Raw genomic sequence first — 57502 nt, 5'->3', positions numbered from 1 at the left:
AGAGAGAGAGACACACAGAGACGGAGACAGAGAGACAGAGAGAGACTTAGAAAGACAGAGAGAGAGACAGAGAGAGAAAGAGAGAGACAAAGATACAGAGAGAGAAAGACAGAGACAGAGAGAGAGATAGAGACAGAGACAAAGAAAGAGAGAGACAGACACAGACAGACAGACAGAGAGACATATACAGAGTCAGAAGTGAGATAAAAATTGGAATTCGTAGTTTAGGAAGAATGTGGAAAGTTGGCTTCCATAGAGAGAATTAAGTTTTGTTCTTTCAAGAGCCTATCCCAAATGTTTAATGATTACAAATAAATCCATGTGGAAGAATTCTGTTGAATCTCTAAAACAAACTAGCAGAAAACTCATATAGTTCTCTAAGTGCAATTATTAGACAATGCTCTATCTTACAATTCCAGTTTGTATGCTCCTACCTTCAAGATCCCTTATACCACCTCTCAACTACCTGATAATATTCATATGGAATAATAGCTTGAAAACTGTTTGATCAATTTCATTATCCTTTCCAAAATGTCATTCAAAACCAAACAATTCTTTCCTCATTCACACATGGGACTCCCTTAAAGCTAGAAGAGTCCTTCTTTGATTAGGCTTCCCCCCATGGAATTGGGTGATGATAACCATTATCAATATAATAATTCTAGCAAGGTAAAAAATTTTCTAATCCTTATGTTTTTGTCCTCTTGTTAGTTTGAGAAAAATCATGACTTTTAACATCCCCCTTCAAAAAAATCAATTCCTCTTGACTTCTTTGAAGGTATATGGAGTTGTGAGTAAATGTCCACATACATGTGAAAAAGTATTAAACTAGGTAGTTGGAAGGTCCATGAACAACAGGGCTAATGAACTTACAAGATATTTTATCACATTTATCTTTAATGTACAGTTCTTAAAGACACACAAGAATTTTGACATTGGTCTCCAGCTGAATGGTCAGGGAAAGATACTTTCTAATCTTCATAGAGTGTGGGTCATTTTACATGGAGCAGTTATCATCTCTAGAAGCATCATCAAAAATACCACAAAAAACATAAATGTTAATCCAGGGTTCTCCTTTCCTTAAGACAGTCAAGTCTTGAGGACAGACTTCATTCCATTCAAGAAAAAAAATAGCTTACCTTTGAATGGGAAAGGCAGTTAAGGACATTGCCCCCATCATATATGTTTATTTTCAACGATGGTATTTGAGAAATTATTTCATTTTTTCATGTATTACCAACAAGAACTCATTATCCCTTAAAAAAAAACTTTCCATATATCTGTATCTGAGATATATACCCTATTCATTTGGCAATTTCTATATATTTTTTATAATCAGGAATCTCATTTGAAGAAAAACAACTATACAGAATCAAAATTTGATACAAAACATAGAATAATTATTCTAATTATAAAATGATTAGTCATGGGTTGTTTATATAATGAGTTCCTAGTGATGTTCAAAATAGGATTCAGTTTACACACAATTGAACAAGCCTTTCTCCTAAAGTGAAGTCATGATATTATTTTAAAACTGCAATGAGTCTTAGAAGGTTTTTAGTACAAGTTCCTCATTCTACAGAGGAGGAAATTGAGGATCAAAGTGGTGAAGAGACTTATTTATGATCTCACAGTTACTAAAGTGGCAGAGACAAGGATTAAACTTAAGACCTCTGTTCAAACTCACTGTTCATCCCAGTAGAATTGTGATATTTGTACAGTAACATTTCTCCTTCTATGGGTTCTTTCCTTGATATGTTTATGCAAATATGCTAACCCCTAGAACCATTGTGCATATCATATTGCTACTTGTCTAGTCAATTCAGGAAAAGTTGAGCATTAGCCTGTGCCTTTCAGATTCTTAGTTTAACCTGACTTCAAGAATACACACACGCGCGCACACACACACACACATACACACATGACCATTCATTTGGAAATTCAGGGTTTAAAATAATCAGTATTTGACCTTCCCCTTATGTTTTTATTCTCTGTCTCTGTCTCTGTCTCTCTCTGTCTCTCTGTCTCTCTGTCTCTCTCTCTCTCTCTGTCTCTCTCTCTCTCTCTCTCTCTCTCTCTCTCTCTCTCTCTGTCTCTCTCTGTCTCTCTCTCTCTCTCTGTCTCTCTCTCTCTGTCTCTCTCTCTCTCTCTCTCTCTCTCTCTCTCTCTCTCCACACATACATGCATATTTAGTTAAAATATAAATCAGGGGCAATTTCAGTTGAGAGAAAAAAGTCACAAAAGGACAGCTGGAGGGGTGGATTCTTTTACATCTTATAGAATTTTAGCACATCAAGAATCCAAAGGGTCCTTAATATGAAAAATGCATTTTAAACTTCAGGTTTTTCTTTTCAGTGCCTTGTTTAAATATCTCATCTTTTCTTATGCCAGTCTTTCAAAGCCACTGCAAGATTGTCACTGCCCTAGATAACAGGACTTGAGAAATTTAATCTGATTGGCTTTACCTCAAGAACTGTATCAGAGGGGCAGCCAGGTGGCTCAGCAAGTAAGAGCACCGGCCCCAGTGTCGGGATGATCTGGGGATCCAATCCGGACTCAAATACTTAGCACCCACCCAGAAATAACTGGCCGTGTAACCTTGAGCAAGTTACTTAACCCCAATTGCTTAAAAAAAAACTGTGTAAGAAATGGGCCCCTGTCCTTGGACTCTTTATTCTTTTTTTTTTTTTTACTGTTCTGTTTCTGTTTATTCATTCTCTCTGTGTTTTTTTTTCTGTTTCTAGAAGTAGCTGGTTACATAATGGTTATAGGGTCTGGAGTCAGTAAGAGCTGAGGAACTTGCTAGCTTTCTGACCCTGCTTAGGTCATATAACCTCTGTTTGCCTCAGTTCCCTCAATTAGAAAATAAGGATGATAATACTATTTACTTCACAGTGTTATTGTGAGGATCAAATGAGATAATATTTGTAAAGCTCTTGATGCCTGGTGCATAAGTTATCAATAGCTGATCATCACATAACACTGCTGTAATTGTGATGTTCTCCTGGTTCTGCTCACTTCACTTTGCATCATTCACTTTGCATGTTTTTCCAGACTTTTTGGAAAGCATCCTGCTTGTCCTTTCTTATAGCATAATGATATTCCATCATAATCATATGCCACAACTTGTTCAAGCCATTCCCCATTGAAGGAGAATATCCTTAATTTCCAATTCTTTGCCACCATAATAAGAGCTGCTACAAATAGTTCTGTTTATATGCATCATTTTCCTTTTTTATGATCTTCTTCAGGCATAGACCTAGTAGTGGTATTGCTAGTTATAAGATATGCACAATTTTAGAGTCTTTTGGGCATTACTTAAAATTGTTCTCCAGAATAGTTGGACTATTTTGCATCTTCACCAAAAATGTATGACTGTTCCTGTTTTCTCACATCCTCATCAAGATTTGTCATTTTCCCTTTTTGTTATGTTTGTCAATTTGATAAGTGTTGACCTGGTACCTTAGAGTTGTTTTAACTTCCATTTTTCTTTTTCATAACATTATTGATGCAGATCTATCTTCTGAAAACTGCTTGTTCATATCCTTTGACCATTTACCAATTGGGAAATAATTCTTATTCTTATAAATTTGGCTTATATTGCTATGTATTTGAAAATTGATGCCTTTATCAGATAAATTTGTTTTAACTCCCTGCCCCCAATTTCCTGCTTTCTTCAAATTTTGGCTTCATTGGTTTTCTTTGTGCAAACCCTTTTCAATTTAACATAATAAAAATTAACATTACCTCATTTGATCCTCTCTATATCTTGGTTGTTCATGAATTCTTTCCCCACTTATACATCTGAGAAGCAATTTTTCCCCATACTCTCTTAATTTGCTTATGATTTGACTCTTGTATCTGAATCACATACCTGTTTTGAGCTTATCTTGGTATATGGTATGAGATGTTGGTGTATATCAAGTTTTCTGTCAGACTACTTTCCAGTTTTCCTAGTAGTTTTTGACAAATGATGAGTTCTTACCCTGACAGGTGGGATCTTGAGATCTATAAAATACTAGTTCATTATTTTTCAAGTATGGATTGGCCTACATGATCATTGAGTTAAATTACAACTCTGAAATTTGGTAATTTTATATTCATTTCCTAATTCCTAACTATATTAGGGATTATGGACAAGCTATATTTGCTACTTACAATGTTCCAGAAAATTCTTTTGAAATAACTAATTGATAATTAACAAAATCAGAATGAAATTCAGCTAAAGTTATTGAATTTCATGCATGTTAATTTAGGAATTAGGTGCTATGCATTTTATGCCCTGAAGTAGGGGGAGGGTTAAGTTTGTGGCACATTCATCAAGTAATACTTTGTTCAATTAGAGAGAAAAATGAAATAGAGAAAAAAATAGCCTCAGTTTACCTGAAAAGTTGATCACACACACATACATATACATATACGCATATGTATGTGTATATGTATATGTGATTGTGTGTATGTGTGTGTAATGATGAAATGCCCAAGAAAGAACATTTGGAAGATGTGCATTACTACTTTTAAATAATTTCTAAGGAATTTAATTGATTTTTTCTTTCTTTTTTTCACACCTTCAAATTTTAAGTAATCATGGACAAAAGTGTACACAAGTATGTCTCTATATCTTTCTATATATACATAACAATCAATCAGAATTTATTAAGTATCCACCATATAATAGGTACTGTACTAAGTACTGAGAATGCAAAAAGAAGAGAAAGACAAGCCACTACCCTCATAGAGCTTACAAGCTAATGGTGAAGACAATGAGTAAACAAATACAAACAAAGCAAGCCCTACAAAGATAAGTAGGAAGTAATAGAGGGAAGGCACTGGAATAAGGAATGTAGAATTTTAGTTGGGAGTTAGACAAAGCTAGATCAATATTTAGAGAGGAGGAAAGAGAGTGGTTGAGTCATGGGGGATAGCCGGAGAGACTACCCAGAGCTGAGAGATGGAGTGTCTTGTTGATGGAACAGCAAGAAAGTCAGTATCACTAGATCAAAGAGGACTCTAAAAGTAAATGTATAAAGATAAAATCTTACATATATTATATGCTTAATATCCTTGATGGAAAATATTAAATTGAACCCAAGTGAATCGGATGTAGTGGAGAGTAAAGGAGATGGTTGTTGGAATATATGGTTTGAGATTCATGTGACAGTACTGTATTCCATTGCATGACAAATTGCTTAGCACCTACATTTCTCCCAAAAGTCTCAATTAAATTTTAAGCTATTAAAGCTTAAAGTGATTTAAAATGCGTGGATTTTAGTACCTCTTTCATCATACAGGCATATACATATATGTGTATGTACACACACATATATACATACATACACATTCTAATTCCTATGAAAATAAATTTGCAAACACTATATTTTATTAGAGTAATTAAAAAGAAAGTTATAATATTATCATAACTATTGACTACATTCAATTAGAACTCCTTGCCTCCACTCTTAATTCTTCCAATAATTTGCTGGTCTTTGCATTATTTTCTACTAAGCATCATTATCTTTTTCCTCCCTTGCACTGGAAGGCACATTGTGACTCAGGTTTTGAGTCAGCTAGGTCAGAATAAATTGTCTTCTATTATATAACTATCCATCTGTTCCCAAATCTACCTTTCTGGTGATTCTTGCCCTTCTTTTTGATTTTAATTGCTGTGTCATGCTGTTCTCACACTTAGGGGGAGTTGAGTCCACAATTATTCCTTAGGCTAGTCCTCAAAGCCTTCTTCCAGTTCTGCTGAGTAACCTAACTTCTTCCTTAATTGCTCAGGCCAATGTAGGGCTTTATAGCTCTATTACTATTTCACCTTGCTACAGGGCACATTCAAATCCATCTGTGTTTCAATTGTTACTACCTCTGAGTTCTCTCCTTTACTACAATTTCATCTCATCAGTAATTCCATCTAGCTCACAGTTATTTCCCTTTGCCAGATCATTTATAGAGATTAAAATCAGCAGATGTCTAAGGATTAATTCTAGTAGGGTGTCAAATAAGCATGCATTGAACCGAACTGATTTGCCCATAAGTGTTTAGCCATCAGGAAGGGTGAGGTAGAGAGTAAAGGAATTAAATCTACTTGGGTAGCTGTGGGTGAGAAGGAAAAGAAAGGGTTCAAGAGACTGGCAAAAAGGTAAAGTCAGTAGCTATTGAGGGATCATGTGTGGAAAACATGGTCTGAAATGAGATCTAATTTAGAGAAGACAATTATCAGCATAGAATGTCCAGGGAGCAGCTAATAGCACAGGCGGTGTGATAACTCTGTGGGTGAGAACTTTATTAGCAGACAGTAAGGCAATCAGTCAGGGGGAGATGTTAATGGACCTTTTAAGTGATTTGGAAGAAATGATTAAGCATCTTGCAGAGACCCTACACATGGACAGCAGGGATTTTTCAAATCTGGGGTTGCTTCTTTTACAATTCAGGACTCAGTAACATTGACATCTTGAATACCTGGGAGAGGGAGCTAGGAAAATGAAAGACTGAATGTCCTCCAACTGGAGCAATTGTTCATGTAACTTTCTCAGTGCAATACTGGAGCAGTGGGAGAGTAACTTGCTTGTATTCTTATAGGTGAAATCTACAAGGGAGAGTACACCTTAAAGTCTGTGGGAAAACCGGGTCTTCTACTTTGCTTCAGTATCTGTTGTTCCAGAAACATTGCCTGCAATGTGGGGGATTGCTTGCAATATAGAAAAATATGGGGATATTCAAAGTAGGGCAAAAATTCTGACCTTTCCCAAGTTATTTCTTGAGCATCTACTCCTATGTCACATTTCTGGCACTTAAGTGATTGTTGAGGGCCTGTTTCACCAGCTATATCCAAAGTGTGGTATAGCAAACAACATTTGAGGAAGAAATAAAGTAACTTGGGCAGTTGGACATGGAGGGGAATTATTTTTTTTTTTGAAACATTTCTTCAAACAATAGCTGAAAAAGTCAAGCTGAGTTCTTTGAAGGAAAGATACCAAATGGAATAAAATATTTGAATGAGTATTAGAGGCATCTTGCAGTATGCTATAAAGCACTGGATTTGGAGGACTTGGCACTGAATCTTGGCTCTATCCTTCATTTACAACCCTTGCAATCTTGGGCAAGTCACTTGGCCCTACAAAATGTCATTTTCTTCATTTGTTAATGAAGGTATCTGACCAGATAGCTTCTAAATTCTCAACTTTGGCGATATATGATTCTATGATCTTAGAGATTAGATACATAAGGTGATTAATTTTTACATCTTTAATTGTTACAGGTATTGTATGAAAAAAATCAGAATATTGATTGTTGTTATTATTTGTCGATTATTAATTATTATAAGTTTAGCAAAGTAGAATGGGGTCAGATTGTAAAATCCTTTTTAAATTTTAAAAATATTTTACTTTTTTTCCCAGTGTGAAAATCTTAAAACACCCAAAACCAAAACTGATATTTATCCTAGAACCAAATATGACCAAGTAAAGCTTCTTTATCAAGGGGAAATTTCAGACAGGCTAGTGCTTCAGCAATATCATTTTGGAAGGTATGTGGAAGGTAGAATGTTAGGTCAAGAGACTGGAAAGAAGAAGGATCCTTAGGAAGATATTATGGTACTCCAGCTGGTTTGTGATCAAGACTAAACTAGTCTGGGGACTATGTGATTGGAGAGAAAGGAAACATGCTAACTTTGAATTTCACTTGTAAATCTTGAACTGAAAAATTAGTTTCTTTTCCTTAGGTTCTAGGAGATCATAGGCTTCTCAAAGATGGGGTTAAATTCTTTGAAAACCCTTCAAAGTTTTTGTTCATAAGATTATAGAATCTCAAAGTTGTGAGGTGCCTTAGAACTCATTGAATTCATCAATAGAGCTGTGCATAAATCCCTTCTACAATCTTTCTGACATTTTCAAAACTCTGAAGACCACCAGTGAAAGGTATTACACTACTTGTATAAAGGTCTAATCCTATTCTTGGCAGCTCTAATACTGGGTTCCTATGTTTTATTAAGATTAATACTGGGTAACATTTAAATTTTTAAAAATAATACACATACACATATATGTGTGCATATATGTAAATATATACTTTAATATTATACACGCATATAATTTCACAATCCTGCGAAATAAAAGCTATTATTATCCCTACATTATAGATGAGGAAAATGAGGTCATGAGAGATTAAGTGAATTCCTCATGGTCATACACAATTAATGTTTGAAATAGGATTTGATCTCTGGTTTTTCTGACTAAAGGTCCAACACTCTATCACTATACCAGTGGTGTCAAACTAAGTTACAACCAACCACACATTAACTTAAAAAAAACACATATTAACATTACTTATGTTATATTATATTTTATTTATTTTCTCAAACATTTTCCTATTACATTTTAATCTGATTTGGGATTCCCCAGGGAGTTTTGCAGATCCCCATATGTTTGATATGTTTCTCTACAAATTCTCCCCATTGCTGCTAGTTCTGCTTTCTGTGTTCAAATAAAACAAGACAAAGCCTTATTTCACTTTAGAGTCTTTTCAAATATTTGAAGACAGCTCTATTGTTCCCCTTAGGTATCCTTTTCTTCTGGCTAGGCAATCCCAGTTGCTCTAATTGCACCTCATGTAGCATGTCTACAAAAGCATTAGGAGTATGCAGGCAAGTATTTACCAACCAGCTCTCTGGATATAAAAAAAATATGTATGCATGACTTACTTTTTCTGAAATTTTTAGAAACATTTTTATTTAAAGTTTTCAATTCCATATCATATTACATTGTAAAGTTGAGTTTTCATCCCAGGAATGTAAACTTACTTTTATTCCCCTTAAATTTCACTATATTAGATTAAGCCAATCACTCTATGCCCTGAGATCTTTTTTTAAATACCAATTGTCATAACTATTCTTCTCAAGTATATATCATAAATAAATAAAAAAACATTCCATCAATGCCTCCATGCATATTATTGAAATGTTGACCTAAGTCTGCCAAGGACAAGTCTCTTAACTCTCAGCTATAGATTTCACTCCTTAATAATATCAATACCATTAATCTCTTCTCTTTATGGCTAAAGCCAGACTAATTTAAAATTTAGCTACAAACAACCCACCACTTTCTATAAAATGTCAGTGTTCAATATGTGTTTGCTGAGGCAACTTAAGTGAAAAAATGGAAGACTGATCAAGGAGACCTAATGAGTAAATGCTTTCCGATGATTAATAAGTAGTGGTATCTCTCTTTTGAATACTCACAAAGCCTGAAAGATTAGGAAATAGTTACTTTTTTGCATAAAAGATCCTGAGGCAGGACTTCAGAATGTTGGGTGGATTATTGCAGTATGGGCATTAATTGCACAAGATTATAAGACCTGAATGAACATAGATCTGAACTGGAGAGAAGATTCAGGTAAATTGGTTTTGCCCAGTTAAGTTCAGGTGTCATGGCATCTTTGATAAATTTAAGTATTATATCAACATTTTTGGTCCAAATCTATAAGGAACTCTTGGTGTAGAAACTGTTTTTAAAGATGCAGATCATAAATGTGTGGGCAATTAATAGTGTTATGGAGTTGCCTAATGACTGAGAGCCTTAGTGATTTGTCCTGTGTGATAGGATGTTTCTATAGCAGGACTAGAACACAGGACTTCTGACTCTAAGATTGGCCTTCTATCCATTGTACCACTGCGCCTCTTCTTGTATCAACAAATAATAGCTTTTGTAAATATATTTTTTAAATACAATTGACTGTCTTTTAAATCAATTATAATGCCTTCAAGATATAAGAAAACTTTCCATCTTTTTTCCTTTCAATGCCCTTGTTGCTTGCCTCTTCATCTTAAAGCATTTCTAAGTATTTATGCTTCTACAACAGGTTCATCTCCTTTCTCATTCTTTTTTTTTAAGCAATTGGGGTTAAGTAACTTGCTCAAGGTTACATGGCCAGTTATTTCTGGGTGTGGTGCTAAGTATCTGAGCCCGGATTTGATCCCCAGGTCACCCCGATACTGGGGCCAGTGCTCTTACTTGCTGTGCTACCTGGCTGCCCCTCTCATTATTTTATTAAAAGGGAAAATCATCAAGTAGAATCTCAGCTATGTGTGTTTCCCCCCATCTCCCCACTCCTTATCTTAAGACAGTCTGAAGTACTCTATTATTATCAGTTCTGTAACCTTTTCAAAAGAGCAAAGAACATAGAATTAAAGAATGTCTTCCTTTACATAAGCAATACTTATGATATTATGTGAGAAGACTATATAATTATCCCAATTGCTTCATGATTATATTTTGCATTAATCTGTACTTTGCTCACACCAACACATAGAGTAAACTCTTATTAGTTTGACCTACTTTATAATGTGTTTGGCATATTTATAACCAGGAAAAACAGTTTAAAGTTGAATTGAACAGATGTACTGGCAGGTAAGACTGCCTTCCTCTCTTGACTGTCTACTATCATTGTATAATGATGAGAGAGGAAGATTCAGGTCTCTATTAGGGCACCAGCCCTCAAAACCCATAAGAGAGCTACAATTAAGGGGGATGTTGTGAGAATTCATTCCACAGAGGGAGAATAGTAATTGTCATCATCAGGAGTTATTAGTCTTCCCTTTATCACCATGAGCTCTCCAAGTTTGAACTTACTTTTCCCAAGAATAGTTTATATGCAAGAAGAACACCTTTCCCTTTTTTTCAGGGGAGGTAGTGTTGGGGGGTTGAGGTGGCCATATTTCTATGACAACTATACTTATAATACCTGATCCATACATTTCTTTACCAGAAACTATTTAAATCTGGCTAATAATAAATGTGCAAGGACATTAGGTGCAGGCGGGTATGTGACAGTACCATAAGTAACAAATTTCTTTGGGCTACCTCTAGACCTTAGGGGAGAAGTAGCTTCCCTCTGAAGACCCAGATCACTAATGTGAAGTGAGTTGTGGAATTAGCCCAGGAGTGCTAAATTTATTAGTCTCTATCTTTGTAATGGGGCAGCTAGCAGGCCTGGAATCAGGAAGACCTGAGTTCAAATCCTGTTTGCCTCAGTTTCTTCATCTGTAAAATGGAGAAGGAAATGTCAAACTACTCTAGTATCTTTGCAAAAAAAAACCCCAAATGGGATTATGAAGAATCATATGTGACTGAAAAATGAGTTAACAAAACAACAAAAACTTTGTATATCCCTTATTCCTATTTTTTCCCATTTCTGTTAGTGAAGTATTGAATATTGCCTGAGAGATTCAGAAAGACTTCTGGGAGAGGAGGAGAGACTTTCCAAGGGATTTGTTGAACTTCTGTATGTGAGATAGAATATATATGTGGATTCCATAGACATGTGGACAAACTGGATCCCCAACATATCCTGCAATTTCCTCTGCAATTCAACTACTTGATTTCCACAGAATGTTTTTCTCAGTTTTCTTCTATTTTTTCACTGTACTCTTTTCTTTGGCAATCTCAACACTGCAGCTTTAGCTATCACCTTCATGTAGATATTTCTGAAACCTCCAACCCTGTTATCTCCTCCAAGTGTCCTCATTTTCTATCAACTGAACTTTCTCGGCAGAATTGCCCTATCTTACCTCAATAAACATGCTACAGATGAAAATCTTCTTCCCCTGACCAGCTCGAATCTGTCCCCCCCACTTTTAACCTCCCTATTTCTATTCAGGGTACCATATTCACCTACCGTGTTTCCCTGATAATAAGACACTGTCTTATTATTTTTTTTTTGGACAGAAAAACACCAGAGGGCTTATTTTCAGGGGAGGGCTTATTTTAATGAACATTGACAGCAATTTTAATAAACAGGTAAATGTGAACAAAAAAATGTACCTTTATTCAATAAGCAAATCACTGGGGAAGAACAGGATGATGCGGTCACTGCTGCAGCTCTGATTGGATGCAGCTCGGAGCGCGGCGTGCGTTTCACCCGGGGGAGGAGGGAGGGACGGTGCATACAGAGGGTACCGTAATGTAGCGTGTAGCGCAGGGGATCACCTTCACTACAGTAGCAATCTCAATAGGGCTTATTTTCGGGGGAAGGCTTATTTTAGAGGAATCTTACACAGTAAGGGGAGGGCTTATTTTTGGGATAGGTCTTATTATTGGGGAAACACGGTAGTTACTGAGACTCTAAACCTGTCATCTGACACCTCCCTGCATAGTATTCACAAAAGTCTATTAAATCTAAATCTACTTCAGTATTTTCAGTCTATTGAATAATCTCTTTAGATATTTCTTTGTATATTCCTCTATTTTGCAATTACAATAGATACTACACTATTCAAGGCTCTGATCACTTCCCACCTGGATGATTGTTATCATTTTCTAACCAGTTTCCTAGTTCCTTACCTTCTCTGTTTCCCCATTCCAAACTCCACTGTTGAATCTTTAAAAGTTGAGCTCTGATCGTATAACTCACTTTCTCAATAATTTTTCCTAGCTTATAGTCTAGTCTTTAGTCCAATATTTTTCTTTCAATCTTATGCTGCCAATGTAACTCTCCAATCTGATGTTGTCTTTTCTCTGAATATATTCTCTGAATAAATATTTAGAAGCCCTTACTTTACCTTTGCTCAAATCTTTCTTTATACTTAAAATACACTCATTACTCCCCTGCTACTCCAACTCTTTCTGGCAAAATTCTACTATTTTTTTTTTTGAAAGCTCAGGTGCAGTTTTACCTATCCATGATGATTTCTTTGTAATTCTTCCCTGCCTATCCCTTAGCCTGAATTGAGCTCTCCCTTGGCCAGACTACACTATTGAGCTTGTTAAAACTTTTGTTATTCATTTAATAGTATCAAAGATTTAGTACCTCAAGGGATCTTAGAGGCCATTCAATCCAACCACTTCATTTAAAAAATGAACAAATAGTACAGAGAGTAGGGAGATGACTTGGTCAAAGGCAATATGTAGCAAGTTACAGGATGAAGACAGGAACCAAGATCTTCAAAATTAAAATCCAGTGCTTATTTACAGGATCTTTCTTTGATCACAACTAGTGCTTCCATCTTTATACTTTCCTCTCTTGAACTTAAGGATATACCTCATTTTGCCTGCACTAATTATCTCAGGAAATTTATTTTTTAAAGAAGCACAATGCAGTAAGCTATAAAATATGGGGGAAAATGAGTTGATAGTCTTTCATCTTAAGTAAGTTGTAATAGTACAAGTGGAGAATAAGTTAGAATTCCTCTGACTTGTCTAAATACTTTGAGTATCAGGAAAAAAAAATGATAACATGATCTTATAACACCTCTCACTGCATGGACCCTGGGGAAAGTTAGTTTATCCTATCTGCCTCAGGATAACAAGGGTCATGCATTGTTGATGGAGGTGACCATTTAAAATTTGACAAGCTAAAAGCACCTACTTAAAAATACTCCAAACCTTTCTAGTACATTGTAATATCTGTCTTCATTTCTTTTATGTTTTTTTTTCTTTGACATTTAGAGTTAAGGCTTATGAATCACTTCAATAGCCAATGTTCACTGAAAAATACCACTTGCCAAGACCATGGAGAGGGATTAAAGATTTCTTTATGGAATATTTGACAAAGTACACTTGGCAAAATCACTGAAAATATATTTCAAAGCATATATGAAAACCTAGACTGAGAGAGTAGAGAATTCCTATTTAATGGATTACCTGAACAATTATGTAAGCATAAGACCATGGAATTAATTCATACTTTTACTATAACTTTTTTCAGTGCCCTCTGTTTCTTTTTATTCATATATTCTCCCACATCCAGTGCAAATTTCATCTCTAACTGTTGGAGGATTTCAGGGGAAGGGAAGGTAGAAATCATAAACAAATTCACACTAAACTTGAACTTCTCAGGTATAGAAAAAAAATGAGGTATAAGGCATCAGGAGACCTGGCTTTGAATTCTAGACCAGCTAGTAACTCTTGGCAGAATTTAATGTTTATTAAGTAACTACTTTGTACAAGACACTATAACAAGCTAGGGGCACAATGACAATAGTAGCTTTAAGGAAATTACATTCTACTGTGTGAATAAAATAAAAGATAAATCAAAAAGCTTTTTATTAAGTACTTATTATATGACAAACACTATACTAAGAACTGGGGAGACAAAGGAAGGAAAAAATGATTCTTGACATCAAAGAGTTTACAGTCTAATAGGGAAGATAGCATGTAAATAAAAAGATACATAGGAGATCAGCATAGTATAATACAAATTGAGGAGGCAGGGAATATCCCTATCAAGGTGATTAGGAAAGGCTTCATAAAATAGGAAGGGACTTGAGCTGAATCTCAAAGCACAGCAAAGATTCTGAGAAGTGGAGATAAAGAGGAAGTGAATTCCCACAATGAGGGCCAGCTCATGCAAAAGATGTGTCTATTCAGTGCACAGCTAGTAGTTTATTTTGGCTTCAAAGGCAACTAGGATATACAAAAGTAAATTATGTGAAATAAAGCTGGAAAGAATATTGGAAGTCAGATTTTTGTGAATCATTTAATGCCACAACAAGGAACTTATATCCTATGGGGTAGCTAGATGACTCAGAGAATAGAGCACTGGACCTAGAATTACTAAAGACCTGATTTCTAATCCAGTCTCAGACATTTACTAGTTGTGGGCAAATCACTTATTTTGGTTTGCCTTAATCTATTAGAAAAGGAAATGGAAAAGCACTCCAGCATATTTTTCTAGAAAGGGTTATAAAGAGTCATACATGATTGAACACCTGAACAGAAAAATCTTATCCTATAGGAACAGGGAGTCAATGGAAGTTTTTTAACTAGGGAAGTACAATAGATGTGGAATGGAAGAAGACTATTTTTGTTGGGATGTGGATAGCAGATTGGAGATAGGAGAGCCTGGCTACAGAGCAGGTCTGAAACACATATGGTCCGTGGGTCAATTGCGGCCTGCCAAATCATTTCACAGGTTGGTGTTAGAAGCAAAACACTATTGGGGAGGGACACAGTGAAAGGAGAGAGAATAGAATAAATGGACATGTGGAAATAAGATGGAAAGAAATAAATCTTGCAATAGTAACTGTGAAAAAATTTTGAAGCAAGTTTCTCTGATAAAGGCCTCATTTCTCAAACATATAGAGAACTAAGTCAAATTTGGAAAAAAAAAAAGTTAGTCATTCCCCAACTGATGAATGATCAAAAGATATGAAGAGTTTTCAGGTGAAGTAATCAAAGTTATCTATAATCATATGAAGAAATGCTCTAATTCACTATTGATTAGAGAAATTAAAATTAAAACTATTCTGAGGTACTGCCTCATAACTGTTAGATTGACTAATAGAACAGAAAAGGAAAATGACAAATGTTGGAGGGGTTGTGGGAAAAGTGGGACATTAATGCACTGTTGGTAGAATTGTGAATTGATTCAAACTTTCTATAGAATATCTTAGAACTAAACCCAAAGGAATATAAAACCATGCATACCCTTTGAACCAGTAATACTAGGTCTGTATCCTAAAAGAGATAAAAAAGGAAAATGACTTATATGTACAAAAATATTTATAGCAGTTCTTTTCTGGTGGAAAAATACTGAAAACTGCGGGATGGCCATTAATTGGTGAATGACTGAACACGTTGTATGTGATTATAATGGAATACTGTTTGTGCTGTAAGAAATGATGAGCAGGATGCTCTCAGGAAAACCTGGAAAGACTATTTTTGGTCTATGTTTTCTTTCCAGCATGACTACTATGGAAATATTTGCATGACTACACATGTGGAACCTGTATCGAATTGCTTGCCTTCTCAATGAGGGGGGGTCGGTAGGGAGGAATGGAGAGAATTTGGAACTCAAAATTTTAAAAATGAACATTAAAATAGTTTTTACATGTAACCAGGAAAAAATAAAATACTGAATAAAAATAGTCCGGCTGAGAGGCGATAAAGGTCTAAACTAGGCTGGTGACTCTGACTGGTTAGAAAAGAAGGGATGCAAAAGATGCTGTGCCTACAGAGCAAAGAAGACAGACTTTGACTGTATGAGGAGAGTAAGAAAGATACAAGACTCAAAGGTGACACAGAACTTTAATAATTTTGAGCACTGTTTTTCCTTCTACATAAGTAGGGAAGTTAGGATGATGGCAGAAAATGGAGGTGCCTTATGTTTACTAAAACCTGCCCATGTCAACAAGTCATCAAAAACATTTTATTTTAATTTTTAATTTTAATTTTTTTTTGTTTTTTAGAGGGGGGAAGGCAGGGCATTTGGGGTTAAGTGACTTGCCCAAGGTCATATGGCTAGTAAGTGTTGAGTGTTGGAGGTTGGATTTGAACTCAGGTCCTCCTGACTTCAGGGCCAATGCTTTATTCACTGTGCCACCTAGCTGCCCCGATCAAACACATTTGAAATACTTGTTATGGACCTTGTACTAATCTGTGCCAGGTTTCGGATCTGCTTCTTGAACTCAGATTTTATATTTCTACCCCTTTTCCATTCATCTCCATCTTTTCACATAATTGTCCTCACCATTTATTTTACTTTGAGAATTTCTTAACTTTAACTTAAGTGTCTTACTTTGCCTTTGGACTAAATTATTTTTTTCTTCATCTTGAATCTCCTTTCTCCATCATCTAATTCTTATCCCTTAGTGTCTAAAGAATAATTCCCAATTTCTCCTACCTGTATACAATATATACCATTCACAATTTTGAGCCCTTCCACAGTTCTTTTAGAAAAGTTCAATGACTTGCCCAGGGTCATAGCTAGGAAGTGTCAGGGGTAGTATGTGAATTCATCCTTTTGACTTTAAGTCTAGTTTCATATAAAATTTAGCACCTAACTCTCTATGAGGAAGGACACTCCTTTGAACTTCATTGTCTATTCTCATGGATACTTTTGCTATTGACCTGATTGCATCACTACAGACAGGAAAAAAGAGAGTTTCATCTATCAGTGTGTATCCTTAAAGAACAAATGAGTATTTGTGTCTATATATTTCCTGATTATTTGTATATATTAAGAACATCATGTAAAATTTTTTCATTTTGCTTTATTTGTTTTGGTTTGATTTTAATGCAACTGATAGATTGAATCTCTCCCAGTCCTGAACTTTCATTTGAGTCCAGCATGCATTCAGCCTCAGGCTGTGGTATAACCCTTCTCTATCTTTTTCAGCTTAAGTCTTCTGTCATGAACCCTGCTCCCATCTCCCTGGAGCCATGAGATTTCCTTGAAAGTTCTAGGAGAGCATTTGCTCTCCAAACAGCATCCATCCTCCTTTGATAAGGTTTGACATCAATATTTTTCCCAATGAAAGGGACCCTGGAGTAATAGTTTCACTTTGTAAGGATGCAATGTCTTTAGGTGAGAGTCTGTACTGAAAAATAGAGGAGAAACTCATAAGTTAAGATTGTCAACTGCAATGGGGATGGATATAGAGGAAAATGAATATGAGGAGTGTCATTTTTGGATGAAAGAGGAGAAATTTGAACTTGAGAAACTTCAAAACATATAAGAGCTTCATTTTATATGTCAGCAGTTTGTTAAAGTGAAAATCAACAAATGCAGCTAAAATTTCAATCTGAAGCCCATGGCCTGGGCCATGATCATTTCAACTGATAATGTGCAAACACGTTTCCATAAATACACTTTCTGTTGCATAAGCTATTATAAATAATCTAATAACATATCAACTTCTATGCTATTGTTATGTGTGATTCATTCAGGTCAACAAGCTGGGGAAATAAGGGATTGGCTAAATGTGATATAAATTCTGCTCTATCCAGATTCAAAAAACCTACAAAGGAATAACTAATCTTGAAAAATCTCAGGAATTAATCTTACTTAGTAAATTCAGATATACTGAAATATTTTGAAAACTTCTTCATAGCTCCAAAACAGCACCCAGGAATATGAGGAAGGGCATGAAAAAAGGCTTTCTTTTTTTTTTTTCTTTTTATGTGTTCAGTCTCATGTAACATATCCTTACCCTTAGTTTTCTCATTTGTAAAATGATGAAGGCAGATTTCTAAGGGAGATTCTTGCTCCAAAATTTAACAATTCAGGGGTGGCTAGGTGGTGCAGTGAATAAAGCACCAGCCCTGGAGTCAGGAGGACCTGAGTTCAAATCCGACCTCACACACTTAACACAAAACTAGCCATGTGACATTGGGCAAGTCACTTAACCCCAATTGCCCTACCTTAACTCCTCCAAATAAAAAGCAAAAAAAATTTAACAATTCATCAGTTTTCTGAATTATTAATTTCTTCATTCAGTATTGTTTATTGTCATGTAAGAAAAAGAGGTTGTGAATTTGGCCATATAGCAAAATCTCATCATGTCCAGGAAAGATAATATTCTGTGATCAACATATTATTACAACTTGAATTTTAAAAGAGGGAGTAAAGATCTTGGTTTACTAATGGCAGAATCTCAAAAGTTGGGAAGGGATATTTTGGTCAGCAATACCTTTTGTTTCTTTTAAAGTCCCACACTATTAAAATTCGTCACCTATGATACTGTCGCTAGGTAAAATACATGAATATTTTGATTCCATTTAAAAAATAATGATCCAGGGACAGTTAGGTAATGTAATGGAGAAAGCACTGACCCTAGAGTCAGGAGGATCTGAGTTCAAATTCAGTCTTAGACACTTTAATAGCTGTGAGACACTGGGCAAGTCACTTAACCCCAATTGCCTCAAAAAACGATCCTGTCTCTTTCCTTCCATTTTTTTTTTCTAGGAGAGGGTAATTAGTGGCAATAATAAGGAAAATATCTAAGAATACTTTGACTATGTCAGAACCCAAAGTTTGGTTTGAATGCATAGAAATATGGTAAAGGATGTTAAAATATTTGTTGGGGGTGGTAATGGGAAATGCCTTCCATGATAGAAAAGGCTTATGCTTTAAAATAGATTAGAAGCATTTCTAGGATATTGTCATAGCCTTCGAAACAAATACTGGAACCCTTAACTTCCAATCATCTCAAGAACTCATCCCAGTTATGGGCCTGAAAGAGCAACTATATTAATAGGTTTTCATGTAGTATCTTCTTAGTATAAAGGGAAAGTACTTATGTCACCAATGATAGCATTTTTTCCAGAAACTTCCAAAAGTCATCATATTAATACTTGGGTTGTTATTGTTGTTTCTTTGTAGGTGTATGTAAACACAGAGTCTGTAAGGTATAATAAAAATTGTTGCCCATGGAATTAGGGAAATCTGAGTCAAGTCCGGTTTCTGAGACATATTATTTGTGTGATCCCAGGCAAGTTCCTTAAATTCTGTTTCACAGGCAGCCCTTCAAGAAAATGTTTGAAGAATAGTTACTGATTTTCCCAGGTAGAAAGAATATTCCCAGTGGAAGGATCCTGAACCACTCAAATCATAGGTTAAGCAATAAAACAAACAAATGAAAAAAGATAAATGCTAAAAGGCTACTGTGTGAATTTTAATTGATATTTTTCAAGGAGATTTCAGAAGAGTCAGGACATACTGAGATTTAGGGGAAAGGATGTGAATGAAGCAGAAAAGATGCTGTTGCTGATACCAAGCTCTTGATAGGATTAAAACTACTCCCAGCTTTGAGTGATAACGGGAGGTAAATCAGAGGTAACTGGTTCTAATCAGAACTGTGACCTAGCAGAAAAAGGCTTCTGATTAAGTAAAAGGTCAGAAGCTTTTACACAGGCTTAAAGAGCTATTTGAGGGGGGAGCACATCAAGTAAGATAATAAGAAGTGGCTGGTTCAGGAGGGTACATCTAGCCAATGCCAATGGAGAACAAGGTGGGGGTATTTGAATTGGGGACAGGCCATAAATAGATTTCCATTTCTCTGAGGAAGGGTATTCCATTAGGGAGCTAATAATTTATTAGGAATGTAAAGTAAATGTAAAATAAATGTCATGAGGACTTTCCTGGCTTCACAATGAACACTTTCTTTCTAGAGCAAGTGTGTTTCTCACATTATGATGGAGAATTCATTCTAATTCCAAGTCTGTTAGGAATATTTTTAATGTCTCTACTCTTATTCATCTATCATATGCTTAGGAATGATCCTGGATTTTCTCGACAAGATTACTAAAGGCTTTATGAAAGGTAAATGAATCTCATTTCAACCTTAATGAGGTCATTTTTTTTATTTGTATTTTTTTTTTCAGTCTAAGGTCTATGTGCTCTGTATTTGAGAGTATTGTTGATGAGGGAATATACAACTTTCTTATCCACTTCCTGCAATGGTATAACGGTCATGTAATTTTGAATTTGAATATCCCTTTGTGTTGGCAAAAGTAGAAGGTACTTAGCACTTAGTAACTGATCAAGACTCCTTTCTCCTGTTACTGATGTAACAGGAAAGCCTCTGTTGGGGAAACAGAAGGTATGAACTCCTGTCTCCTGTTACTGACCTAATAGGAAGGGGTTGGCTGAAACCAGGTGTGCATATATAAGGAAAAACCCCAGAGAGGCACAGTCAGAATTTCCTTGAGACCGAGATCTGGAGGCAGAACAGATACTGAAGAATGGAGAACTGAGTGCTGAAAGCTTGTGGTGGTGGAGCTTCTTCTGAACAGGAGTCTGGAGCCTGGATCCAGGATCCTAGGAGCCTGGAATCTGGAGCCAGGAGCCTGGGAGCCCAGGAGCCAGAAGCCCAGGTGACTGAAGCATGACTGGGATGCTGAGACTTTGTTTGCACCTTAGTTGAGCCTTGAATTCCCTGGAGCAGAAATGGTGAAGGTGCTGACATGGACCAGACCCTGTGAATGCCAGTGTGCAACAGGAACTGCCCAGAGAGCTGGTCAGGGAACTGGGAGCTATCTGCCATTGAACCCAGGTGACAGTATGGCAAATCCAGGTAGAATCTGGGACCATGGAAAGGGATCTAGGAAATCTGAGAACAGGGCCCAAATCAAGATGAAAAGACCTCTCCTTGGGTACTGAGTAATTATGGAATTATAGTTTACTAGTGACCTAAGGGGTGGAGGGTTTTGTGTATGATACTTAGTAAGATTTTGCTGAGTAAGTGACTGATTGTATTTTGAGATATTGTTACTGATAAGTGACTGACTGAGTTAATCAAGACTTTGCCCCATGAGTAGAAGACTTTGAATATTGTACTTTGAGACTACTGATAAGTGACTAATTGAGTTAACTTAAGAGTGACTATTTTACTTTGAGACTATGTTGTGAATATTATACTGTGATTTTCTGTGGTAAGTTGTAATATTGTGAATGCTGTACCTTGATTTTCCATGGATGGTTTCCTTTTGCTATGGAATAGAGTGATCACTATACTGAGTAATCAGAGCCTTAAAAAAGCTGTTCACAGTAATAGTTCTTCTGGAAAGCTTCTGTGCCTGGCATTACATTATAATGTAATTTATATTATATATATATTACATTATAATATAATTATTAAATATAATAATTAAATATTACATTGTAATGTGATTTATATTATATATTTATATACATATTTTATTTCTATATAAATATATTTTATATAATTTATATATAATTATAATAATATATTGTAACTAAATAAAAATATAATTTATATTATATATTACATTATAATGTAATTATTAAATATGATAATCAAATGATTACATTATAGTATAATTTATATTATATATATATTTATATAAATATTTCATTTATATATAAATATACTTTATATAATTTATATATAATTATAATATAATTACATTATAATGTAACGCCATGCACAGAAGCTTTCCAGAAGAACTGCTACTGTGAACAGCTTTTTTAAGGTTCTGATTAATCAGTATAGTGATCACTCTATTCCATAGCAAAAGCAAAACATCCATGGAAAATCAAGGTACAGCATTCACAATATTACAACTTATCACAGAAAATCACAGTATAATATTCACAACATAGTCTCAAAGTAAAATAGTCACTCTTATGTTAACTCAATTAGTCACTTATCAGTAGTCTCAAAGTACAATAGTCAGTCTTCCACTCATGGGGCAAAGTCTTGATTAACTCAGTCAGTCACTAATCAGTAAAAATAGTCAAAGTACTCAAAGTACAATCAGTCATTATTCAGCAAAGTCTTACTAAGTATCATACACAAAACCCTCCACCTCTTAGGTCACTAGTAAACTATAATTCCATAATTACTCAGTACACAAGAAGAGGTCTTTTCATCTTGACTTGGGCCCTGTTCTCAGATTCCCTGGATCCCCTTCCATGGTCCCAGATTCTACCTGGATTCACCAGACTGTCACGTGGGTTTAATGGCAGACAGCTCCCAGTTCCTTCACCAGCTCTCTGGGTAGGTCCTGCTTTACACTGGCATTCACAGGGTCTGGTCCATATCAGCTCCTTCACCATTTCTGCTCCAGGGAATTCATGGCTCAACCAAGCCACAAACAAACAAAGTCTAAGCATCCCAGTTATGCTTCAGTCACCTGGGCTCCTGGGTCCTGGGCTTTGGGGCTCTGGGGCTCCTGGCTCTGGGCTCTGGCCTCCTGGGATACTGTTCAGAAGAAGCTCCACCACCACCACAAGTTCTTAGGACTCAGTTCTCCATTTTTCTGTAGCTGTTCTGTCACCAGATCTCAGTCTCAAGGAAACTCTGACTGTGCCTCTCGGGGGCTTTTCTTATATACACAGTATTATCTACTTCCTTCAGGGAGCCCCTTCCTATTATGTCAGTAACAGGAGACAGGAGTTCATACCTTTGGTTCCCCCAATCAGAGGCTTGATCAGTTATTAAGTGTTAAGTACCTACTACTTTTGCCAACACAAAGGGATCTTCAAATTCAAAATTACATTACCTTACAAATGGACTCAACGAAAGACAAAAAGATAAAACTTCAGACCAAAATACATATGATCTTTAGGTAAGAACTGGAAGGAGTACACAATGTTGTTGTTTAGTAGTTTCAGTTGTGTGACCCCATTTGAGATTTTCTGGGTAAAGATCCTGGAGGGGTTTGCCATATTCTTCTCCTGCTCATTTTATATATAAGGAAACTGAACCAAATAGGGTTAAGTAACTTGCCCTGAGTCACACAGTACAGTGAACAAAGAATCAATATCATTACTCTAATATGTATGTAAGTATAAGCATATATATACATGTATACACACACTAAATGACATATATAATTATTTAAAGAAAAGCTAACAAGACTACATCAAAGAAGGTTAAAAATAATTGTAGGAGAGCTTATAATCTTCCTTCTAATATGGAAAAAGCTTACAGAAAGATAAATGTGAAGAAAAAACATAGAACTGAAAATATTATTGGAAACAATTAGATTTGAAAGGCATGTTGATATTTGAAAGGAAACTTTAAATAATTTATTGTTCACTTGATGGTGTTTATAAAAATAATTATTGCTAATGCCTAAAGAAGTTTACACAATACATATATGTATATATACAAACATATGTATATGTGTATAAATATATGTATACATTTATACACATAAAAGACTTCCTTACAGATTATTAAATAACTTTTTAAAAGAAGGACAAAGTAATCCTTAGAAGAAAATATGTCATTTCATACACATATATTAACAAATTATAAAAAGAAAGAATGATTGGAGACTATGATTTTTTTAAAAAAACCTAGAGATTCAACAAATGAACCTCAAAATGAATAATTCACTTAAATTATATATCTGTGTGTGTGATTTAAAATTATAATTAATGTTATAGTCCTATATCATATAAGTATAAATTACATTCAGGTATAATTTATATTACAAGTAATAATTTATATATGTAGAGATTTTGAAAATTAGAAATGAAATTGAAAATAGAAATTATAAAACTGATAAACTAAACAGATTTTTTAAAAAGCTAACAAATTTTTAGCTAACCCAATCAATGAAAGGGACAAGAGAATTACATTTTCAAAAATGAAATGTGAAAAGATGAGTTCAAAATGAAGGGAGGAAATGAGAATTGTCAGAAGCTACTCTATATAATTATGTGCCAGCAATATTAATAAGCAGCCAAGTTTTTCAGACAAGAAATAAAGAAAGCTCAAGTACCCCAATATCACAAAGATAATTGCAGCAAGTCAGAGACAAACTACTAAAGGAGAGAGCACACCAATTTAAAGGTGAATCCAATTAAACACTTAATTAAAAAGAAATTAATAGGTATACTACAATAATTTTTTTCAGTAATGGAGGAAGATGTATTATACCAAATGTTGTTCAATTCATAATAGAAATATGAACTAAATAATTAAGCCAGGCAGTGACAAAGAGAAAAATGATCAATATCTCTGATACATATTTATATGTCAACATATAGAAAATTTATCATGAATTTTATATCATAAATATAAATTATGTTAGAAAAACAACAAACCTCACTATGATCATGTTCTATTTATACCAAGTACAAAATATCAACATTAGGGGAAAATAAGAATATTTAATCATATATATAATCAAAACCACATGATTTTATCACTCCTTTGATGAAATAAAATACTCATTCATTCACTAAACTCAAATTTATTTTCCTCCCATCCCCAAGGAGAAAGAGTTTACTCTCATTGCGTAGTCATAAAAATATAACTCCATAGCATATTCCATAGTTAGGAGCCAAGGTGGCATTACATAGATACTTTTGGTCCTTGGATTGTCAATTAGAGCTTGTCTTTTATCTCTTGTCAGGAGGTATAATTCTTCTTCGATATTGTCTTTTTCCTCCTCTCTTCTCAACTTTAAAGCATTTTGCAAAAAGGGAGTCATCATTCCTTAGAAGGTAAGTAAGCCTCCTACCAAAGAATGGTTTAAGAATTAAGATAATAGGAAGGAAACAAGCATTTATTTGGCATTTGTTATTTGCCAGGCACTATACATAAGTTGTTGCATGATAATTGCAATCTTGCCTACCCATTGTACCATCCAGCTGTCTTTAGACAGTCATAGCTTCCTTTGCATATTAGGTGTCTTAATAGTCTTTGCATCATGAATTATTTCTTGCTCAGTCCTGGTCATTTCTACCCTTAGTATGTTTAACTATTTAATCAACATAATATCCTATGAAAACAGTTTGATACTTTTACATGTAGGAGATAGATGGACTGATTTCAGGTCATTAAGATCTGTGTTCAAATTTTGCTCGCAAATCTTGCCTCTCATGTATTCAATTTTTTCAGCTACAAAGAAGTCTGTATTACTTATTTCACAGAACTATTTTGATGATCAGATCACATACACACATATACAGTGCTTTTCAAACCTTAAAGCACTATGTTGTCAGTAGTATTATTATGATAGAATCATGAGTTTACAGAGCTGTAATAGTGGTACTCTAACAACATGTACAAATCAGATGCTTTACTCAAGAAGCCGACATTAATAGGTATTCAGTCTTCTGCTATGACACACATACAGGGAACATTGTCAAAATAATTTACCTTTTTAACCAAAATATGGATCACATTTCTATATATGAATAAAAAACCTGTTCAAGTTTTCCTAGTAAAACAAATTTGTCATTGGAAATAGTGGAAAGGAATGAAACATCAATAAACTTTAATTGATAAATCTGACATTTGTTACACAGAATGTAAATTGAGTCCATCTAACTCAGATGGAAAGCCAAAGCAGTCTATCTGCAAGTTTTCTTTTCTTCAGTTCTTTCTAATGTTGTTAATAATATTACATGGATTGCTTTAAAAATGAAATTCTCTACTATTAAAAAATAAGATGAACCAGACATTTACAGTAGGATACTAATTTACTGCATGACCAACCATAACCTTTAAAACTTAGTGAGTGGGGGGGGGGGGGCGGCCAGGTAGCGCAGCGAGTAAGAGCACCGGCTCCAGTGTTGGGATGACCTGGATCAAATCTGGGCTCAGATACTCAGCACCACACCCAGAAATAACTGGCCATGTAACCTTGAACAAGTTACTTAACCCCAATTGCTTAAAAAAAAAAAAGCTTAGTGAGTGAGAAGACCAACTCTCAGAGTCAAATTGTTGGTTTCTCTTTTGAAAAAGTAAATGTAGTGTACTATAAAGAGTGCTAGGTTTGGAAGACCTATCTTAGATTCACAAACTTATAGAATCTCAGAGTTGGGAAGAACATTAGAAGTAGAGGAAGAAGTCTCTTCAGAATGTGCCCCCAAATTAGTTCTGTACCAGGGAATTGCCAATGGTGAGACTCTTCCTTGCTCCCAATGCAATTGATGGATCTTTTTTTTTTAAGCAATTGGGGTTAAGTAACTTGCTCAAGGTTACATGGCCATTTATTTTGTGTGGGTGCCAAGTAACTGAGGTCAGAACCAATCCCGGGTCTCCTGACGCCAGGGCCAGTGCTCTTACTCACTGCACCACCATCTTTTTATAATGATTTCTATATCTCTATCTGCATTTCACAACTTTACCTTTCACATGTTGGTTTGAATGCTTCCATACAGGTGTTCCTACAATAGTGCCATCTGTTATTTAATAGCCTTTTGGCCATCAGTACCTAGCCTCTCAAAGATTCTATAAGCCATAAAGTAGCTTATCTCCCACCACCATTAGATAGTGAATCCCTTGAGGGCAGGGACTACATTGTTTTTCATTTTTATATTTCTATTGTTCAGCAGCGTGCTCTGCTCATGACAGAACTTAATAATTTTGTATTATGATTGTAAACAAAATATAAATGATCTATTGTTATTACACTAATGATCTTTCCATGACACTTGAGCAAATAGGACACTTGCACCTGAACCAAGATCAAGAGATGCTCATACACACATACATCAGAAAAGTCATTCAAGAATATCTAAGAGTATCTAAGGTGGACCTTCAGAAGAGACCTAAACAAGAAAGTCAACATAGTCATCACCTTTTAAACTATACCCTACCTAACTCAGTCTGTCAGTTTTTTCCTAAAACCTGATAATAGCCTTCATTTCTCCCTCCCATTTATCCTCTAAGGAAAAGTTGGCAATATTAGGAGTAAATCAAGTAAGAAATTGAATCATGTTATAATCCAGCAAACATAAAGCTGTGAGTCTTTTCTCCCTGTGGCATTATGAGTTCTTTCAAAGCAAAGAGTGAGTAATCCCCATTTTTACAGATAGATACCTTTGATCACAAAGTAGTGTTCATCGTATCAGAAATTATGACATTTTTCTTTTTCTTTTGAAGCTCCTAACATATACAAAATCTGACATTGATTGAAAGAAAAAAACACATTTTTGACAATTTCTTTCAGATAATGCAATGAGCTTCTGCACCATAAATGGAGATTATAAAAATAAAAATATGGGATAGGGAGGAAAATAACTAAAGTGTATCTATGAAATATAAAGAATATGAGAGCAATGATTTTAATAATCTCCTGTCAATTGACTTCATTATGAAATGGTTAAGGGAATTCTTTATATGATAACAGGATTTTCAGAGAAACAAAGTTCATATTTTCAGTATTATTCTGATGTCTTTGTGTAGCTGTTAGTCATGGAAAACTTGGGTTTCTAAAAATGAAGAGTAGGCAGAAGACAAGGGAGAGGTATATGGTAGTAATGGGTAGGCAGCAGTATCTTGTAATCAATTAATCTCTAAGTATTTATTAAATGACTGCTTTGTGGCAAGCCCTGTAGTGGTAGCTGGGGATAGTCAATCAGACAACAACAACAAAAATGAAAACTATAACTACAATATTCATAGCTAAATATTTATATAGTACTTATTATGTGCCAGATGTTATGTAAGTGCTTCTTTTTTTTAAAGCAATTGGGGTTAAGTAACTTGCTCAAGGTTACATGGCCAGTTATTTCTGGGTGTGGTGCTAAGTATCTAAGCCCAGATTTGATCCCAGGTCATCCCAACTCTGGGGCCAGTGCTTTTACTCACTGTGCTACCTGGCCACCCCTATGTAAATGCTTTTTAACAATATACTCCTATCTGATCATCAAAGAAATCCTGGAAGTTATCTAGTATTATTATTCCCATTCTATAGCAGGGGAAATTGAAGCTGAAGTTATGTGCCTTGCTCAGGACCACAGAGCAAGTAAATGTCTGAGATGGAATTTCGTCAGGTCTTTTTAAAAATACAATTTATTTTTACTTTATGTAATAAACAGGTATTTTCATACATAGTATAATAAAAATGATTAAACATGAAACTGCAAATCTATTAAATGCAGCATGCTATTTCTTTTAAATATATAATACAATTATCAGGTAAATTTCTTTTTTAACCTTTTTTTTTATTCTGCTATCCACATTCCAGAGATGGCTATCGTTAGAAACAATACATATATGTGTGTGTAATCATTCAATGCATACTTCTATTTTTCAGTTCTTTCTATGGATGAAGATAGCATCTTCATATGTCCTTTGTAGTTAATTTGGATATTTATAAAAGTCAAAATACTTTATTCACTAGAAATTATACTTAAAGCAATATTGTTATTTCATACAACATTATCTTGGTTCTAATCATTTCACTCTTCACTATTTCATGCAAGTCAGTCCACCTTTTCTAGCTCATTATTTCTTATTGCTCAATATTCCATCATGATCATATACTACAGACATTCCCCAATTAATGGGCATCACCACTATTTCCAAATTCTTTGCCTCCCCAAAGAGAGATGCTGTAAATATTTTAGAACATATAGGTTCTTTTCCTTTTTTCCTAGTGATCTTTGGAAATAGACTTAATGTATTTATCCCAAAGGTCATAAAAAAGGGAAAAGGACCCACATGTACAAAAATATTTATAGCAGTTCTTTTTGTGTTAACAAAGAATTGGAAATTGAGGGAATGCTCATCAATTGGATAATGGTTAAACAAGTGGTATATGAATGTAATGGTATACTATTATATATATGAATATATATGAATTAAATATATATATGATTATATATATAATCATATATATTTATATATATATAAATGATATATCTAAGGAATGATGAGCTGGGTGATTTCAGAAAAAAATTTGGAGATACTTACACGAACTAATGCTGAGTAAAGTGAGCAGAACCAGGAGAATATTGTACACAGGAAGAGCAGCATTGTTCAATGATCAACCATGATAGACTTAGCACTTAGCAATACAAGGATCTAAGACAATTCCAAAAGACTCATGATGGAAAATGCTATCCTCATCCAGAGAAAGAACTAAGGAGTCTGAATGCAGATTGAAACATTATTTTCTCTATTTTTTCTTTCTTGTGATTTTTTCCTTTTCTTCTGATTCTCCTTTCAAAACATGAATAATATAGAAATATTTTTAATATGATTGTACATATATAGCCTATATCAGATTTCTTGCCATCTTGTAGAAGATGGAAAGTACAGAGGGAGAAAAAAATTGGAACTCAAATCTTATAAAATGAATGTTGAAAACTATCTTTACATGTAATTGGAAAAAATAAAATACTATTAAGTGGGAAAAGGAGGAAATAGACCTAGTAGTGGTATTTCTGGATCAAAGGGCATAAGGTAGTTTAATAACTCTTTGGGCATAATTCCAGATTGTTCTCCAAAGTGTTGGATCAGTTGACAGTTCCAGCAGCAATGAATTAATGTCCCAATTTTTCCATATCCTATCCAACATTTGTTGCTTTCTCCTTCAATAATATGCCCATATGATAGGCATAAAATGATATCTCAAAGTTGTTTTAATTTGCATTTCTCTAATCAATAATGATTTAAATCAGTTTTTCATCTGACTATAAATCCCTTGGATTTCTGTATCTAAAAACTGCCTCTTCACATCCTTTGACTAAACTCAGCTCTTCTTGGCTCTAGGTTTGTTACTCTATATACTGTATCATATAGCTGCTTCAAGCATTTATTAAATACACACTATGTGCAAGACATTGAGTTAAGAACTGAGTATATAAAGAAAGGAAAGATCAACAACAATAAAGCATAATTTCTGCCCTCAAGAAGTTCTTATATTAATGGGACAACATGTAAATAACTATGTATGTATAAGACATAAACAGAGTAAATAGAAGATACTTTCAGAGTGAAGTAATTGCTAATATAGGGCAAAGAATGAAATAATACCTACTCACTGAGAGTTTACCATGGGAGATGATTGTGTGTATGTGTGTGTGTGTGTGTGTGTGTGTGTGTGTGGGAGGGAGAGAGAAAGACAGAGAGAGAGAGAATCCTGAATTCTGACTGTCACTTCCATTTTCAGTAAAATCCATTAGCTTGAAATTCCCTTTAGAATAAAATATAAACTATTTTGTTTAGCTCTTAAACTCCTCACTGCTTGACCTCAGCCTCTCTCTCTAACTTTTTCATTTTTCTTACCATGCTCTGCAATCCAGTCAAACTGATCTATCTGTTCTTGGCTTGGGACATTCCAATCTCCATAATGCATTTCCTCCTCCTCTTTGCCTAATAGAATCTATGTAGTCCTTCAAGATGCAATTCAAGCATTATCTTATACCAAAAAAAAATATATTTTTATATTTTATAATATAAATTTATAATATAAATATAATACCAATTCCTCTTCTCCCCTTCCCTCCCCTCCCCTTTCCTCCACTCTTCCTCCATTCCCCTCCACTCCTCTCCCCTCCACTCCTTCTCTCCTCCCCTGCTCTCCCTTTCTACTCCACTCCCCTCCCCTCCATCTTCTCTCTCTCTCTCTCTCTCTCTCTCTCTCTCTCTCTCTCTCTTTCACACGCACACACAGAAAATTTGGAGTACAATGAGAAGAATGTCTCCAAAACACAGTGAAGAAAGAATTTGCATGATAAAAGGGCAGATTATCTGAGAGTTCTTTGAGTCAGATTAAATTGTTCATCTCTTCTCAGAGCAGCTGGAAAGTGAGGTCAGATAAGTATGGGGAAAAGGAATATTGTGCAAAATAATTTTAATCATTCAGATTGGTTCCACTTTGAAATCCATAAACAAATAGTAACTTTAGCCACTTTGAAATTTTAATGGTGACATATTCATGAAAACTGGCATAAGTAGTTTATTTCAGTAGAAATATATGTGTGTGAACATTTCATTTCATCTTTTTTTCTTTTGAAAATTTTATTGTTTTCCAATTATATTTATACATTTTAAGACATTAAAAAAAAACAACTTGGGTTCCAAATTCTCTCCTCCCCTAATTACCCCTGGCTCCTTCTTGAGAAGGCAAGCAATTTTATATAGGTTATACATGTAGTATTGTCATGCAAAACATATTTTCATATCATTCATGTTTTTAAAGAAAACAAAGACAAAAATGTGAGAAAAATAAAGTAATAAAATAGTACACTTCCATCTGCCTACTACTTGGAGCCCTGGATGGACAATGCAACAGAGTCCTGCTCCCAGTACCAGTAAAGTATCCCTGGTAATCTCCTTCTGACCAGTTTGACTCCCTGATTATCTGTGGGCTGAGAGCTCAGAAGGCTGATGATGCATGCACCACCATGGCCTGCTGCTTACTTGCATGGCTTGGCATCAGAATGTGTTCTAACCTGACTCCGGTAACATGGACTTTTTCTGCTATTCTTCTAAGTTGCCTTATGCTGGAAAATTGTTTTACCCTGTCTTTTTATTGGTTCTGTTGCTCCATAATTCATTTTGAGGTGTTATTTTAAAATTGTTTGGAGAAAAATTGGGTAGAGCTCAGGTGAGTTTCTGCCTTTCCTCTGCCATCTTGGCTCTAACACTTTTTTCTTCATTTAATCTCACTTAGGTTTGCCCAATTATCCAATTAAATTATGTCAAGTTATAGATTTTTATGTTCATATGGAAAGCTTGGAACTGAGTCACAGACCTTGACACATTTAATCATCATCCCTCTGAATCCTATTGACTTTTAAATGTGTCAAGGATATTGACCACCTTTCATCTGCTCTCAAAGTAGAGAAAAATAGGGTGTCATCTAAAGCGCACCAAGGGAGCTCAACATTAAATGTGGGAACAAAATTCAAATCGAAATACCAAGTTTTATGAGAAACTGAGACACCTAAATCTCTAGTTTTTCTTTAAAGCAAAAGACTTAGGAGCATGACAAAGTCACTATTCACTATCTGGTGTCTTTGTGTGTGTGTTTGTGTGTGTGTGTGTGTGTGCATAAATATATCTGCCTATATGTTGTTAGCAAAAGGGTTTTCATATTATAGAAAGATATTACTATCCTCTGAGTTATTTTTTGTTTTCATAATTAATACTACAGTGATTTTTGATTTAATATCTAAAATGGTAAAATTCAAACATATTGAAAATTTTTATTCTTTGTGTCATATAATATACAGAATAAAAAATCAGTCTTTGTCAGCCTGTTATGTTAATCAATTAGCAAAATATTTCTTTCAGTATAAGAGCAGAATGATGATACTACCTAAAACAGAGATTCTCAAACTCAGTTGCTTGCACTTAAAAACAATGGCAACAACTATATTTTGCACAATCTTATTTGAAATCCTGTATACTTTATACATTTAAAAATCTTATTCTAAGCAGCCAATAAGATTCACCAGATTACCAAAGAGGTTGATTACATGAAAAATATTAAGACTTCCTGACATAGAATTTTCCAGCAATAATAATCTTTGGGTTTTACCTTCTGTGAACTCCCCAAAACCGTAGAGAAATTATTCTCCCCCAACCATGATCATTCCAGAAATGGAGTCATCTAGGATTTTTGTACCCACTAGAAAAATACTGAGACAGTCTTGAAAATGACTTTTTCTTTACTATTCTGAAAATTAAGAGTGCAATGTTATGTATGCTAGGAGGTTATGTGTCAAAACATATTGATCATATTCCCTGTGAAATTCAGAGCTTCCTGTTATTATGTCTTTTTCAGTTCTACAGATCTGCAGAGATTTTTAGAGTGTGTTCTGTAGTAATAACGATCAGATACACAGAAAGTTTGTCTGTACCAAGACAGCACCTTTTGACGAATAAGACCTTTTCTGAGACAAAAGTATAGAGTTTGTAATAGTTTGAATTTTCCAAACTTTCTTGCAGGTCACATTTCCTCTGAGGTCAACTAAGAAATAGCAGCCACTTCAACAGTACCATTAAAGTTCTCTTCCAGAGAACATCAAGGGAAAAGCAACAGAGGGAAAATTGACAGCTTGAAAGTATTAGAAGTTTTCAAATTTTCCCAGTTAAAATGAAAAATATTAAATGTCATTGTTTGCATTAAATATATAATTAATAAATTAACTATTACATTTTGATATTCAATTTAATAAAGTATTGGCATATTTAAAAATTAATAAGATTGTGAAAGATCCTAAAATACATGATTATGATCTTACATCTATGGAATTACAAATTTCATATATTTCATTGTTGAGATGTTTATATCATAATCTATGTGACTTTTCTCTAGATTAATTTACCTGAAGGATAATTCATAAATGATACCACCTGTTATAATGGGCTCTTTTGCTTGTTTGTTTTGAATAATATTTTATCTTCCTCTATTACATGTAAAAACAATTTTAAGGATTAATTTTCTTAAAAAACTGAATACCAAAATTTTCTCCCTCCCTCTCATCCAAATTTCAACCCACTCCCTGATACAGAAAGCAATTTGGTACATATTATACATATACAATCATGCAGGAGTTATTTTATGACATGTTAGTCATGTTATAAAAGAAAACAGACAAAAATTCCACAAAAATAAAGTGAAAAATAGTTTTTTTTAATCTGCATGAAGACTCTATGAGTTATTTTTCTGGAGGCAGTTGGGATTTTTCATCATGAGTCCTTTGCTTTGGAATTGACTTGGATCATTGTATTGATGAGAGCTAAATCATTCACAGTTGATCATTTTAAAATACCATTTTACTGTGTACAATATTCTCCTGCTTCTTCTCACTTTGCATCAGTTCATGTAAGTCTTTTCTGGTATTTTGGAAAGCATACTGCATGTCATTTCCTATTGCACAATAGTATTCCCTTATAATATAAGAAATTGTTCAGCTATTCCCAATTGGTGGATGTTCCCTCAATTTTTAATTATTTGCCTCCATAAAAAATCTGCTATACATATTTTTGTATAAATAGGTCCTTCCTCTAAAAAGATCTCTTTTGGATACAGATTTAGTAGTAGTATTTCTGGATCAATGGGTATGCAACTTTTTTGGTCCTTTGGACATAGTTCCAAATTGCTGCCCAGAATGATTGTATCAGTTCACAACTCCACCAACAGTGCATTAGTGTCACAGTTTTCCTACATCCCTTCTAACATTTATCATCTTCTTTTTTTGGTCATATTAACCATTGTGATGGTGACCATCTGAAGTCATCCTGATCTATATCTTGCCTCTGGACCCAGATGGTTTTGAAGGAGAAAGTGAGGCTGGTGACTTTGCTTAGCCCTCTCACTTAAATATTATTCACTTCCAAGTCATGATATCACCTTCCTGATGTTATGGTCTTCTTTGAAAACAAAGGACAAACAATAACAACAACAACAATAGCAGAAACAATATTAAGCATTCTTATTGATGTGAGGTGGTACCTCAGAGTTATTTAATGTGTATTACTTAAATCAATAGTAATTTAGAGCATTTTTTCATATGAATATAGGTAACTGATTTTGTCTGAAAACAGACTGTTCATATCCTTTGACCATTTGTCAGTTGGAGAACGATTTACATTCTTATAAATTTGACACATTTTCATATATTTGAGAAATTAGAATATATGCATATGCATACATACATATACATGTACATATATATGCATATATGTATGTGTGTGTATTTTTTTGAGAGATATCAGAGACATTGCTGTAAAAAGTTTCCCACAGATTTCTGCTTCCTTTCTAATCTTGGTTGCATTGGTTTTATTTGTGCAAAGACTTTTTAATTTAATGTAATCCAAATAATCCATTTTACATTTTATAATGCTGTTTATCTTTTTTTGGTCACAAATTTTACCCTTCTCCTTATATCTGACAGTCAAAATATTCCTTGCTCTCCTAATCTATTTCTAGTATCACCCTTTATGTCTAAATCATGTATCCAATTTTACCTTATCTTTGTATATAGAGATGTTGTTCTATAACTGATTTCTGTCATACTCTTTTCTAGTTTTCCCAGCAATTTTTGACAAATAGTGAGCTCTTGCCCTAATAACTTTGGTTTTTGGATTTGTCAAACATTAGAATACTGTGTCTTGTGTGCCTAATCTATTCTACTGATACACCACTCTGTTTCTTAGCCAGTACCAGATTGTTTTGATAATGTACATTTCTTAATATTGTTTTGATTACTTTATCTGCCTGTTCATATCCTTTGACTATTTATCAATTGAAGAATGGCTTTTATATCTATACATTTAACTCAATTCTCTACATATTTGAAAAATGAGGTCTTTATCAGAGAAATTTGCTATATTTTTTTCAGTTATGATCATTTTGTATTTCCCTCCATTGCATTCCCCACATTTATCCTACCCTGTCTCCTTTCACCTTGGGCATTCTCAAAAGTATTTTGCTTCTGACTTTTACCTCACCCTATCTGTCTTCCCCTTTATCATCCTGCCCCTTCTCTTATCTGTTTCCCCTCCTACTTTCTTGTGGGATAAGATTTATTTCTATGCCTGGATGTATATTTCATTCAATCTTTGAACAAATTCTAATGTAAGGTTCATTCACCCCCCCCCATATCCCAAATCATATCCTCCACCATAAAAGTTCTTTTGTACCTGTTTTGTGTTAGATAATTTGCCTAATTCTATTTTTCCCTTCTTCTTTTTCAACTCTCCCCCCTTTTCTTAGATAATCATCCCATCAAACTCAACTCACACCTGAGCCTTCTATCTATGTATACTCTTTATAATTGCCCTAACAATGAGTTTTGAGGAATTTCAAGTATTATTTTATTGATATAGGAATGTAAACAATTTAACCATATTAAGTCTTTTATGATTTTTCTTTCATGTTTATTTTTTTATGTTTCTCTTGAGTATGGTGTTTGAAAATCAAGTTTTCAGCTCTGGTCTTTTCATCAGGAATACTTAAAGTCCTCTATTGCACTGAATATACTTTTTATTTTACTGAAGATTTAAACTCATTTGTGTTGGGTAGGTGATTCTTGATTCTAATCCTAGCACTTTTGTCCTCCAGAATGTCGTAAAGCAAACCCTCTTATTCTTTTATGTAAAAATTGTAAAATCTTATGTTATCTTACCTGCAGCCCATGATATTTGAATTGTTTCTTTTTGACTGCTGGAAATATTTTCTTTTTGCCCTGGGACCTCGGAAATTTGGCTAAATTATTCCTGGGAGTTTTGATTTTGGGATTTATTTCAAGAAATAATCAGTAGACTCTTGATATCTATTTTACCCACTGGTTCAAAATATCAGGGAAGTTTTCCTTAATAGTTTCTTGAAACATGTCCAAACTATTTTTTTGATCATGGCTTTCAGGAAGTCCAACAATTTTAAAATTATCTGCCCTGGATCTATTTTCCATGTCAGTTGTTCCAATGAGGTATTAACTTTCTTCTTCTTCTTTTCTTTTTTCTTCTTCTTCTTCCTCTTCTTCTTCTTCTTCTTCTTCTCCTCCTCCTCCTCCTCCTCCTTCTCTTCTTTCTCATTTTCCTCCTCTTTTCCAATTGTTTAATTTAGTGTTATTGTTTCTTGCTCTCTAATGGAGTTATTAACATCCACTTGTCCCATTTTATTTTTAAAGAATTATTTTCTTCAGTGAGCCTTTTTGCCTCCTTTTCCATTTGGCCAATTCAACTTTTTAAGGAGTTTATTTTTTCTTTACTGCATTTTTAAGCATCTTTTTCCATTTTTTATGCTTCCTTTACCAAACTGTTGATTTTTTTCATGAATTTCTTTCATCCTTCTAATTTGTTTCCCCAACTTTTCTTCTACTTCTCTCATTTGATTTTTTGAATGAACTCTTCCAGGAAGTGTCTTTTTTGTGGGTGGGTGGGGGGGCATGACTGAGACCAACTCATTTTTTTTTGAGGCTTTACATGTAACTATACTGATATATTGGTTCTCTTTTCAGTTTATATTTTGAATTTCATTGTCACCATAGTAACTTTCTGTGGTCAGGATTTTTTTCTTGTTCATTTTTTTCTAGCCTACTTCATGACTTTTGACTTTATATTAATGTTGTACTCTGCTCCTGGGGTGGATTGTCCTAAGATTTTTGCATTACTACATTACTACATACTCTCTGCTGGCCTGTGCTGTGGCAGTGGGGCCAAGCTGCTGTCCTGCACTGAGATCACAGGGCTTTACTGCTGTCCTGTGCCATATCCATGGGCCATTACCAATGGCTTGCTGGGACTTGATCTTTTACTGATTTGGGCAGGATTGTCCTTTTTTTTTTTTTTTAGCTTATTTAGCTTTTTTACCTTTCCTGCTGACCTTCTGAATTTTCTTGGGTTGGAAAATTATTTCACTCCATCATTTTGTAGGTTCTGCCTCTCCCAAATTTATTTTGAGGCATGATTTTATAGTTGTTTCAATGTGAATTTAGGAAAATTCTGACAAGTTCCTACCTTACTGCTCATCCTGACTCCACCTTCTCTTTTTTTTTTAAATGGAATTATAGCCTATAAATTATGAGACCATGAAAAATGGTCTGAAAACTATTACATTGTCATCTAGAGATCAACTGTTTTTATCATTCTGAGGAGGGAAAGAAATCATTCCATTTAAAAAAAATGTTCATATAAAAAACCAATGAATAAGCTGGATTTCTTTATTTTTAAATGTAGTGTGTATACATTTTGTACTATTGTATGAGATAGATTATGATGGGACATAAATATTATAGTATTTTGTGTTCTGGAGATATCCCCATTTCTCCTCTCAAGAGTTTTTTCAGACTTCCTAAAAGCTTTTTAGATAATAGATAATGAGCTTTGTTTCTTTTTGTAAAAAACGTTTTTTTAATCTATTTGGTCATTGCATTCTTTCTCAATGATATTTCCCCCTCAACCATCTGACTACATTTAAAAAGATATATAAAAAAAGTTACTTAGGGGTATGGATTAAACTTTGTTTTGTGGTACTCAGTTTTCACTTACCACAACTTTGTGTCAAAACAACCGTCAGATTCCACAGGCTAGAACAATGCTTCCCTCCTTTTTTTGTGTGTGTGGTTTCATTTAGGCTTTAATTTTTTAATATATTTTATTTTTATTTTATTTTTTTAATGCTTTATTAACTTCTGATTTACATCATTCGTTTCTACCAGATGTTGAGTTGCAAATTTTCTCTCCATTTTTCCCCTACCGACCCCCACAAAATAGCAGTCCCACAGTATCAATCTGCTCTCTCCCATATTTTCTCCCATACCCCTTTCTACTTTTCCAGTGGATCTCTATGCCTCAGTGCCTGTATATCTTATTTCCCAATTACATGTAGGATGGTATTAATAATAGTGTATATATATATATATATGTGTGTGTGTGTGTATATACACACACATATATACCTACATATATATACATACACACCCACACACATGTATATAAATATATATATATATATATATTTGAATATTTGATTTTAAAACTTTCATTCCAGATTCATTCACTTCCTTCCTTGTCACCCACCCTTACTGGGAACATAAGCAGTTCAGTATAGGTTGTACATGTGTGGCTAATGCAAAACAATAACATAGTAGATATATTGTAAAAGACTGACTATATTTCCCTCCCTCCTATCCCACCTCCCACTTGTTCTATTCTCTACTTTGATCCCGTCCCTTTTCAAAAGTGGGTGCTTCCAACTTCCCTCCCCCCAGCCTGCCCTCGCTTCCATCATCCCCCCTCTCATCCCCTTCCCCCCTACTGTCCTGGATGGTGAGATACCCTATTTAGTGAGTATTTCATTCCCTCCTAAATGGAAATAAAGTTGACCCATTCCCTTTTGCCTTCCTATTCTTCCCCTCCATTGTAACCATTTTCCCTTGCCTCTTCTGTATGAGAGAGTTTACCCCAATCTGTCTCTCCCCATCTCCTCTCATTATATTCCTCTCACCTCTTAATTTCACCTTTTAAGTATCATACCTTCCTGTTAAATTGGTCCTGTGCCCACTATCTATGTATACCTGTAAACATATATACACACATTCACATATGTATTCATATGCCCATATACCCTCATATATATATTCCCTTCAACTACTGAGAAAAGTTTCATAAGTTACAATTATTGTTTTTCCATGTAGGAATGTTAATAGTTCAACTTTGATAACTTCCTTATGATTTCTTTTCCCTGTTTACCTTCTCATGCTTCTCTTACTTCTTGTATCTGAATGTCAAATTTCCTATTCAACTCTATTTTTTTTGTGCATGAATGCTTGAAAGTCCTCTATTCCACTGAAAGACCATATTTTCCCCTGAACTTCCCTCCTTTTTTATGATCTGATATTTTGACATTTCTCCAGAAAAACAACATTCAAGGACTCTTGATTTACTCAAACTTTAAACTATAGTTCAGAAGCATCCAAATTACCCAAAAAATAATATTAAATAGCTGCTCTGATAGCAATCAAACATGTTTTATGGAGGTGTTTCCATAAATACAGTGTTATTCATTATTTTGATAATCGCTCATTGTTTCACTTGATTGACTCTTGTCTTACTCAGGTTTGCTGTTTGTTTTTTCTATATTTGACATTTTTAGTAATGTTAAAAAATAGAATTGATACTTTACAGCATTTTGCAAAGTATGAACAACCAAATTTAGATTTAAATAAGCTTTGCAATTTTCTATTATTGTTTGATAATTCTATTTATTTTTTGCTTCTGCTGTCCTTTATTTTCTGTCCTCCTAATACCCATCACACACAGTTCTAGGAGAACTATGGATAACATTTGTCACAAATGAAGGCAGTCAAGAATGAGCCTTGAGAAGACAATTTGGGCCATTAAATATCTGATTGTTTTCTGACATCCTGAGCCTATGAAACTTCTTTTCCTTGTCATTTAGGGATAGAGAGATCTGCTTATCGCAAAGGTCTAGAGGTTACCCTTAATCTTCCTTTTAGAATGAGTTCTTTTTTTGGCACAGCAAGCTGACATTTTTGAAAATTATGGAAATTTGGCAGGAGGCAGGTATGTTTTTGTATAAATCAGTTTTGTGGATAGAAATGTTTAATATGGTAGTAGTGAACCCTGAGAGGCTTGGAGCAAAACATGGCAACAAAAAAGAATGGGAGAGGTTGGTGGAATCTTGTTATAGGAATCTTTTGTAGCCAAGAAGACATCAGGAGACCAATAGACCATTGAGAAGAGGACTGAGACTATGGGCATGCTGAGCCAGTTATAGTTAGAAGATGCCCAAGATAAGATTTTACAATTTTTGCCGATGAGAATATTCATCTCTTTTCTTTTAAATGTTCCTACAATGGTTGTATAATTAAATGATATAGCCAGACAATATCTTGTGATAGTAATGGAATATAAAGATTCCCCTGTATTGGCTTGGTTTTCAAATTGATTGTGTTAAAACCCAGAGCTTGTTAATCCCACCTGTGGGATGGACTTGATGTGAAAAGAAAGTCCTGAACTGGGAGGAGCTGGTGACGTAGATTTGGAGAGACAAGAGAGAGGCAGAAGAACTTTTTGGAAGCAGCACCTTGTGGAGGCAGAGAGAGAGACTGAGAGAATTGCTGGGGGCCACTTTGAATTGCCCTGGACTTTTGAGACCTGCCCCCCAGAGCTGCCAAGGACTGAGGAGACATGGCTGTTTTGCTGGTACTTTGTCTGTCTGTTTTGATGTTGTTTTGCCATATTTGTCCACTGGTGAAAGACAGTCCTGTTGAAGAAGTCCTGGAACCTGGCTGTTGGCAGCTCTGGGGGGCAGGTCTCAAAATTCCAGGGCGATTCAAAGTGGCCCCCACCAATTCTCTCAGTCTCTCTCTCTCTGCCTCCACGAGGTGCTGCTTCCAAAAAGTTCTTCTGCCTCTCTCTTGTCTCTCCAAATCTATGTCACCAGCTCCTCCCAGTTCAGGACTTTCTTTACACATCAACAAGTCCATCCCACAGGTGGGATTAACAAGCTCTGGGTTTTAACACAATCAATTTGAAAACCAAGCCAATACAGGGGAATCTTTATATTCCATTACTATCACATATCTAAACTAAGCTCTGGACACTTGTTACATGCACACACATACACACACACAATATTTATTTTCTGAAAAAGATAAATTTTGACTTGTGGATAGGTTTGGTCACCTTACCTGAATATAGAGTCAGTTTTGGGTGCATCGATCCTCAATGGTGTCTTTAAAGTGCTACTATTTGAGATGTGGAATTAGGAGAATTCCTTAGTCAGATATTTTCTTTATTTATTGGAGGTTGGGTTTATCACCTAGTAAAAATAAGAAAGTCACTCCTTAGTGTCACATCTACTAATTCCCAATGGGAGGGGAAGCAACTAAAAACAAGATACCTATGAAGTTTAGAATAACAAGACCAATGACAATAACAAAATAAGAGATCAGTGTTATTTTTTCTAAAGAACACAGAGAGACAAATCTTATGCAATCAACTATAAAAATAATTTGAAATCAAATACAAAATTTAATGGTAGAGTAATAAGTCTGAAACATCATAGACTAAAGCTCACAACATCCTGCCTCAAGTGAATCGATATTTTAGTGCTTTTCTGTTTAAGGGCAATATCATTAATACTTTGAGGTTGTATCAATACCAAGCAAGGTCAACTATTAAGCATTTTCATTCATTCATTTTTTTGCATTAATTTATATATGCATTCTTCTTGTGTGTCTATTATGTGATGAATAGATGGCATCCATCCCTGATAGTTTTTCTTCGCAGTTGTTACCTATGTGTCATTATGGTACATAACAAGCATACAATCATCATTATTTTGGCTTAGTTGATTGTTATATTATTCTGTCGAAGGAATGACAAACTCATATCTATGATGACACAGATTCAATCCATAGACAAGGTTTCTGAGGTAGTCCAAGCAATTATTTAAGATGGTGGGAACAGGGTATGGTGACAGAGGAAATCCCTCCACTCCCCTATTTTCTGCTTTATTCCTAAAATAAGAAACTTCAGGCTGAGCAGTGAATCTAATCTGTTTCTGGGATACAGGGAACATTTGCTTTATACAATCTTTCCATTTTCCTCTTATAACCATTCTTCTAATCCAGGATTTTCTGCATCCTTCCACCCTCAACTAACTAAAAACTTGATTTTAAATGACCTGAGATCTTTTAAAAATAAGGATAATATGAACTGAAAGCCAGTCTGCTTTTTTGAGGGGGTGGGGGTTAAATGAATGGCAATCTTAGATAGTAAATAGTTGTCAAAGCATAATTTTCCAATAGAAAGTGGCCTTATGATTTCTTTGAAAAAATAGAATCAGCTAGCATTTTACTGACCTGACTCTTTATAGTTTTTCAATTGGACATGTCACAGTTACACCATTTCTAGACAATAGATCAGCTGTATGCAGTGCTAGTTCTCATGGAGAGCAAATAAATTCTTCTTTAAAAGGTCAATACTACAGGACCGACCATGAAATTGAGAAATAACACATTAATTACCTGTGAGGGATGGATATAGCATCAAAAGGGGTGTGGGGGGGTCTTTCTATCACATGTCCTAAAGGAAGGATCTAGTTATTACTTCTTTCCTATGCCTTTGAAAAAAATAGTAATGTTTTTATTTGGTGGCTGCTCTTTGAAAACTATGCCACTAGTTCAGATACTTTGCTTAAAAAAATAATGGTTATAATTAATTTGAGTTCATAAAATGCTTCTCTCTCCCTGCTCCAGATCCCAGACCAATAGGTGCAGGACAAAAAAGTCTTTGTACAGCCAAGTTTGAATGACTATCTCCCAGGAGTTATTGTCCACAAAGGAACATGAGCCTTTATTTTAACAAAAATTACTTGATCAGTAACAAAAGAAATATCTATATATAGTATGGGATGTAAACTCTCTGAAAAGAGCAACTTTTCAGTTTTTGCCTTTGTGTATCTGGAGCTTAGTATAGTGATTATGACCTGGTAAACATGTGATAAATGTTTTTGATTGATTATGGCTTTATAGGATTCAGTGTTAACCAAAATATACAAAACACTGTAGAGATCCAATTTATCTTCCTCCACCATCTATCCCCAAGGGCAAGATACCTAACCTCATTTGATATCAGTTTACACATATATAAAATTTGAATAATAAAAGGCAGAACCTAATTGCTAGAGTAACAGGAAGTACAATCCTCTCTTTCTCTCTTTGGAGAAATAAAATACTTCTTAATAGATCTAGAGAAAATACTAGAGTGAAGTTGATGGCAAAATTCAAGAAAAAGATACAGTGAGTTATTTTTCTGTCCCAGATAGATAAACATAAATACCTGTTAATGCTAAGAGTAATTTCTGGACAGGCATACCAAATGAAATACTTTAACACAATGAGAGGGACATATAGAAGGAGAGGTCTTAAAACTGTATTGTTGCACTACAATCTCATGCAAACTGTAGGAATAGGTACCAACCAGTAGCTTTGGTGTACACTACCAAGTTCCAGTTCACAGACATAAGGGAAGGGTGCAAAAGAAGATACAAGCTTGTGGGGGCTGGTTTCTTTTTTTTTTTTTTTAAGCAATCGGAGTTAAGTAACTTGCTCAAGGTTACACGGCCAGTTATTTCTGGGTGTGCTGCTGAGTATCTGAGCCCGGATTTGATCCCCAGGTCATACCGACACTGCAGCTGGTGCTCTTATTTGCTGAGCCACCTTGCCACCCCTTTAGGGGCTGGTTTCTGAGAAGAAGTAGTCACAAGTCCTGCACTGTGTACCTGGAGGAAAGAGTTTAGAAACAGGCAGGAGTTGTATTTCTCAAACTCCAGGAGCAGAATAGTGTTTCAGGGGCAGTGAGGTGGCACAGTGAGTAGAGTACTGGCCCTGGAGTCAGGAGAACCTGAGTTCAAATCCGGCCTCAGACACTTACCACTTGCTAGCCATGTGACTTTGGGCAAGTCACTTAACCCCAATTGCCTTCCAAAAAAGCAAAAAAAAAAAAAAAGGATAGTTTTTCAGTTCCAATTTCTAACTCAGTTTGCAACCTGCACAGGAATAACCAATACTGGAATCCCAGACCAAAGGGAAGTCTGAGGTTCTATCACTGATCCAAAAGAGCTTCCTGTGGACTGAAAATTTCTGAATCCATTAATATTCTACTGTTACTCAGACTCAAACACAAGTTGAGAACTGGCAGACCTCAAACTAGGGGGCAAATGATAAAAATTTTCTGTGAATCAGAATATTTTGAGAAAATTGAATATTTTTAGATTCCCCAGTCTGAGATGTCCCTGACAACCTGAAATGACACAAAACTTAATACCCTAAGAAAGTAGCAGTAGGACTGCCTAAACACTATGTCCAGAAGTGTGTAAAACATTACTGAGGGTTGGTAAATATAATGACCAGTCACAATCTGTTAATTGCCTTAAAAATAAATAAAAAGATGATAAACTGAAATAAACAGAGAATAAGATAATTTGCTATATGAATTTGTGTTACTCTCAGCAATCAAGATTAAAAAAATGAAACTCAAAATATAATAGGGGAAGATTGAAAGAAAGTTTATTTTTTGCCCCCCTTTGCCTCAGGGTAATTTTCATACTTCTTTTTCCTTAGGGAGAATACATTTTTGTTATTTGAATAAAGAACTGAAAAAGGTGTGAACTGAAAACTAATAGCAAAACTTCAATCATTATCATGTATATATCAGAGAGCAGGGTCTTCAGTCGTAAGTATTCAGGAAAGCAAATTTTATGTATGATAAAAAAATTTGGTCTCATGTTCTCCCAAAATGATCACTATGTCATGCATTTGACAATTCATCCTAGGGGACTTGTCGAAGGCAATTTTTAAATATATTTATGCCCATTGAGAAAAAAACAACAACATGGTGTAGTGAATAGAAGCCAGACAGACTTAGGTTCAGTTTCTACCTCTGATACATGTTAGCTGTAAGTCCTTTTTTTCCCCTTTTTTTTTGGGGGGGGGTGTCTTTATTAATTTGTTCATTTACTTTGACTTTACAAGATTCAGTTCCCCAGTTCTTTGAGTTTCAAATTTTCTTCCCCTCACTCTCCTCCACACCTCCCACCCCCCAACCATAGTGGCATAAAATCAGGTATAGGATCTGCAGATACTTTCACATTAGACATTGGTCAGGTTATAAAGAAGAATTGTATCAGATGAAATGAACAATGGGAAAGAGGAGACCAAACTAAACAAGAAAAAGAAAGAGAGCAGGTAATTTGCTTCAATCTGCTTTCAAACTCTGTTCTTTCTAGTTCTTTCTCTGAATGTAGACATCTCTCTCCATCATGAGTGTTTTAGAGTTTACTTATAGCCCTGAATTTCTAAGAAGAGTCCAGTCTATTGAAGTTGGTCATCAAACATACATTGTGTCTGTAATTGTGTACAAATTTTTCCTGGTTCTACTCTTCTCACTCAGCATCAGTTCATATAAGCCTCTCCAGGTAGATATGAAGTTCATCTGCTCTTTGTTTCTTATGGCACAATAGTATTCCATTAAATTCATATACCATAACTTGTTTAGCCATTCCCCAATTGATAGGCATCCCCTTAATTTCCAATTCTTTGCCACCACAAAAAGAGATGCTATAAATGTTTTTCTACATATGGTTCTTCCTCCTGCTTCTGTGATCTCCTTGGCATACAACATTAGAAGTGGTATCGCTGGGTCAAAGGATATGAAATTATTTATAGTTCTTTAGTCATACTTCCAGATTTCTCTCCATAAAGGTTGGATCAGTTCACAACTCAACCAACAATGTATTACTGTTTTAATTTTTCCACATTCTCAACAGCATTTATCATTTTCCTGTTTTGTCATCTTAACCAATCTGACTGGTGAGATGTGGTACCTCAGAGGTGTTTTGATTTCCATTTCTCTAATCAATAGTGATTCAGAGCATTTTTTCATATGCTTATAGATATCTTTAATTTCTTCCTCTGAGAACCTGTTCATATCCTTTGACCATTTATCAATTGGGGAATGACTTGTATTCTTATAGATTTGATTCAATTCTCTGTATATTTTAGAAATGAGGCCTTTATCAGAGACATTGGTTGTAAAAATTCTTTCCCAGTTTCCCACTTCCCTCTTAATCTTGGTTACATTGGCTTTGTTTGTACAGAAGCTTTCCACTTTCATGTAATCAAAGTTATCCATTTTGCATTTTAAAATGCTCTCTAATTCTTGTTTGGTCATGCAATTTTCCCCTCTCCGTAAATCCATAAACAGGTAAACTGTTCCTTGCTTTCCCAGATTGCTTACAGTATCATCCTTTATACCTAGATCATGCACACATTTAGACTTGATTTTGGTATACGGTGTTAGATAATGGTTGATGCCCAGTTTCTGCCATACTATATTTCAGTTTTCCCAGCAGTTTTTGTCAAATAATGAGTTCTTATCCCCAAAACTGAGGTGTTTGGGTTTATCAAAGAGTAGATTATTATTGTCATTTATTTCTGAGTCTTGTGTACCCAATCTATTCCATTGATCCACTGCTCTATTCCATAGTTTTGTTGACTGCTCCTTTATAATACAGATTAATATCTGGTATAGCTAGGCCACATTCTCTAGCATTTCTTTTCATTATTTCCCTTGATATTCTGCACCTTTTGTTCTTCCAAATGAATTTTGTTACTGTTTTTTCCTAGTTCTATAAAGTAATTCTTTGGTAAATTGTTAGGTATGGCACTAAATATGTAATTTAATTTAGGTAAAGTTGTCATTTTTATTGTATTAGCTTGACCCAGCCATGAGCAACTGATTTTTTTCCAATTAGTTGGATCTGACTTTATTTGTGTGAAAAGTGTTTTGTAGTTGTGTTCATATAGGTGCTGAGTTTGTTTTGGCAGGTAGATTCCCAAATATTATGTAATGTCTACAATATCTTTAAATGGGATTTCTCTTTCTATCTCTTACTTGAATTTCATTAGAAATATAGATGAATGCAGAGGATTTATGTGGGTTTATTTTATATCCTGCAACTTTGCCAAATTTATTTATTGTCTCAAGTAGTTTTTTTACTTGATTCTCTAGGATTCTCTAAATATATCATTATATCATCTGCAAAGAATGATAACTCAGTATTTTCTTTGCCTAATTTGATTCCTTTTATTTCTTTTTCTTCTCTAATTGCTACTGCTAGTATTTCTAGTACCAGATTGAATAAGAGGGGTGATAATGGACACACTTGTTTCACCCCTAATCTTATTGGAAGTGCTTCTAGCTTATCCCCATTAAATATAATACTTGCTTATATCTTTAAATAGATGCTACTCATTATTTTAAGGAAGGCTCCATTTATTCCTATACTTTCTACTGTTTTTAATAGGAATGGATGTTGTACTTTGTCAAAAGCCTTTCCTTCATCTATTGAGATAATCATGTGGTTTCTGCTATTTTTATTGTGGATATGATCAATTATACTAATGGTTTTCCTAATAATAAACCATCCTTGAATTCTTGGAATAAATCATACCTGATCAAAGTTTATTATTCTTGCTATAATTTGCTATAGTCTTTTGGTTAATATATTTTTTAAAGTTTTTGTATCTATATTCATGAGGGAAATTGATTTGTAATTTTCTTTCTCCATTTTATCTCTTCCTGATTTAGGTATCAGTACCATGTTTGTCTCATAGAAAGAATTTGATAGGACTCCTTCACTAATTTTTCCAAATAGTTTGTAGAGTATTGGAATCAATTGTTCTTTAAATGTTTGATGGAATTCACTAGCAAATCCATCTGGCCCTGGAGAATTTTTTTTCTAGGGAATTCCCTGATGGCTTGTTCAACTTCTTTGTCTGAGATGGGGTTATTTAAGTAATTTAATTCCTTTTCAGCTAATAAGGGCAGCTTATATTTTTGTAAATATTCAGCCATTTCATTAAGATTGTCAAATTTTTGTGCATATAATTTGGCAAAACTATTCCTAATTATTGTTTTAATTTCCTCTTTTTTGGAGGTAGATTCACCCTTTTCATTTTTTAATACTCATAATTTGATTTTCTTTCTTTTTCTTATCATATTGGCTAAGGCTCTATCAATTTTATTGTTTTTTAAAAATAAAACCAGCTCTTAGTTTTATTTATTTATTCAATAATTTTACTAATTTCAATTTTATTAATCTCTCCTTTGATTTTCATTATTTCTAATTTAGTATTTAATTGCAGATTTTCAATTTGTTCTTTTTCTGGCTTTTTCAATTGCATGCCCAATTCATTGACCTCCCTTTTCTCTAATTTATTCATGTATGCACTCAGGGACATAAAACTTCCCCTAAGAACTGCCTTTACTGCATCCCACAAATTTTGGTATGTTGTCCCATTATTGTCATTCTCTTGAATGAAGTTAGTGATTGTTTCTATAATTTCTTGTTTGACCCACTCATTCTTTAGGATTAAATTGTTTAGTTTCCAATTAATTTTTAGTATATCTTTCCATGGCCCTTTATTGCATATTTTTTATGGTATCATGATCTAATAATAATGAATTTAATATTTTTGCCTTTCTTCACTGAATTGTGAGGTTTTTATGTCCTTGTACATGGTCAATTTTTGTGTATGTGCCATGTGCCACTGAGAAGAAGGTATATTCCTTTTTATCCCCATTCTGTTTTCTCTAGAAATCTATCATACCTACCCTGTCTAAAATTCTATTCACCTCCTTAACTTCTTTCTTGTTTATTTTGAGGTTGAATTTATCAAGTTCAGAGAGGGGAAGATTAAGGTCCCCCACTAGTATAGTTTTGTTATCTATTTCTTCCTTTAATTCCCTTACCTTTCCCTTTAGTAATTTGGATGCTATACTACTTGATGCATATATGTTAAGTAATGGTTTTTCTTCATTCTCGATGGTGCCTTTTAGCAGGACATAGTTTCCTTCCTTATCTCTTTTAATTAGATTTATTTTTGTTTTTGCTTTATCTGAGATAAGGATTGCTACCCCTGCATTTTTTTACTTCAGCTGAGGCATGATATAGTTTACTTCAGCTTTTTACCTTTACCCTTTGTGTATCCCTCTGTTTCAGATGTGTTTCCTGTAAGCATATTTTTAATCCATTCTGCTATCTGCCTCTTTTGTATGGGAGATTTCATCCCCTTCATCTTCACAGTTGTGATTACTATCTGTTTCTTTCCCTCCATCCTATTCCCTCCCCTGTTTATGCTTTCATTTTTCTCCCCTTCTCCCTTCCCTTCCTTAGTAGTTTTCCTTTAGACCACTGCCTCCCTCAGTATTCTTTTCTTATCGGCCCCCCTCCCTTTCCCTTCCCTTCCCCCTTTCTTCTTTCCTCCTTTCTAACTACCCCACTTTGCTAGCCCTTCCCCCCTCTGACTGCCTGTAGGATATGAGAGATTTTTATACTTAATGTAGGATGTTATTTCTTCTTTGAACCAAGCTGACAGTAACAGATCTCATGCAAAGCTCCTCTCCCTCCCCACTTTCCCTCTATTATGATATATTTTGTGTCTCTTCTCAACATAGTCCTATGTTTAACTGATTGTGTTATCCCCTCCTTGAACCAGTACCAATGAGGGAAAATCTCATATAATCCTCATCTCCCTCCCTTCTTTCCCTCTGCTAAATTGTTTTTATGCCTCTTTTTGTGCCATAATTTACCCTTTTCCACTTCATTCTTTCCTCTATTGCCATTGTAGTCTCTTTGTAGCCCTTAATAAGGTTTTGTGTTTGTCATCATTTTGTGTAATTTATTCCCACACCCTCTACTTGTCTACAAACAATTTGCTCTTATTAAATAACAAGGTGTGTTTGTGCATGTGTTTCCCTTGTTTATCTTTCCGTGTCTCTCTTGCATCTTGTAATTGGAGGTTTAATTTTCCATTGAACTCTGGCTTTTTCATTAGGAAGATCTGGAAATCCATTATATCTTTGGATGGCCATCTCCTTGCCTGGAAGAATATGTTCAGTTTCACTGGGTAGGTGATCCATGGTTGTAACCAAGCTCTTTTGCCTTGTGAAAAATTGTATTCCACTTATTCCAGTCTTTCAGTGTAGAGGCCTCCAGATCCTGTATGATCCTCACTGTGGTTCCATGATATTTGAATTGTTTCTTTCAAGCCACTTTCAGTATTTTCTCCTTTACCTGGTATTTCTGGAGTTTGGCCACAACATTTCAAGGACTTTTCAATTTGGGATCTCTTTCAGGAGGTGTCTGGTGGATTCTCTCAATTTCATTTTACTCTCTGGTTCTAGTATCTCAGGGCAGTTTTCCTTGATGAGGTCTTTGAAGATGTTGTCCAGGCTATTTTTTTCATTGTGATTTTCTGGTAGGTCTATTATTCTCAGATTATTTCTCTGGGATCTGTCTTCCAAATCAGCTATTTTTTCACTGACATATTTTACATCTTTTTCTAATTTTTTATTCTTGATGTTTTGTTTGACTAATTCTTGGTTCCTCATAGAGTTATTGACTTCAATTTGGTTGATTCTAGTTTTCAGTGAATTATTTCTCTTGTTTAGTTTTTGGAGTTCCTTTTCCATATCACACATTTTTCTTTTTAAGGGGCTGTTTTCTTCATTGTAATGTTTTTCTAATTTTTCAATTTTGATTTCAAAAGAATTATTCATTTTATCTTTTATCTCTCTAATTTGGTTTTGAAAGTTACTTTTGAGCTCATCTAAGAATGCTTTCTGTTCTTGAGACCAATTCCCTGTTGAGGCTTCAGCTATGGGTGTGGAGTCAACACTGTCTCCCTATGAATTTGTTCTTCCCTCTCATGATAGTAGGACTCCATAGTCTTTGTTTTTGCAGTCTGCTTTTTACCCATTTTGAAACAGGGTCCTAGCCATGTCCTTCCTCTAGGGTTCCCAAGCCTTTACTGTTTAAGGTTTTGCCCTGGGGCGATAATTACTATATTTTCAGGGTCAGAGGGTGTTATGGGAGAAGCCAGGGTTCACTCTGCTATCCTGGTCCCTCGAGGTGCATATAGCAGCTTTTTAAATTTCTAGGCTGTGAATTGGTAGTCCCAGGAGTAGCTGCTGCCCCTGCCAGGGGCCCTGCATTTGACTCTTACCCTGCTCCATCCATTTCCAGCCCTGTGGTGATAGGCCTGGCAGTGGCTCTTGTGGTTGGTAGGTCAACTTTCTGGCATGTTGGTCAGGCTTTTTCTGGGCCTCTGTGGGCTGTGGTATCCAGGCCTCTGTGCTAGAATCTGAGCCTCTATGCTGCCCACCCAGGTTTGTCATCAGGGCCTTTGCTGCAGTGAGTCCTTTTGCAAGTACCTTAACCCCTTAGACTCTTGACAACACTCTAAATCTATAAGAAGCATTAAAGGTGTTGACCTGTGCTCATCAGGAACCCCTATACAATGAAATCTCATGTCCAACCAATCTTATCCCCTATACCCATAGATACATGTGTAAATACAGCAAAAAGAGATGAGTTTTTTTCTCCCTGATTTCCTTCCACTCTTGTATTAAGGATAAGGAGATAAAATGTATTGGACATAAAACATTTATTAATTAGGCTACATATGAATTTTCTTTCTGAGATGGATTGAACTAAGTGGTCTCTTCCGGGTCAGATATTCTGTGCCTCAAGTAATGTAATATCAGACTGTTAAAGATCCAGTTGGTAAAACTGGTCCCAAAACATAGAACTTCAAAGTATAGTCAAGAAGCAAGGGAGGTATTAATTCTAATATAGTGAAAGTAGAGCAAGATCATTGGATGATGTACACTTACAGTAATCCATGAAGCCTATGTCCTAAAGCCACCAGAGTTAAATGTTCCCAGTTTCCTCATCTGATTTTTACTGAAACTTTTTTTGAACCCTAGATCTACTCTCAACTTACTCAGACCTCTTGATATCTTGAGTGCTTCTCAAAAATGATAATTTCTCAATTAATGAAAAACTCAGGGTTCTTTTGTGGAACAAAATAATTTGCCATGTGTAAGTCTTCATGAGAAATGCAAAAGGCTCCTCATTTCCCATGCCTGCTCTCTTGTTTTGAACATGTTTCATGAGAGGAAGAAAGTTTCCAATTTGTCAAAATATTAAAGCAAAATAACATGGATTTAAGTCCATAAACAGTTAAGATGATTGTCCTTCCCTTCTTAGGTCTCCAGCTTTTTCTGGAAGCCATGAATACAGACTTAAATCATTATCTTAAGTTTGAGGATTCATTGAAAGAAGAGACTACTCAGAGAATACTTTGTGTACAGAGTCAAGTAACTTAATCCTTTCATATATCCCAATTTCCCTAAAGACTGACCAAGCACTCCAGAATTAAAGTATCACCAGGAGAGTTGTTAATAGGAAAATGAGATCCACAAGATAATAACTCAGATGAAACTGAAAGGTGTCCTAAAGAATCACGTGCTCTGGGGTGGCGAGGTGGCACAGTGAATAGAGCACTGGCCCTGGAGTGAAGAGGATCTGAGTTCAAATCCAGCCTCAGACACTTAACACTTACTAGCTGTGTGACTTTGGGCAAGTCACTTAACCCTAAATGCCCCTCCAAAAAACCCCCCAAAGTAAAAAAAAATCATGTAATCTACACACCCATTTTTCCAAATAATTTCCCAAACTGGAAACAGCTCTGTCCTTCATTACTTCCACTTTTCTTGGAAAATCTTCCATCTGTAAAATCTTAAGCTAGAGAATCAACTGCCATCCATCACCATGGTGAACTTCAATAGACTAGATCTGGGCCATCATGGACAAAAAGGTCAATATCAGAAACATGCCTTCAAATAGCTCATGTGGATCATGGCAAGTCAACCCTGATGGATTCCTTCTTTTGCACAGCTGTATTACCTGCTTAAGCCATGCTGGAGAGACCCAGTTCACTGACACACACACACACACACACACACACACACACACATACACACAAGATAAACAGGAATTATGTAACACTGTCATCTCCCTTTTTATGTACTGTCAGAAAATGATTTGAACTTCATCAAGCAGAGCAAAAATGGTTCTAGCTTTCTTTTCAACCTCATTGACTTTGTTGAACTCATTTACTTCTCATCTCCAACTTTGTAAAGGGTAAGAGTGATCCTATAAGAAAGATCCTGATTAGCTCAGTCCTGGAAATTTTGGGTTCGACTCTGGGCTTTATGGTTGTTCTTATATTGTGAAGCATTTTTGTTCAGTCAGCACATCAGAGAAAGGCCAAGTGAGAAATATATTGCATAATTCATTGTCAAAGGTACAGGTCACCCAGAGCCAGATAAATGGACCAAGAAAGTGGACCAGTGTTTTTGATTCTGTCAATAAGAAATTTAGCAAATTTGTTACTAGCCCTGATGGAAAGAAGTTACCTAGAACTTTCTGCCATCTTATCTTAGATCCAAACTTCAAGGTATTTGATGCAGTTATGAACTTCAAGAAGTAGAAGACTTCAAAACTGTTTGAAAACATTTGACATCAAATTGAAGAATGAGGATAAAGACAAAGAAAGAAAACTACTTCTGAAGGTGATAATGAGAGGTTGTTTGACTGTTGGAGATCAACTTTTCCAAATGATAACCATCCACATACCTTTCACTGTAACTGCTCAGAAATACAAATATGAACAATTACGCGGTGGCCCCTCTGATGATGAGGTTGCTATACACAATAAAAACTATAACACCAAAAGTCCATTGATGAAATGCATCTCTAAAATGGTGCCAACCTCATACAAGGGAAGATTCTATCTTAATATAATTTCTCTGATTGGTGTGGATCAGTTCCTTATGAAGACAGGTACCATTACTATCTTTGAGCATGCCCATAAGACAAGGGTAATGAAGTTTAGTATTAGCCCGATGGTATGAGTAGCTGTTGTGAACTAAAGCATCTGACCAAGTCTGACCCTATGATCCTGCATATCCTGAGGAATCTAGAAAACACATTTTTGCTGGCACAGGGGAGTTATATCTTGATATCTTACTGCAAGATCATGAGAAAGATAATGCATGCATTTCCATAAAAAATAAACCCTTTTGTCTTCTACCCTGAGACAGTCAACGAAGAATGAAATGTTCTCTCATCTTCCAAATATCCAAATAAGCCCAACAGGCTGTATATGAAGACTCAGACCTTTTCTGATGTCCTGGTTGACAATATTGATAAAGGCAAAGTCTCTGCCTGTCAGGAGCTCAAGCAAGTATGAGTTGGATCTGACTTAGGACCATAAGATCTAGTGCTTTGACCCTGATGGAACTAAGCCCAGTGTTCTCACAGATATCACCAAGAGAGTATGATACCTTAATGAGATCAAATACAGTGTCGTGGGTGGATTCCAGTGGGCTATCAAAAAGGGAGCATTGTGTGAACAGAACATGCACCCAGTCTGTTTTGATGTGAGTGATGTGACCCTGCATGCTGTTGCCATTGGCTTTTGTTGTTTGACTTGTATCTGACTCTTCATGACTCCATTTGGGGTTTTCCTTTGGCAAAGATCATAGAATAGTTTGCCATTTTCTCTTCCAGATCATTTTACAGATGAGAAAACTGAGACAAATAGAATTAAGTGAGTTGCCTAGGGTCATGTAGTTAGTAAGTGTCTAAGGCCAGATTTGAATTCAGGAAGATGACTCTTTCTAACTCCAAGTCCAGCACTCTATCTACTAGGCCACCTAACTGCTCCTTGGCCAATCACCATGGTGGTGTCTAAGTCATCCCTACAGTCCATTGCTGCCTCTATGCCTGTGTACTGATCACTCAGGCCCATCTTACAGAATCCACTTGTCATTCAGAATGCAGAATAAGTGGTTGGGGGCACTTATGGTGTCCTCAATAGGAACTAAGGGTATGTTTTTGAGGAGTCCCAGGTTGTCAGTGCCCCCATTTTATTTGTAAAAATTTATCTATCAATTAATTTTTTGGTTTCACAACTGACTTGAGGTCTAATAAAAATGGCCAAGCCTTCTCTCATCTGTGTATTTAACCACCCGCAGATTCTGCCTGTAATCAGCTTAAGCAACATAAGCTGGCCTTGCCAAATTGTTGCAGAGACTCACAAATGCAAAGGGCTGATGGAAGGTATTTCAGACCTGGGCAACTTTCTGGATAAGTTATAGAAGCTCTTTCCAGCACTGGTTCAAATACTTGCTACACTCTAGCATAATACCAATGCAGCAAATTGTTAAAACTGCAGTGATATCGCTTTGCATATACTTGATCAGTTCTTAATAACTTGAGACTTTCAAAACACATTGATATTAAGGCTTATTGGTTTCTGGTTTGCACATGCCACATTTGAGGCTCACTAGGCATCATACCTTCCAACATTTTCACATGATGAATTTGAGTTGTCCATTTTATATTTATCCCACACTAAAAAGAGAAAGAAAAAGTCTTCTCTCCATAGCATATGTTTGACCAGACTGGTAGTTTGGGATATGTACACAACTTTTCTTATCTTCATTTCTTGAAAGGAAACATAGTGCCCCCAAAGTTACAAGTGAGTGCATTACTAGGTTTTGCTTCAGTAAAGGGTTCATAGTGGATATTGTTGAGGTTAAAAGGGAAAATTAAGGAGATATTTTCTAGTTGGCCAAAAATTATAAGGCAAGAAAATCTTGTATAATGTGATTGTCATCATGAATATCTACAGATGTATTAGTGCCATTAGAATAATAAATTTGATATGGTGATGAACATTGAAAAATAAAAGGAGCTAAAATTTGTAGAGTACCATAAGGTTTGTAAAGCACTTTATGTCACACTAGGAAAAGAAACTCCAGACAACCTGTGTGACTTAACTAAAGAATCTCAAATTAATTGGTTATCATAGTGATAGAATCCTAATAAAGCTACCCCTGCCCCAATATTCTAACTTCATTATAGGCCTGGCCCTAGTGAACAGCAGGTCCATTGCACCTACCTAGCCCCTCCCACCAATGTCCTAACTTATGCCTCACTGCTCACTAGAACAACAGGTGTGTCCCTGAACTCTTAGTTCCCACAGAAAGAGCAGGTTTGTCCATATGATGGGAACCTAGCTACTGCCTTTACCTGGTCACTGCCCCTAGGCCCATTCCCACAGAAACAGGTATATTATTGTGTTCAATCACAATCACATCATCCATCTAGCCCAAGACAGGACCCCAATAGCTAGCCAGTTGGAGGAAAGAATGACCAGAATGTTTAATCATGGAACCACAGATGGGACGCCCTCCTCCATTACCTAATCCCTTAACAAACTCCTCCTGCCTTTTTAATATTAATGACATCCTCTATTCTATGTAAATTTCTGTTGTGTAATTGCATCTTGACCCTATGCTTTCTCTAAAGTTGCTGGTTCCTCTTGGAACTTGGCCTGCTTAATGAGAGGGGTCAATCTCAATAAATGCCTATATCTGGATTAGAGGTGGTTTGACTCTAAATTCTCTGAGATGGTTCCACCACAACACATCATGAAACCACAACAGTTATGGGAGGGTAAAGCCCCCACCTCAACAGTTTTTGGCATCCCTGGGTTTAAACCACAACAATATGATTTAGTTTACTGATTATTGTTTATAGAAAGAAGGGATCTCAACATCATAAATTTGGATTTAGGAAGGTCTTTAAAAGTCATTTAGTTTAAATTTTGCATTTACAGTTGAGAATGTTGAGGCTCAGAGAGGTAACTATCTGGTCCAAGGCTACACTGGTGATAGAACTCAATTTTCTGGCTTCAGATCTAAAGGTCAGAAATATCAATCAATTGTGAGCAGGTCAGACTAAGATGATATAGTATATAGAGATCTTGGATCACCAAGGAACAATATGGTAAGGGAGAGAATAGAACAAAAATTATATTTTGATTGATAAATTATAATTCATAGTTTTAGTCAGGGCCAAACTTACATGATGAGGTAATAGAAATCTATGTATGGCATGGAACAAATCTGTATCCCCAAATCAGGAGAAGATAATTTAATTGTTTTGTATAAGTGGTTTGGTGTCATTTGGGGAAGTTTTTCTTCAGGGGATAAGCTGAATTCTAAATTGATATAGTAGAAATTTGTGATAATGAAGCAAAACAGCCATAGGCATAAATAATCAACTGAGGAAGTTCTATGGAAAACTATGACTTGAGTAGAGTGATGAGGGTCCTTAGGGTACTGATTTTTTTTATGGTACTAGCACTATGTGATATATTGTCTACAATATAAAAACAACTGAACTAGTGAGCAAGAATTATTAGTTAGGTAAGCACTTTCTTGACTTTGGCTTACTTAGCTTTCTCTGCTAGATCCCCTGCCCTATCTTCCCTTAGCAACTGCCTCATGACCTCATGACACATTGGATACCCTGTCTTTGAGGGCTATCCTTTCCACCTCAAGTTTTTTTTTTTTTGGTCACTTTTGTGGGCATGTTTTGTGCTCCTTGACCAGGGTATGAAGATTACTGTTTTATCTCAAACATTTAAGTAGTCTCTCCTACAGTAAAGCAATTAGGTGATAATGAGACATGTCAGATAAAATTATGGTAGGTACTTAGGAAAGTAAATATCTCTATACTAGGAAATCTTAACTCTGTGTGTGTGTGTGTGAGAGAGAGAGAGAGACAGAGAGAGAGAGAGAGAGAGAGAGAGAGAG

The 57502-nt window shown here is 35.2% G+C and overlaps 1 pseudogene; it reads left to right on the top strand.

The window, feature by feature from the left end:
• The first annotated feature begins 20664 nt into the window (after positions 1-20664).
• Positions 20665-54994, top strand: LOC138148896 (elongation factor 2 pseudogene; annotated as a pseudogene).
• The last annotated feature ends 2508 nt before the right edge of the window (positions 54995-57502 follow it).

The sequence above is a fragment of the Petaurus breviceps genome, unplaced genomic scaffold (assembly GCF_028583685.1).
Source record: "Petaurus breviceps papuanus isolate PSGF00001 unplaced genomic scaffold, PetGlider_PUasm1.0 90842, whole genome shotgun sequence".
NCBI classification, from domain to species: Eukaryota; Metazoa; Chordata; class Mammalia; order Diprotodontia; family Petauridae; genus Petaurus; species Petaurus breviceps.
Note: the sequence above shows the minus strand (reverse complement) of the source record. Positions and strands in the feature narration are given on the sequence as shown.